Below are 60,948 nucleotides of genomic sequence, written 5' to 3'. Positions count from 1 at the left end.
GTGTGGCCACTGGCCGGTCGTTCTTGGGCAGCTATGAGATGGAGAAGACACCACTCATTGGGACCAAGGACCCTGTAAAGGCCAGGGGTCAGACTGCGTGTCCGACCCCTGGTTGCCCACCTCCCGGCTGTGGCCTGGGCAGCCACCTTCAGGTCTCAGTGCCTGGCCGCCCTCCCTGGCACTATGGCACTGGAAATCGTACCTACCCACTCCCTAAGGTGGCGGTCGTAGGGGCTGCATGAGGTCACGGTAAGGGCTGGACAGCAGGGCCTCACACTGGCCCCTCCTTCTACAGGCAGGGAGCAGAGGCTCAGAGAGAGGGGTGATGGTCTTTAGGCCACACAGCGAGGCGGAGGAAGATCAGGAGGGCTTAAAGTGACAGGCAAGCACAAAAGGCTGATGGACAGAGCACTGTCCTGCCCTCTTTCTCTCCTGATGGCGGCCATCGCTGGACTAGGACGGCAGGGGCGGGGAGGGGAAGCAGTCACAAGCCAGGCACAGACCATTTCTTGAAGGGGTCAAAAATTTTATTCAAGGGCCTTTTTTGTTTTCTGTTTGTGAATATACAAGCTTCCTGCTGTCCGGGAGAAAGGGAGGTGGTGTCTGGCTGCACAAGGTTTGGAAGGCCGGCCCTGGGGCTCCCTTTCCGTCCCTTCGCCTGCTTGCTGGGCTCGCGGTTCTTCGGCCGCGGGCTAAGGCACTGTGTTCTGCAGGAAGGCGCTCACAGCTGGCTGGTGGATGACGAAAGAGGAGGCCTTCTCAGGGGCTGCGAAGCTGAGACTTGAACTTGGGTCCCTGGCAGGGCACCGACTGGCGAGGAGGCCCCAGGCGACGGTACCTCCCGGCTGGCCCAGGCGCAGCAGTCTCACGATGGGATCATGCCTTTGCTTCTCTTGCGGTCGGCCATGGTCCTCCGGTTGTGGTTGGCCCGGGTGGCCTTGCTGGCTTCCTTCTTCCTGCGTTCCTGCACGGTCTCTCGGCTCTGCCCGTGGCCCCGGGGGCTGCCAGCCACCACTGTGGAGCTGTCATGCCGGTACCTGAGGGAGGAACAACCCGTCCCCAGAAGAATCCCTCAGCCGAAGGAGAAGGCCCTGATGGGAAGGGGAAGAGCCCGCTGCCTTCCTCCGGGGTCCCCAGGAGGGGACACCAAGCTTGGGCCAGGACACCCCCATGCCAGCTGCAGGTTGTACGAGAAATGGAGTCTGCCACCCATGCACTGAGTGACCTTTGGCAGATTACTTAACACGTCTGGGCCTCAGTTTCCTCGTCTATAAAATAAGGACAATCACACGACTAGCTACTTCCCAGATCTGTGGCCAGAGCAATCTTAACACATGTAAAGCACTCGGGGTGTGTGTGTGGGCTTCCTGGGTGGTAGGCTGGGGCTTCCCCCTCCCACCAACACAGCGCCTTAAACGCTCACCCCTTCCTGGCCAGGAAGGCCATGCGTCTGGCTTCCGCTTTCTCCCGCAGCACCGCAGGGTCCTGCAGAAAGTGGTCGGGCTGTGGAGGAGAAGGGAGAAAAGATCACGAGCTGCCCCCTTTCCGGAAGCCGGGCTGTATCTGGCCCCATCTTGGGGATGCCCCCTATGCCAGGAGTCGGGGGGCAGCCACGGCATGGCAGGGCGATGCCCCAGAACTCGGCTGGTTGTTCTGGTCCAAGGTCTCCACCGGAAGCCCCCTCCTCTGACCCTTGTGCCCATTCACAGCAGAGGTGGCTGACAGGTGGTCACAGCTGGAGCTGGATGACAAGGGGGAGCGCAGAAGCGGCCAGGAGGGCAGTCTCTAGAGACCAAGGGGAGCCTGGAACCCAGGGGAGCCACCTGGAAACTGGCGCTTCCCCTCGCTGGTGCCAAGGCTAGGGGAGACTGGGATCCAAGGACCACAGACAGACTTTGGGGGTGCGGGCTGTGTCAAAAACACAACAAAACAAGGGGAATTAGTAACCTGTGGAAACGGCAGGATTTGACATAATGGGCTGACCCCTTGCCTGGAAGGAGGGAAAGCTCTGGAAGGTCCAGGCCTCCGCAGTGCTGAGCAGCCCCTGGGCAGGGGTGCCTGCTGCCCTGAGCCTCAGTGTCCATCAGGCCCTGCTACTCACTGACGTTGGTGGCCTGGCCCTGGACACAACTGAACCTGTCACCCTGGTGGGAGGACGTTGAGGGGCGGGATCCAGGCCTCCCAGGCTGCAGCCCTGCTCACCCCGAGCAGCACTGCTCTCATCTATTTTCTATGAGGCATTAGTTAAGATTTCACTAGAAGAAAAAGTTTAGTGGCTAAAAAATAGAAAATGTTCAAACCCATCATCACAGGTGACCTTGGGCTCTAACGCCTCTCTGATGTCGAGAATTGCCAACCTGGGCATGGAGGCTGGCCCCCAGGCTCCTGGGCCTAATGAACCCAGCAGCTCAAAGGCCTGGCCTCTGATCCTTCCTCTGGGCCCTTGCAGGGCCTCGGAGGAGGCTTCTAAGCCAGCAGCTCTTCAAGCAGACATTCTGGGCTCAAAGGGACCCCCTTCCCGGGCAGTGATGCTGAAGATGCCTCAAGGCCAGGCTCTGGGAAGCGGGGGGCAGCCCCTCATTCACCCCTCAGAACTGTACCCTCCCCTCCACCTGCCAGTTGCCAACGGGGTACCTTGGGGGCTTCGACTGCAGCCTCCTCCTCCTCTTCCTCCTCGTCCTCCTGCCCTTCCCCGGGCACTCTGGTTCTCAGCACCTGAGGGATGGTGAAGGGCCTGAGGGTTGAGAGAGAAAGGGAGATCAGAGACTAGATTAAACCTGGAGAGCGGAGCCTCCAGGGGAGGAGGGGGTACGCTGAGAGGGCCCGCCAGGACTGGAAACCAAAGCGCCTTTGAAGCCAGCTTTGCTCCAGCCCCTGGACTCTGTGTGGGTACCAAGGTCTGAGGCGGGGGCTTCAGGGAGGCTGAGCTGAGTCCTGGGGGCAGGGGTGGTCTCCAGTCCTCTTTAGTCAGGGCGGCTCTGCCTTTACTGGGGGAGTTGGGGAACCTCCCTAAGATCCCACTGGGGAAAGTTTTCTGCAGTTAAGAAGAAAACTGGAAAACTCCTGCATGAGACCCAGTTGATGGCTCCTCACTCAGGGTGGGCTGGGCCAGCCGGCCAGGGGGATGGCTAGGGCTGGAGGGACCACTGGACCAGGAGTCGGGAGGCTTGGGTTCAGGCCCTGGTTTGGTCACTGGCTTGCTCAGGAGACCAGTATAAACCAGAGGCTGGGGGAGGGCCGCCCACGTCAACAGCCTCACCTGCGGCTGATGAGCTCGTCATCCGAGTCCGCATCGTTGGCGCCCACCTGGTTGCCATCGTATGTGTCGTCGTACTCATCCTCGTAGTCGTCCCCGCGGTACGGCGAGCCCTCCCCGGGCTGCAGTGGCACCTGCGGCGGCCGAAGCGTGGGTCCGCGGGGCCCGGGCTGGCCCACCTTCCCCTGCAGTGGGGCTGGCGGCCGGGGACGCCTACCCCGCCCCGCCCCGTCCCCTGCCCCCTCACCGCCTCCCCCGCAGCCACCTACCTACTCCCCCGACCGCCTACCTCCCCTCGCCCCGCCCACCCCACTCGCCCCGCCCACCCCACTCGCCCCGCCTACCCCCAACTCGCCCCGCCCACATCCCCACTCGCCCCGCCTACCTCCTCCACCACCACGCTGTACTGCTCATAGCGCTGCCGCTGCGCCAGCACCTCCCGCTTGTCGTTCAGCAGGCTCCGCGCGCTCTCCTCCTTCCTGACGTCGAGAGGGAACAGCGGGGAGACACGAAGGAAAACCATCAAGCTTCGAGGGCAGCGGGAGGGGGCCGCAGCGCGAGGGTCCAGACAGAGCACCGCTCACTTCTCCTGCCTCTGGCCGCCGCAAACCGAGATCAAGCACCGGCGGGGGGCGTGGGGCTCACCAGGTCCAGCCACTTCCGAGGCCCCCCACCAAGGAGCAGCTATTAAGAGTTTCAGCCGGGAGACTCCCCTTCGAGGCGTCCACCCCGGAGAAACGTTGGCCCCCGCGCAGAGGTCTGATTGGGGATTTTCTTTTCAGCACTGTGTGTAACTGAAAAACGAGAGCAACTCATGTCCATCATGGCCCAAGGATGGGGGCCACATGACGCTGGGTGGCAGTTCTCAAGAGCGACAATTTGTGCTGATGGAGACAGAATTCTAAGATATCCTCCAGGGGAAAAAAGCAAGCACAGAGAAACACACAGTGTGATCTCATCTGTGTAAAAAGCAGAGGGCAGACCAGACCCGCCCTCTCCTCCTGCAAGGACGTCCTTATCTATGCACGTGAATACAGACAGAGGGCTTGTAGGGTGCCCCTCAACCCCAGGTTATTCTGAGAAGGGGCCTGAGGTCACCCCAATCATTTCAAACGAACAAAAACTGAAAAAACAGCAAGCCCACAGGGGGCTTTCGTAGTCTCCTCAGCGGAGCCCCAGCTGCTCCCTCTCACCCCCGCTTTTCAGCCCAGGGACCCTGTCTGGCACGCGGTTCAATCTCCCATGTCAGGTGACACAGCAAGAAAAGTCTGGAAGTTTAACTCCCGTCCTGTCACAGGGGAGGCCAGCCAGGGGCGGGGAGGGCCGTGTTTGGGAACACAGTGAGCTACAGCACAGCTGCGGTGGGGACTCGGGCCTCTGGACTTGGGGCTTTGCAAATCTGTAGAAGAACCTGGCTTGTCAGACACACAGGCCTGTGGAATGTAGTTTCTAGCCCTGCAGGGGAAAATCAATATGAGATGCCAGGCAAGAAAATCGAGCTTAGCTGTGAAGTCGGGCCTCTGGAATGTATCAGGAGTAGGGGGGGAAAAAAAGAAGAAGCACAAAGCCCGTAGCGTCCATAAAAATCTTCTATTAACCGGCTTTTAGTGCGGGGAGGGCCAGGCGCCTGAGTCTGGTGGGCTGTGTCTGGCCTGGGAGCCTGGGACAGATCAGAACTGAGGCCCCCAGCACGGCAGGTTAGGACCTGCTTCCTTCAACTTTTTTTTTTAGTTTTTTGTTTGTTTTTATTTGGTTGTGCTGGGTCTTAGTTGCAACATGTGGTATCTAGTTCCCTGACCAGGGATCAAACCCAGGCCCCCTGCATTGGGAGCACAGTCTTAGCCACTGGACTACCAGGGAAGTCCCCCTTCAACAGTTTTTAATAAGGGCTTACTATGAGCTGGGCTGAGGAGAGATTCAGAAGAGTAATATCTGGATTTGTCCTCATGGGACTCAGTCTAGTGGCAAAGAGCAGAAGTGTGCTAGATGAAGGCACGCATGTCCTGGAAACACAAGGAAAGTAGAAATGAATGGGGGTGTAGGGGCCTGAGTGGGGGGGGTGTGTGGGGGAGGCACTGGAGAAGGGGTCTTGGAAGCTCCGTGATGTGGAGATATTTGGTCTGGACCAGGGAACCATCTCAGGCCACAGGAATCTGTCACCTCATGCCAGGAGAGGGAGCCCGTGACCGTGGCCTCGGCCCTTAGCAGGCGCTCTCTCTGCCAAGCTGAGGGCTGGAGAGGAGAGAGACAGAGAGGAGGTGAAGGGGCCAAGCTCGTTCAGCTGGAGCTCCTGGTAAAAGCGCACCCATTCAATCAACACAGGTTTCCGGAGGTCCTGCCAGGTGCCGGGCCCCGCGCTGGGCCAGGGGACCAAGGATAAATGAGCGCTGTCACGTTCTCTCTGCCGCATCCCACAGCCCCTGGTCCACCTGGTCCCACTGCAGGCAGAGGGAGGTTCTTTCATGCTGCGTGGCCTCTGGTTATGTGGCTCCCCGGCAGGACCACAGAGAAGCCTGGCAAAGTGCCCCTGCCTCAGCTGGGTCCTAGGAGAGGACACAGGTAAGGACAGGGTCCCTCGTCCAGGAAGGCTCTGGCCCCATGACCTCATACGAAGCCAGAGAAGGAAAGAAAGAAAGGGGCAAAAGCAGCCAGGAGAAGACACACCTGAGGGCCAGAAGGCAGCCAAGCCGCAGGAGCTCCAGAGACTGTCTGGAGCAGGTGCCTCCTTTGCCGCCCTCAAGCCCAGGTACGTGCGGGCTCCCCTGAGGCTCGGTCACCTTTCTCCCCGCGTGACCTCACCGCCTCCTTCCCTGGCTGCGATACAGCTGCAGCAGTGTGCTTGGTGCTGACCTAACAAGCCCCTCACCTCACCCCCGCTCCTAGCAGCCCCTCGTTTTGCTCAGGTCCTTCCCCTCCTCCCTGCTCCGGGAGCCCTGGAGCCCAGCTCCCCGGTGGGACGTGAGGGGACTCAGGGGGCCTCTGGGAAAGGTCTCCTGGTCTCTAAGAGAGATGCAGAAAGACTTGGCCCCGACTTCCTGGTGGCCCGGTCATTTCTGGATGTCACGCTGCGGCCACCCAGGGGCCATGAGAAAGCAAGCTGCAACCTTGAAGTTGTGGCTACACCACAGGTCACTCACGCCTCAACCGCGCTACCCTGCGACCGCCTGTCCCACAAGGGGACAGATTCCCTCATTTCTTGAGCCATCTAGGGCTCAAGTATCTGGTCTAACAACGCACAGACATTTTAACTCAAGGGTGACCTGCCTTGTGCTGCTTGATTTCTCATGTGTTCTGTGAAGACAGGGCCCAGGCCCCAAGCTCCCGCCCTGCCCACATCAGGACGGGTGACCCCTCCGTGCCCCTCCCAGCACCTCTCCACTCTGTCGCATCTTGATTGATGGTCTAAGTCATTCCCAACGTCTCTGTGCCATGGGAGGGCGAGGCCTGGGTGCCCGTTCCCCTTGTCTCCCAGTATGTCAAGCACAGGATCTGGCCATAGTCAATCACTTAATAAATATTTGCTGAGTGGATAAATAAATAATGCGCATATGAACAGAGCCGCCTCTTTGTAAACCCCAACCCCTGGGCTACCCAGCGTGAGTCCAGTAAACGTCTGCTGCCCAGTTTCTGTGCTGGGTGGCCAGGCGCCCCTTGGAGCAGGGGGACAGCCCTCACCGTGTGCCCCTCTCCTGCAGCAGGGCCTGGAAGGGCGGGCACTGAGACGGGACAACATCGCCAGCCCAGGATCTAGGGATGTCGCAACGTGTGTGACTAAGCAGTTTGCAACAGCTTCCTGTCCAGCCAGCCAGATGGCTTTAGAGCTGCCCTGTGCCAGGTCCCCGAGCCCTCAGACAGCCACTCTACCAGCGCTGGACAGTCCCAGGAGCAGGGAACAGCTTGTGCTTCTATCATTGGGGCTCCTGTCCTAAGAATCGGGCAGGGCCCTCTCCCCTCTCTGCCCTTCACTGCCTCCATCTACGTGATGAGGGAGAAGGCGAGCTGGACTTGCCCAGCGGCCCCCAGCTTTGTAGAGTCCATGAAATAGCTCCATTCACGCTGGGGGGCTGGCACCGGGCTGTCACCGTCTGATCCTGCCACCACGCTGTGTGGCTGCTGACTCTCAGTCCCTCCAAGGGGTCCTCAATCCAAAGCCAGGGAATCTTTCCAGAACATACACTGTACTGGTGAAGGGGACCCTTGCCATGCTCCCCATGGCCTCGGGGCCACCGCCCCTGCTGTTCCGTCCGACTGGAAAGCTTCTCCTGCCCGCTCTGCACAACTGACCCTCCCTCATCCTTCCGCCGTCCACCCCACGACATTGTCTCTGAGAAGCCTTTCTGCCTGGACTGAAGCCCCAACTAGAGGCTTGGGAGTCTGTGCACCTCCACCTTGGAGAATCTGTTTCATCTGTGAGTTCATGGGGCTCGTTTGCCAAGCCGATCAGTGCAAACGCCACGTGGGCAGGGACCGTGTCAGTTCCAACCCCCACCACGTCCCCAGCACCTCATAAATCCAGGGCCTAGAAGCACCAGGCAAATATTTGTTGAATAAATGAATAAATCATGAATGGACTTTTCAATGCCAAAAAAGTACGAAGGACATAGACCAAAAATAAGTAGAAAGGCCTTCAAATGGAATATATTCACTTGGGCAGAGCCCTTCACTCTCCCATTGTGTCCCTGGGTGGAGAGGCGCCAGTCAGGGAGCACTGCTGAGGAACACTGCCCAGCTCTCCCACCCGGGGACTCCTCCGAAGATGGGAGAAGGGAAGAGGGGCCGGTTTGGCCCTGCTGGCCTTTTGCTGTCAAGAAGGGCTCACTAACTCTGCGCACAGGGTTGGAGCCTGAAGCCGGACTGTTAGAGGCCCGGAGCCCGGCTGCAGGGAGCATACCAATCTGGGGTATGGGGAAGCCCCAAGCGGAAGCTCTGTGACCACGTCCATCAAGATGACGGCCCTGGGTTTCTCTTGTCCTCTCTGCACTTGCAGAGTTGGGGTCTCTGGGACCCCATAGCCCACCGGACTCACCTCCTGCCCTTGTGCACCCGGCTCAGGTCCACCGAGTCCCTGCTGAACACATCAAACTCGTCGTTCTGGAAGATGTTGTGACGAGACGTCAGCAGGGGCGTCGGGTCTGGCTTCACCTGTCTGAGGGGTGGGGCATAGAAATCCATTTCAGGGGGATGGTCCCCTTCCCACGTTCTGTCCATCAGAGCCTCCACTCCCCAGCAACAGCCACACCTGGGACACGGGCTAAAAACCTGCCCAAGCCTGCCCCGGGCTGGGGATGTGGCCACCCCACACACGTGCCACTCACACAGGTTGTGCTCCTGACAACTCTACGAGACAGACAGTCAGAGGTCACTCAAGCTGGGTTTTTTTTTTTGCCTCAGTGCCTTCACCTGTAAAATGGGCACATGGAGGCTGAGGAGTTGGTTCAAAGGCAGAGCTAGCTTCATTCTGGAAGTTACTCACTCATTCATTCAAGAAACAACATTTATTCATGGAAGAAACACCCATTTGCCCTCATTCTTGTTGCCCCCAGGGGCTTCAGGGAAGGAGTGGGCCCAACTCAGGAAGGGTGGGTGTGGGGAAATTCTCTGATAGTCCAAGGGTTAGGACTCCACCCTCTCACTGCCGAGAGCCCTGGTTCAATCCCTGGTCATGGAACTAAGACCCCGCAAGCTGTGCACTGAGGTCAAAAAAGCCCCCCAAAACAAAAATAAAAACAAAGGAAAGAAGGGTGGGTATGAAGGAAGTGAGAAGCTTGGCTGTGCTCCTTCAGTGACCAGGCAGGCAGCAACATCAGAGCTCGGAGGGCTGCAACCCTGCAGTTGCCCCCCGCACCCCGTCTTCCCAGGAGGTGGAGCAGGGAGGCCCGGCGGCACCCACTCTGAGCTGCGGGGGGCATGTGAGGACCTCGGGGGGCCTGAGGTTCCTGTTTCCCCCAAGAGGACGTCAGCTTCCGGGGTTGGGCACCCCCACCATGGGGAGCACCAAGTATGGGACACAGTTGGAGGAGTGGGAGGCAGAGGAGATGGGAAGGGCCCCAAAGAGGAGCCCGAGGCAGTCTGGGCGCCGCAAGCTTCCTCCCACCCGCTGCTCCCACCTGTCCAGGCCGCGGTCCAGTTGGCCAAGGGTGGGGGCCAGCCGCCCTTCCAGGATGTCGTTGATCACCTGCTCGGGGTCGTAGCTGTAGTGCTCCAGGCAGGCCAGGATGAAGCCCTCGCCGAGGTCTGGCAGCAGGTCCTTCACTTGGGAGATGAGCGAGTCCAGCTCCACACCACACACAGTGGGGCCCGGGGCTGCGGCCGCCCCCAGGCACTGCGGAAGAGACAGAGGGGAAGCCTGGGCTGGGCCGGGGCCGGGTCCCGGCGACCTGGTCTGAGTCCCAGCCCTGCCCCTCCTGGCTGAGGGACCTTAGCCAAGTCTCTGAAGTCTCACTGAGCCTCCATTTCCTGCTCTGCGAACGGGGGTACGGCTTACCAGCTGAGCTGCTGCTTCTGGCTATGTGACCTTGGGCAGGGCACTTAGCCTCTCTGAACCTCGGTTTCCTCCTTATAAAACCCCCAGACTACACCTACTTCATACACAAAAAGTGCAGAGCACAGAGCCTGGTGTGGACGAGGCTGTCCATATGCAGCTGTGGCTTCTGGGAATCAGCCCCTTTCCCCCTCTGGCAGGTTGACACCTGAGGTCAGAGGGGAACAGCAACCGCTGGAGCTGGCTGATGTGGAGAAGCGCCCCTTTGGCTTGGAATGGGTTAATCTTTTCAGCTTTTCAATTAAGGAAATTCACAAATCAAAAAAACAGTAATAACGTCCTCCATGTTTGAGGCAAGAAGCCAAATGGGGAAAAGGTGGTGGGGAGGGGACCACCATTCTCCAAGGCCTGGGGACAGTGGACACGGGGCCTGGGGCCTAACACAAGGACAGCAGCGCCTGGCAGCAGGGCCGGGGGGCCGGTCACTCACTCCTCGCGGCAGCTCTGAGCACCCACGTGGAGACGGGGACCCTGCCATCCCCCCGCTTACAGGGGAGGAACCAGGGCTCACGTGAGGGACATGCCTAAGGCCTCACAGCTGGCGGGTGGCAGAATCAGGATACGCCCCTGAGTGGCCTGACCCCAGGGACTGTGTCATCTCAACTCCCAAGTCACGCTGCCTCCCGACACGCAGGGGAGAGCCCTGGGTCAGCGGCCAATCAGTAGGACCACAGGGGTGGTGATGCTGGGTTCTGGCAACGTCCGGAGTGACAGCACCAGCTCAGTGGCTTCCCCTCTGTTTAGAGAGCGCCAACCGAGATTTCATGTGGAAAAGCGCCAGTGTTTCACCTTGTTGGGGGAACTGAGGCCCTGACGGCTAAGCGCCTTGCCTACCTCATAGGCCGCCCAGCTCGCCCTCGGCTCAGAACCCTCTAAGGGCAGCACAGAGGAGGCTGGAAGCTCAGAAGCTGTCAACCCCAAAACAAACCCTCTTGCTCCAGGGAACACAGAAGGGAGGTCTCCCGCTGCCCCGGCCAGTCCCGTCACACACCTCCTCCTCCTGGGGCAGTGAGGACGGCCCGCTGACTGCCTCCGCTGCCTCCCCCACCCCATTAGGGTTCTCAGCCGCAGGCGGGTCTCTGGCGTCGGTGGCTTTCCTCCGGTCCACCCCTTCCCAGGCACTCTCGACCGCCTGGAGGATGTAGGCGGTCCGCGTCTCATCCCTGTGAGAAGGGGTTAAGGGGTCTCTCTCGGGAACCACAGCCCTCTCTCCACCCCTCACTGTGTGGCTGAGGCCAGGGGCTGTCTGGGCTGCACCCCGCGGGCACCATGGGCTCCTGGGCTGCCTGGGGAAACGGGCCAGCCCACGGCCGCAAGAGCCTCAAAACCCAGTAGCTGCCTCTCAGCAGAGAGCAGCTCTGCGTAAGGGCAGGGCCAGGGTCTGGCAGCCGAGGGTCCTGGGACAAGGCGTCCGGCTGAGCCAGCAGCTCCCACCCTGCACTGACCCCCAGGAGGAGGGCCCAGCGGGGGCACAACCACCGGGCATCCTGTCCAACCGGTTGTGGGCTTTCTGCAAAGGCTGGGGGCCCACAGGGTGTTCCTGAGGCTGGACTGAGCAACCTAACCCCCACCATTCAAACGGCCTTCAGGCTCATTCCTCCTGGCCTCTAGTCCCTCTCCCATACCCCGGGTGCTGCCAAGCCAGACGCTGGGTAGTTGCTCTAGACTCTCTCACTCTACTTTCTTCAAAAAAAAAAAATTAATTAGTTAGTTAGGCTGTGCCAGGTCTTAGCTGCGGCACTCGGGATCTTTGAGCTTTAGTTATGGTGTGTGGGATCTAGCTCCCTGACCAGGGATCGAACCTGGGCCCCCTTCATTGGGACCATGGAGTCTTAACCACTGGGCCACCAGGCAAGTCCCTCCCTCACAGCTGCTTCTAACCCAAATGCCCAGCACCCAAAGTCTGAGACTGACGAGGTCAACCTCTGCTTCCCATCCTTCCAGGTCTCTCAGCACCTGCAGGGCTCACCCCAAACTCCTCAGCGAGGGCTACCCCATGGCTCATCTGCCATGGCCAAACCCGGCCCCCACCAGACCCCTGCCCCCAGCACCCTGTAGGCTGCACACAACATCTGTGGGCTCAACAGGCAGGCCTGCTATGCCCCCGGCCCCCCTGGAACACCTAGTTCAGGGCGTGGCCATCTCCTATTCCTGTGCTCCTCTCAACTCCGCTTTCATTTCTGTGTGACACCCCCTCCTCCCCTGCCCCTCAGTGATGCTCCCCCTGCCTGTTGCTTATCCATCTCCCATCCTGCGTGAGGCCCCCGAGGGCAGGGCTGAGTTCCTCTTGGTCACACAGGCCCAGTGCTCAGCAAAGACCAGGGAAAGCAGGGCTATGTGTACCCGGAGGATCAGAGCAGTCCTCTCCTCCCAAAACAGGGTGCCAGGGAAAGCTGGCTCCCACGTGTTGTGGGGTAAACGGTCCCTCCACTCCTCTGGGTCCAACCTGGTCAGGGCCCAGGGGCTAGGCCCACTCCAGGCACCACGATGGAAGGATACAGGGCCGAGGAGGCCTGCTGCAGAAGGCTGATGTCATCGGCCACAGGGAAGAGCGCATCGTAGTCCCGTAGGAACCTGGAGGGGGGGGTGGGAGTCAGAGGGGTGGGGGGGGGCCAGCAGGCCGGAGACTTGGGCTGGTTTGCCACTCCCCGTGTCTGCTGCCCAACCACAAACACCGAAAGCTTAGATCATGGTGAGCACAGGGCAGGGGCTCTACTGTGGAAGGTCTCTCCTGGGGCTGGTGGGAGGATCATGCCCCCTCTGCTGCTGCTTCCAGCTCACCTCTTCTCCTGCAGCAAGGAGCTGAAGATCTGAAGGAAGTCTTCGATGAAGCCCTGGATGTTGTCACAGCTGGAACAGGACACAGAGAAGAGGATGAGCTCACTCCCTGTAGGCAGGCTCAGCTCCTTCCCTGCCCTCCCCACCCCTTTGGCCTCCCTCCGCCAGTCGCCAGTCGCCAGTCGGAGGAAAGAAGCATTGTTCCGGTTCCCCACCTTTGCTCGGCAACCCCAGAAACCCCAGGGCAGGGGAGGGAGCCCCGTGCCGTGAGGGCAGTGCCCTGGCTGGGCTTGGGGAGGGGGCTCTCCCGCCTGAGCAGGCAGGGGATCCCGGGCACCCACCTGCTTTCCAGAACTGGGAGGAGGCAGGTCTGACTCAGGAGGATGTGGAGAATCTCCAGTAGCTTCTTCCTGGAATGGGAGAGCCTCTGCCACAGGTCACCTAGCAGCCTTGGAGGTCAGAGAGAAAAAAAACGTAGATCTGAGAGGCAGAAAGGCACCAGGGGAGCTTCTTCACAGCATTTGCAGGTGCCCCCCTGCCCCACCCTCTACTCCCCAGGGGCTGAGAAAGCCTCACAGTGCGCTGCTGACAGCAGCTGGCAAAGGGCAACAGGCTCTGAGAGGCTGGCTTGTTCCAGGGCCACCTGTCAGCTCAAATGGTGGCTCAGGAACCCGCGGGTTAATAAGAGTCGGGAACAACAGCTGAGGGGGAAAGCCTTCCTTGCTGCCAGGAGGCTGCTAGGTAGGGAGGGAAGCACCAGCTGAATTTGCGGGGCCTCTCGTCCCCGGCCCTTGGCCCTTGACGTAGAGGGGGGCGCCGCCGCCCAGGACGGGTAAGCTGGGGCTCTCCCACAACAGCCCTCAGTTTTGTTCCTGCCTCACTTGCTGTCTTCAAGCCTCCTCTTCTTAATTGCAGACTCCAGCTCGGGAATGGCTATTTCGTAAAAGGAAGCTAGCCTGCAATGGCACACACGAGGGGAAAGGCTGGATTAGTTCAGAAATCTCACACTTCCTTAGAAAAATCAAAGCACGCTCAAGGGAGTGGGAGGGCCCATTTCCTCCTGCCAGGCTGTCCCCAAGACAAGCTTCTGCCTCACCCCAGGCTGTTCCGCTGTGGCCGGTCCTAGGGAGAGCCTGGCGGGAAGCGACCTGGAGCTCGCCCCCTGCTCAGATGGGAATCCAAGATTCAGAGGGGCTCCTTCTCACAGCAATGACAGGGCCACCCAGGACTCACCGAGCTTTGAGGAATAGATACAAAGCGACTTTCTTCTTGCTCAGAAACTGCCAGCAGTTCCCTACCTCCTATGATATCAGGGTGAAACTCCTCTGTCCGGCACATCTGTACCTGGTACAGCCCAGCCAAGCCGGCTCTTCTCACCTCAGTAACCTCACAGCCACCTGTCCTCAGACTTAAACTCTCCATCCTCTAAATTAGGAGACTGAGATTAGCATACACATACTATTACATGTAAAAGCGATAACTAGTAATGATCTACGGTACAGCACAGGGAGCTCTACCCGATATTCTGTAACAACCTATATGCGAAAAGAATCTACAAAAGAATGGACACATACATATTTTGTTGTTGTTGTTTACTTGCTAAGTTGTCCGACTCTTTGTGACCCCTTGGACCATTGCCTGCCAGGCTCCTCTGTCCATGGGATTTTCCAAGCAAGAATATTGGAGTGGGTTGCCATTTCCTTCTCCAAGGGATCTTCCCAACCACTTGCGTCTCCTGCATTGGCAGGCAGATTCTTCCCCACTGAGCCTATGTGTGTGTGTATATATATATATATATATGTATATATCTGATTCACTTTGCTGTACACTTGAAACCAACAGAACACTGTAAATCAACTATATTCCAATTAAAAAGAAACACACAAAAACCCAACTCTCCATCCTAGCCACATGCTTCCTGACCATAAGCTCACCCCGTTCCTCTCTGTGATGTGACCATTCCTCTCTGGAACCAGACACACAGCGCTCAGAAGATGCTGTTCTTACACCTTAAAATGCAGCCACCTCTCTTCAGGGGCATAATTCTATCTCTGAACATCTTAAGTTCGCAAAGACAGAAAAGCAGCTGACGTGCCTAGGACAGAGCTGAATCTGCAGCAGCAGATGTAGTGTACCCTGTAAACATTGGTCTGTCGATCGCTGGCTCCTGGCAACATTTTCCTGGTGTGGGGCTGTCCGTAGACGTGAGTCAGCAGGCCAAATGGGGCGGGGCTTTGAGGCCCACAGCGTGGCACCCAGAAGAGGACAGAGAGGACAGTTTGGCTCAGACAGTCAGGTGTCGCCACGATACACTGCTGGTGAAAGGGCAAGTGAGACAGCCCCTATGGAGGGTGATTTGGCGAAATCCATGAAAATTTCAAATGCATGTACCATCTGTTCCTGCAATTCTACTTCTAGGAATTTATTCCTCAGATATAGTTGTAAAGGTACACAATGACCTACGTGCAAAGTTAGCCTTCATGGCAATGTTTTTTTTTTTTGGTAATAGCAAACAGTTGGAAAAAGCCTAAAATGCCATCTCTGGGGTCCCCTACAATGGAGTTCTACACAGAGATACCAAAGACTGAAGGTGGTTCATGCACAGATATGCATTAAATTTAAAAGTAAAATGCCTACAGTACATATAGCACTCATAATACACCAGTATGAGTGTGTGCTCAGTCATGTCCAACTCTTTGCAATCACAGGAAATGTAGCCTGCCAGGCTCCTCTGTCCATGGGATTTTTCAGGCAAGACGCTGGAGTGGATTGCCATTTCCTCCTCCAGGGTATCTTCCTGACCCAGGGATTTAGCTCGCATCTCCTGAGTCTCCTGCATTGGCAGGTGGATTCTTTACCACTGAGTCACCTGGGATGCCCAATATGCCAGTACATGAAATATTAAAAAGAGGGTAGAGGTAGATAATGTGTTTGTTTGCTTATATATGCATATTTACATTCATATCTTCGGAAAATTCCACAAAAAAAACTAACCCAATGGTTGTGTGTGAGGAACAGAAGTGGAGAAGGAAGAGAGGGAGACTTTTCAATGTGTATTTCATACATCCTGTGAATATATAATTTGTTCAGAAAATTAAAGGACAGAAAGAGAGGAAGGTGGAGAAGGCTGCTCAGAGAGATTAGCTGGAGGGTGTTTGGTGAGGTAACCCCTTGCCTGGAGCCCTCCTGGACTGAGGCCTCTGCTCAGCACGCCTTCCTGGCCTCCAGCACAGTTGGAACAGGCTGAGCCAGCCTCAGGCTATTTGTGGGTCAGAGGCAGCGTCCCTTGCCAAAGGCAGGGTCACTCGCAGTCAAAAGTGTTTTCCTTACTTCCTCCTCACCCCGAGGTGGGTGGAGCTGCGCCCCTGCCTCCAGGGGTTGTTGCTGTTGTTCAGTCGCTAAGTCGCTAAGTCCAGTCTGACTGTTTGTGACCCCATGGACTGCAGCACGCCAGGCTCCCCTGTCCTTCACCATCTCCTGGAGTTTACTCAAACTCATGTCCATTGTGATGCCTTCCAGGTACCTCTTGGGAAATTCAGCTCTTCCAGCAAGGACCCTCCCATCTCCAGAGACCCTTTCCAAGGCCATCTGTGCCCCATTTGGGAAGATGCTTTCGCAAAATGGAAAGTGCTCATGGTGAATGAAAATAAGTGTAAGAACAGCCTGATTGTTCACAGTGATTTTCATTTCCTACCTCTGGGGAGTTCCCAGGTTTCCAGTTTGTCACATTTACCATGAGGTAAATACCTTTTAAAAAATTGTGACATTTTTAAAAGTCCCATCCCCACCCTTTTCTTCTGGGGACAGTGTGGACCAGAGCTTTTTTCTAACGTTCTCTGGGAGGCTGAGCAATCCTCACGTCTGATTTTCAAGAGCTGAGGGGACCCAGTGGGCTCAGGGCGCCAGCTGCCATCTCTGGCACATGTCTGCGCTAGATAAATGTTTTGTGGAATGGCTGAGCAAATGACCCAATGGACAGAGGGCTGGGGGGATGGAGTTGGATAGCTCCCAGAACGGTGGGGGGAGATGCCTGGCAAGAACAGCCAGAGGCCACTGAGAACAGGACAGCCCCCCACACACACTGTTGCCAGGCAACGAGCCAGTTACCAGCCCAGTGGTGGGCACCCCTTTCTCACTGCCCAAGGAACGGATGCCCACGGGGCTAAGTGGGCAAAGAGGGTCTTTCTCCCTCTCTTGTATCCCTTTCTTGGTCTTTCTCCATCACAGCAGGATCTTTCTATGACTTCTTTGGATAGAAGCCTCCAGGGCTCCCTCCTGCCTCCACGATAAAGGCCCCACTCCCTGCCAGCATACATCACACACAAGGTCTGACTTCCCTGGGGCTGCATCTTGGGGTCACCTCTTCCCCAAGCCCACTCCCCCACTCCCACCCCGTGTCACACTGCACTCTGTGGCTTTCTCCACGATCTGGGCCACCGCAGGCTTCACTGCTGTCAGAATGCCCTTCCGGCCACGCCAGACTTTCTCTGCCTTTTTCTTAAGGTCTCATCTAAGGGTCACCCTGAAACCGTCTCTTATTCCTCCAGACAGAACCGTGCTCCCTCGTCTACATTCCTGATACGGCCCCACCAGCTGGCCCCACGTGGACGCACGCGTATGAGCCTCCCCGCGGAGGCCGAAGTCCTCAGCCTGAGCCTAGGCACCCTCTCGCACTCGCTGTGCCCGCCCTGAATGGAAACTGCCCCGCCCTTGGCTGGCGTTTTCCTCCCTCCCCCTCCCCTGCTCTTAGCCCCCCAATAAAAGTCCTTCTCAAATGCAGCCTCCACGCAGGCGGGCGCTGGAAGAGGAGGCCCGGCACGTTCTGAGCGCCCAGTAAATATTGGCTGAATGTGGATGCGGACCCGAACCTTGACTGCAACCGCTGTACCTGTAACAGAAGTCGTGTTTCTGGAAGGTCGGACAAGCCAAAGGGAAGATGTCCAGAAAGGCCCAGAGGGTGGTGCAAGTGTCACAAAGGTAGAGGACGACGTCCTTCAACTCCTGTCAGGCCAGAAGAAAAACACCGCATTATTCTTCCCCAGGGACAGCTCTGGGGAGGGTCTGAGGCCAAGCGGACAGAGCCCAGCGCGCCCCTTGGGTTCGCCTGCCGCAGCTCCAGCGACGCGTACCCAGGGGGGTCTAGGGTGACCTCTTGCTCCAGGTTAATACGATTCTCTCTTCGAAGCTGAAGGGGAACCCACCCCTGAATGTGAAGACAGCGCCGAGGTCCTGCACAGAAAACACGGCCCAGGGAGGCCAGGCCAGCCAGCCCCCACTCGCTGTCGGGTCTGGAGAGCCCGTGGAGAACAGGCAGGGCTTCCTCAACGCTCCCTGATCCTCCCAACAACTCAAACAAGAGGCTGGGCCGCCGGTCAGATCTCCACTTTACAGATAAGGGAACTTATCTGCGGTTCACGGGGCAGCGTGCCCTGCTCCCACGGCACTCGCGGTGCCCTTTTCTGGAACGCTTGTTTAAGGCCTGCTTTCCCACGACAGCGCAGTGCAGGAAGGCAGCCCACCGCAGCCTCGCCCCGGCTCTAGCTCCGGTGCTAACACAGGCATCTGCTTCTGTAACCACTTGGGCCTCACGGCCCAGCCTGGGGGCTCCTCGGGGCGTGCTGGTGCCATGCATGAATGGCCCCATGAGTAACGCACCCAGGAACCCGTCCAGCTGAACTAAGCGAAGGCTAAGCCTCCATGCTGTTCCCTCCGCGACTCCATGAATGAAGCGAGAAAGCCTGCTGAAATGTCCTAAAGCCTGTGTGACGGGCCGGGCCGCCTGCGGGGTGGGGTCAGGGGCTGTGAGCAGAGTGAGAAGCTCCAGGCCTTCTCTTGGCCAGAAACAGGCCAGGCTGAAGGGCAAGCTCACCGGGAGAGGCATGTCGCTGGGGGTGAGCCGGCCCCTCTCCTCGAGCTTCTGGGGTGTGGCGCTGGCCCCGTCTCCGCGCAGACCGCAGTGCTGGAGGATATTGCTGAAGACCTGTGAACACAAGAGGCGACTCTCTCACATCCTATTGAACCAGCAGCGGGGACCCCTGTCCTGCAGCGAGGGACTGGTGACCCCAAAACTGCCTTGGAATCTTCAGGATATATGCCGGTGTCCCTGGGACACCAGGTGAAAGAGTGACCTTCTCAGTGACCATCTCAGAATGGAACCTGTGTCAAAAGGGAATCATGGGGACATCGTTCCCGGAGGACTGTGGTGAGGATGACAATGATGAAAGATATGTAATAATATATTACATGGACGAAATGTGGGTGTTACCCAATCGACTGGACAAGTGTTATGGGGATGGACATTTAAGAGATACAGTCAGCAACATGTATTTTTGGATGCCCTGTGGATGGCAATTTATGGGAACTGTATTGAAGTAAAAGACAAATCAGCAGTGAGGGGGAAAACAGAGCCCACTGTAAAGTCATGTATTTAATGGATTGCACCACATTTAAGTTGGAGAATGAAATGGCAACCCACTCCAGTATTCTTGGCTAGGAAATCCCACGGACAGAGTCTGAGTCTGGTGGGCTACAGTCCATGGTGTTGCAGAGTCGGACATGACTTAGCAGCTGTGCACCACATTTAAGTACACTAGCAGTAAAATTCTAGAAGGTACTGTGAACAGCGCTTATCTCCTGGCAGCAGGATTACAGAGGAAGATTAATCTTCTTCTTCTATTTATTTATTTTTTATAATTTCCCAAAGTTTCTACAATGAGCATTATTTCATAAAAATGATTCCATGAGGCTTTAAAGCTCGGATTTGAGAAACGTACAGGGGTATCTTCAGGGGCAGATGGCTGTTGACAGACAATACAGAATGCACCCCAAGCTCCTTCCGTAGGAGTGCTGGATGGCCCTTAGATTTCAGTCCTGTTCGAGAAGGGAAAGGACAAATCCGAAGGAGTGAAGTGAGGGGTAGAACACAGAGATGGTCTGGGAGTGTGTCTGGGGTGGGGGGATTTCTCCCAGACTCTTGCAGGAAAGTAGAGCAACATCACCAGGTCGGAGAAGGGGTCTGCCCTGCTCGCATCCCCCCCACCCTCCCCAGGGCAGAGTGAAGAGCTGGTACCTGAAGGATGGTGGGCATGGTTTCGTCCAGGTCATTATAGTAACTTGGCTGCTGGATAAATATGTTTCCTGAAAACAGAGAAAGGTAGGAATTGGGGAAAGACGGTGGGGGTGGACAGGATGGAGGACGAGTTCCACATGGCTGCCAGCATGTTCTGTGACCTTTCCCCCTCTCCTGAGCTTGCTTGCACCAGAACAGTCCTGGCCCCGGGCCCTGCTGGCACAGAGCTCTGGCCCAGCCTAGAAACTTCCCCAGGGTGAGGGAGGGACCTCGCCTCAGTACAATTTAACCTTTTAAGCACCTCTGCCCCAGCGAATTACGTAAAAGACCTACCCGCCCTAGTCAAACCAGCTCACCCTGCCGTCCCCAGGGAATGATCATACTTGGGCACCGACAGTATTGGCTTTGTAAATGGGAGTGAGTCATCCAGGAAAATTAGGAGATGTGATCTCTTTGCCCAAGAAACCTGGGTGCTACAGTCCAGGAGTCCTGCCAGGCCGATTCTGGAGAAATCCTCTAGAAATTCTCTCACCCTCTGCTTTTGAACCTGCTGGCCATACACAGCCCTCCTCCAAGGTGAGAGGCCGGCCAAGGACCTGGGGGGAGGTTGACCACACATGTGCAGTTATTCCCAGAAAATGAAGCCCCTCCCCGAGTGTGCGTTGCTGTTGAGTCGCTCGGTCATGCCTGACTCTTTGCGATCCCATGCACTGTAGCCCAGCAGGCTCCTCTGTCCATGGGATTTCCCAGGCAAGAATACTGGAGTGGGTTGCCACTCCCTTCTCCAGGGGGTCTTCCCGACCCAGGGATCGAACCCCTGTCTCCTGCATTGCACCAGACTCTTTCCCACTGAGCCACCAGGGAAGCCCCGAGTGTCCACTGTGCTCCAAACGCTGCTGCTGTGAGTGTGGCGGTTAGAGCACACGGTCACTGGGGCAGAAACCACGTGTTCCGGCCGCCGAGCCCGGAGGGGAGAGGATCACCGCTCACGAGGGGCAAGACCGTGCAAAGTGGCACCGCCTCAGAAAGGGGCCTGGCTTCCCCATCCCACTGCGATCCTGGCACCGAAGGCCGGCTGGCTGTCAGGACGCTCTGAGTCCTAGGTGTCCTCTGTCCTTGGGCAGGGCTGTCCTTGGCTGCCTTCAACACAACCCTGCAGCCCTCACCCCATCCCGGAGGGCTTGAAAATGAATGAGATCAGAGGCCAGATGGGGCTGGGTGAGTAAGCGAGTCACTAGGTGGCTGGACTTTCTCTAAACACTTTCCTGGAGGCCACTTGGTCCTGGGATTCCAGAAAGTGTTACCGGCAGGCGCTTGCTTGGCGTCTCCCACTCCAGATGGGTGCTGACCCCTCAGCCTGTGAAGGAAGTTCTCCCTGACCATCTGTGCCCACCTCCTGCTCCTGATGAGTGGGGAGTGAGTGATGGAGCTATCTCCCCACAGCCTCTGCTCTTCCCCATTGAACCCTCGAGCGACATCCTCAAGGTCAAGTTCGAACTCCTGACTGTGGCATGAAGGGCCTGCAAGATCTGGCTTCTGCTGGCATCTCCGGCCACCCTCTCCCATCCCTCGAATTGCATTCTTCCCTCACCCATCCTCTGCCTCACAGAATGAAACTGCCCCTTCCCTCTGCCTGCAGTGACCTCCCCAGCGCCGAGTCCACCAGAAGGCAGGTATCACCCTCTGCAGGCAGTCTCCCGACCCAGTTGTCAGGAGCAGGCCTCCTCCCACAATCCCCGGGCCACACGGCGGTCCCCACCACACCTGGAGTGCCAGGCATGGGGGAGGGCACTCTCTCAGGATCCTCCTCACGCTCAGGCCTGAGTAACAGGGATGCTCTATGAGCGTCAAAATAGATCACATTTCACAGTCTACCCTCAGGCTCTTCGGAGCCTCTTCTCCTTTATCTGATCCCAGTGACAGGGAAGATCTGACTTTTGATCTCCTAAAGAAATAATTAAAAAGTCAAAACGATGGCACCCGTCCCCAGACTGAAGCAGTTCAGAAACCCAGGGTGCATGCAAGGTACAGCCAAAGAGACCAGGTCTGTCCTCCACAGGGTCAAGGTCTCACAGACGCCGGCTCGGGCGAAGCAGCTCCGAGACAGCCTAACTGAAAGGCCTGGCTTTCACAATTACACTCGCTGATTCACAACACCAGCCTTGAGGTTGAAAAAAAAAAGTGGGAGGAGGGGACAGGGCAAGGACTGGGCTTCCGCCCAAAGGACAGTCGGCCAGTTCCTGTGCTCCACACCCCCACCCCCCCACCCCCTGTCTCCTTTGTCCACCCTCTTCTTCCAGCTGATCTGCTTTGCTCAAGAGCTTCTGTGGCAGAGAAAGCAGAGGCTGCCCCACGCTGTGTCTCCTGTCTTCTGGTCAAGGGTTGGGAAGAGAGCTAATGTGAGTGCTGGAGGGTGTGGAGAAGGGGCCTGCAGACCGACAGGCAGACAGACACACAGGCAATAAGAAGGGGCGCCTGATGCCTGATCCTGCCATCTTGTCTGTGAACCAGCCTCCGTGAGCTTCCTTTCGTAAACTGATTTCAGATTCTTAATCTGGGGATGAGAACATTCTTAAACAGCTCAAAATCTATGAGAGGGTATGTCTTCCTGGAGACAAGCTTTTGTCTGATTCTCAGAGGAATCAAGTGACCCAGAAGATTCGGAACACCGGCAGCAGGCAGAGCTCTCTCGCTCCAGCCTCGCCCGTCTGCGGACAGACGCCCTCTTCTCGTGGATCCTCAGGGCGGTCGACGGCCCACAGACCCAACGCTGACCTTGCCTCTACTCACAGCACACCCCCCCCACCCCGCCTCCTGCTCTCCAGGGGGGTTAAGACTCCTCCCACCAGCCGACCTCACGAAGCCTCGCCAACTCTCCTCTCGGATGTCCTTTTCCATGCAGGCTCTCACCTTCCAGCCCACACTGAAGCCCCGGCCTCCTCCATGGCCTCCTGTCACCACCCTCCCCACCGCGTGCTGCCAGATTGAACGTGTCAGCAGGTGGCTCCCCGCCCTGCTCCATGCGCCCAGAAGCTCCCACTTACCGAGTGTCTGCAACGTGCCGGGCTCTGGGCTGAGCCCCACCTCATATTTACTCCCCACAACCATTCTACAGGCTGGATGGATCATCAGTCTTCCCTTTCTTCAGATGAGAAGACTCAGGCTTAAAGCGGCTAACTGCCCGAGTCAAAGGGACACAGCCCGGAATATAGCTGTGGATTGGGCGGTTCGACTCCAGGGCCTTCCCTTTTAGCCACCGAGCAATGTACCCCTCCCCAGGCCCCTGGCTCGGAGCCCTACCCCCCTCCCTGGTCTGACCCCAGCTTCTTCCCCTGACCCCACGCTCCCTTCCAGAATGCTCTGCTCCAACCAGACTGGCCTGATAATTGTTTCTCTAATTAACCATGCTGCTTCTGTGCACTCACCCCATCCTCTCAGTCTAGAGTATAATTATTAAGGGTCTTTTCCTAGGGGAAATACAAGAAATTAACTGATGATCAGGCCAATGATTAGACCTGAATGAGAAACCAGAGGTTGTTCCAGTGCAAAAGCTGGATGTGAAATTTCATATGTATTAGGCCCTAAATAAATTTTTCAAAAATATGCAGAGAAAAGACTAGAAGGGAATAATAACCAAATGATCGTCTCTGGGGGTGGGGGTGGGGGTGCAGGAATTTGGTAATTGCTTTTCTGCTTCTTTATACTTTATACTCTTCCAAAATTTTCTGAATTAACCTATATTACCTTTATCACTGGGGTTGGAGGGGAAAGGAAGGAAGGAAACCATTTCAAGGGGTGACTGAGCTCTGTAACTGGGCATTAGCAAGACCATATCCTACAGTCTCAGGGTGAGGAGGGCTGAGGAGTGTCCAGGGTGTCCAGCTGGGCCAGTTGCCACAAGCTCCTCTTCCAAGGCAAACCCACAGGGGCACTGTCCCCTCTGGAGCTTCCCAACAAAGCTTCTGCATGAACCTTCCAGCCCCCCGCCTCCTGACGGGCTCCAACTGCTGATGTCCATTCCCTCCACAACCCCAGGGAGTCCCCTCTGACCCCTGCCTATTCTCAGAAGCAATGCAAATCTCAACATTTCTGGGGCAGCCACATCACCCGTGAGGCAGGGAGTGACCGAGGCCCAGAGTGTGAGCCTCAGGCCCACGTGACGTCAACCCCAGCTTGGCCACTCGTCAGTCACGGCCCTGCAGGCAAGTCCCTAACATTGAACCTCAGTTTCCTTAACCGTAAATAGAGGTGGTGACACCGCTGATGTCACAGGGCGGCTGTGAGGATCGCCTGAGATTACACAGGCGGGGCGTCGGCGGAGTCACCAGCGCCCGCTCAGGCAAACAGTCAGCTGTCGCCGCGGAAGCAAACGCCCCCCTCCTTGGGCCGGGACACCCAGCCTGACGCTGGGGCTCCGAGATCCTAGAGGAGCTCCCTTCTGCCCTTGTCTGTCTCCCCTCCCCTACAGCCACTGAGTCACTTCTTTCGGAGCTGACACACACATCTTCTAAGTCACTTCCAAGCACCGCCCGCTGCTGTTGCTCTGATCCCTCTGTGGACACGTGGGGGCCATCTCCCATCTCTGTACCACCCGCGTCCCCCCCAGGCCCTGGGCCCCACATCTTACTCACCTATCATCTTTTGCAGCAGCGGGGAGTTGCCTTTTCCAAAAAGCACGCAGAGGTCCAGGATCTTTGGGATGTCGAACAGGAAGTTGTTGTAGAGGATTTCTCCGAAAGCAGAGGGCGAAATGAAGTGATCCTAAGGAACAACAAAGAAAGGATGAGCGACCTCCCCAAACACGTGCGTGGCAGGGTAATAGCAAGCTCACAGGAAACAACCTTCGGCTCCATCGGCGGGGGGTCTGGCTAACAGAAAAAGCTCTGTCCACACCAAAGGTGTGCCCAAGCCGAATGGATGACCTGGAGCAACAGTCACTCACCTTAATGTAAAACAAAGCAGAAGCTCCCTATGAAACCATCAGCTGGGGCTTCATTCTAAAGTTATTTACAGGTAAACTACCATGATGCCTGGGACTGCTTTAAGATATTCCAAGACTGGACTTCCCTGGTAGTCCAGAGGTTGAAACTCTGTGCTCCCAGAGGAGGGGGCTCAGGTTCCATCCCTGGTCAGGGAACTAAGATACTGCATTCCACATAGCACAGCTTGAAAAAGACAAAAATAAAATAAGATACTCCAAGAAAAACAGAAAACTCAGTGGAGAAGAGAAAACAAGACAGGCAAGATGCTAACTGTTGAAGCCAGGTAATGGGCACGTGGGAGTCATGATACTTTCGTGTATATTTAACAGTTTCCATGCTAACAAGCTAAAAAAACAGAAAAGATACTATTTTTAAAATAAATATGTGGGCACCACACACACAGAGACACAAACACATTGAAAGGAAAAAAGTTCCCTGAAGGAACAGGCACCTTAACAGTGGTTATTTTGAGGGAAGGAAATTTTGTGGGCGACTTTCATTATCTGCAAAATATTTTTGTTATGTTTGTTTAGGGGCAGCATTATTATTTTTAAAATTGGGGGGGAGGACTTCCCTGGCAGTCCAGTCAGTGGTTAGGACTCCATACTTTCACTGCAGGGAACAAAGTTTCAGCCCCTGGTCGGGGAACAACCTGATTGCACATGCCACATGATTTGGCCAAATAAATAAATAAAATTAACAAAAATAAAACTGGGGTGGGGGAGTAAAGGCTTTTATAAAGCACATCCAAGGTCCTCTAAAAAAAAAATCAGAATCGACGCTTCATCCTCTGACGCACAAGGAAAGGCAGAGTCACGCGTTCCCTGGCACAGGGCCCTGGGCTCCCCACTGATGGAGACACTGGGTGTGACACGGGTGACCTGGTGCTCAGAGGATAAGGGAGGTGGCACAGATTTCTTCCCCAACGGTGGGAATGAAAGCGGAGGGGAGACAAAGAGGAAACTCGATCCTTCCAGAGCCTGCATTCCCAGGGGTGCGGCCGGCACGGGGGTGTCAGGTGGCGGGGGCGACCTGTCACAGGATCCGGGGCTTACTTTGGATTCCTTGTGAGTAGACATACGGAGGAAGGTGAGAAAAACGCTGTGGTGGAGGCGCCTCTGCATGTCAACGACCTCGGGGGCCGGGGCCACCCACTCATCAAACTTGCGGGGCACATAGCGCAGGTAGGAGTCCAGGCACTTCTGCAGGGTCTCGTCGAAGATGACCTAAGCCAGGCGACAGGGGAGCAGCCAGGGTGCGTCACCGAGGCCCAAGGGCCTGTGGGTGGACCGTGCGGGGCTCACAGACCGTCAGTCCTGGCCTGGGGCAAACACCCCAACCAACCCCAAGGGACCATAGCGGCATAAATGAGCCGAGGGCTAAACACGAGTTTCTAAAAATGCCATGGTGGAAGGTGTTTGTGTAAACATTAAGATGGTGATACGGAACACAGTAACTCCAACCACAGTTTGCTCTTAGGGATCCAGTGTAAGAAATAGAGGAAGAAAAAGCATCTCCTGGGGAGAAAAACAACAGCACCCAACCAATGGCATGTCATGTGCTTGGTCTTAGCGGGAATGGTGGTAGAACGTTACCTGGCACCAGAATTTATCGTGCGGCAGGGCCAGGAGCCAGTCCAGGTCATTGGCTACGAAGGTGGCGCGTTCCAGGTACTCCTCCACTAGGGCGGGAATGTTGTCTTTAGGGGGCGGTTTGTATAACACAAAATACCGGTCTGCCTTCTGCTCGGGGTGCTACGGATCCAAAAACCACGTGTTAACGTGGCAGAGGTTACTCAGCGAGGGCCCCTTTGCCAACCCACAGCAACAACCCTGGGCTGTTCCAACCGGTGACCCTCAGGCATAAAGAACCGAGTGTCTCTGACAGAGAGGGGCTTGGCCACAGTCAGGGAACACCAGGCGAGCATTGAATACCATGTTTTCTGGAGAATATTTAATGACACAGGGAAAGGTTAAGGGAAGAAAAAGCAAGACACAAACCCCTCTATTTTATATAACCATTTTTGGGATTTAAAAAAAAAAGTACTCATATTTAACACATTCACACACTGGTACAGATTTTATTTTTTAAAAAAGTGTTGGCGGAGGGGGGAAACCTCAAAGCTAACAGTGGCTATCTCTAATAGAAAAGATTAGGACTTGACTATATTTTCCAATTTAAAAAAGAGCATGTATTATTTTTTTAAATTACACAAGTGAGGCAGGAGGGTGTTTTCTTTCAAAAACTCACAACAGTACAGAAAGATAAGTCGCCTGGGACCATCACCCCGGGTTGAGCGTCAACCCAGAGGGAACCCCTCCCCATCCCGTGAGCATCCTCACTGCCCTTTTCTAAGCGTTTACACGAGGCATTTGTTTGGGCCCATTTTCATCTTTCTGACACAAACAATGTCGTACTGTACATAGCACTGTGCTGTTCCCTTTGTATAATCAGAGAAAAACCTCAGTAATTTTTTGGTAAAGATGCTAATCAAGTAATTGCAGGTCTCGGCTTAGCCTCCCAAGTTCTCTCTTCTAACCCTTACCTTGCCGGGAACAAATCTTACTTTGTTCGCCATAAAGAAAAGATGAGCTCAGTTTTCTCCTCTGACTACATAAGGGCTGCTTTCTCCGGGGGAGGTGGTGACAGGAAGGAGGCCGCCTGTTTTTGTCTCAGCTATTATCAACCACAGTCCACCCACTTCCAGGTCTGTCAGTCCAGAGGGGACAGGGAAGTCACGGCTGACGGGTCAGTTTCTTAGAGAACCACCTAAGCCTCCCGACCAAAAACTGCTGAGTTTTTGAGTTCCACAGGGCTCCTTGGGGGTTGAGGGCCTCCACTGGGTCCCCCGCCCATTTAAATCACAATTTATACAAAAGGAATCCTGCTGATTGAAACAAGTTCAAAACTACTCTCGAGGGCCTAAATTCATCTCTGTGGTTTCCAAGTTCCCCTCCTCTACCGATTGGTGCCTCGCCTCTCACTTAGGTCACTTCTCAGGCCAGGCTGCTCACTGCCCCCCACTTGCCCAAATGACACACCCATGCACACGCCCCTGAGATTCGACCTTCCTGCAATCCATCCCGCTAACATCTACTGGGGCCCTGCTCTGCCAGGTGTGGGGGCGCACGTGAGAAGGGGGTCTGCGTGCTCCCAGAGGCCACTCTGCAGAGGGGATGATGTACGGCTAGGTCATCAGACGAGCACAGTACACACCGCTCAGACCTGGCAGAGGCGCTGTGGGAGCGCCTGCGGGGCGAGGGGCCGCTTCCCAGGCCAGGCAGCATCCAGAACTGGACCTTGGAGGTTGAGCAGAATGTTTAGACGGAAGACAGAGTCCATTTATGAAGGCATAAAGATGGGCCATTAAAAAAAAAAACAGGGGATGGGGACACAGATTGCACTGGGCAGTGGGAGATGGAGTTGGAGGGAGAGATGCTGGAAGGATAGAAAAAAGCCATCACTCACCGAGGACCTGCCCTGTGCGGGCTGCTGAGCAGGCCAGTCCCACAGCCCATTTCTTTTTAACTTAAAAACAACTATCTCAGAGGGAGAGAGTATTCTCCCCATTTTACAGAGAAGGAAATCAAGACTTGGTGAGATTTAGGAACTCTGCTAAGGTCACAGGGCTAAGGAAGCAACTGAGGCAGGATTTGAACCAAAGCCGACACTGCGCACCTACTAAGTGACCTACGGTACCACAGGACACCCTGGTCTCACTGCTCATCCTTCTGACCCCAGCTCTGACCTCACTTCCTCCAGGAAGTCTCCCAAGCCCCACCCCGATTAGGTGAGAGGCTCCCCCTGGCTCCCCCACCACCTGCATTCTATACTTCCCTGACTGCAGCACTTGCTGAACTACATCAGAAGTGCCTGCGGATCTGTGGTTGCGGTGGAGGGGGACAGAGGAAGGGGGTTGGGGGGGGGCACCAGGACACTTCCGGGAGTGGCAGAAATGTTCATTATCTTGCTCATGGTAACAGTTTCATGTGGGTTTGCAGATGTCAAAACCAACCAAATGGTGTACCATAAATATATGCAGTTTATTGTCCTCCAGTGACACCTCAATAAAGTTAGATTGAAAGGGACGGCCTGCCTTCTGTCTTCCCCGTTACCCTGTAGGTCTCTGGAGGGGGTCTGAGTCTTGCTCACACAGCAGTCCCAGCCCCTAGAGCCAGGCTGGCATCGAGCACTCCCTCCATACACACTTGCAGGTTGAACGGAGGAATGCATGGAGGTAATGAAGGACCAGGTCCTGCCAAGGTCTTTGAAGCACCTCCGACACCACAGCCAAGAGCAAGGGCCATGGAGGATTTCAGGGGAGGAGCTGCAGGCTCTCGCCGTATCTCCCACCCTTCAGGCCTGGCCTAGGTCCCACTTGCTCCATGAAGCTTCCTGAACATGCCCTGCCCATCAAACTTGTGCCCTGTTCATCTTGATAAGAAACTATTCTGTACTGTTCTCCAAATGCTCTCCTTAAATGATCCTTATCTTTCTCAAGAGCCCATTCAACCACTTGGGTGCCAAACTTGATTTCTTTATAAGGCCGGGCTCCTTAACTCTGCGATACCGCTTCCACTCCTGGGGGCTGGTGTAGGAATCAGGCTCTCAGGACTCTGGGACGATGTACCCAGGTCCTCCTGCCAGGTCCGCCCTTCCCCCATTGCTCTGCCATGCTGGTCCTTATTCATCCTTGCACACACAGTTCAGGATCTCCCTCCTACAGGCAGGCGTCCCTGGTGGCGTGAGCTCTCCCACCACCCCAAGACCTCAGTGCACCCCTCCCTGGTCTTGATCAGCAGCATGGACTTCCTTCCATCACATCCTGATCATGCATGCTGCAGAGAATCCACCAGTCTGCTTCCTCTCTGTCTGTGGGCCCCACCAGGGCAGTCTTTTCTCTCTGTAGCTCCAGGGCCTGTCCCAAAGCATGGCAAGGGTCCTTGACTCATTTACTGGATGTCTCCTGAGAACCTATGATGCACCTGGCACTGGAAAACCAGAGTAAAGGGAAGGGACCAGTCCATGCTCCCAGAGGGCCCGCAGTCTAACAGCCTGGTGTTCAGTACACAGGGAAGGGCCCAAGGAACCAGTCTCCACGGGCGCTGTCCAACAGAACCTCGGCAGAGACAGAACTGCTCCAGACCTGTCCCGTGCTGGCCAAGACAGCAGATTCTCACCACATGGGACTATTTTAACTTAAACAAACTAAAACTAAATTAAAAATCTAGTCGCTTGGTTGAATCACCCACAATTTCAAGAGCTCCATAGCCACATGTGGTGAATGGCTAATGTACTGTACAGAACAGTTCCTGATTTTCTAATCAATATCCTCCTTACCTAAAAGAGTTATGAATACAAAGATATATTCAGGGAACATGGCTAATATTTTGTAATAATTATAGGTGGAATATAACCTTTAAAGTTGTGAATCACTATGTCATACACCTGAAACACATAATGTTGGATATCAATGCTACCTCGATTTTTTTAAAAAGTTACGAAAAAGAAACAAGAGGCTATATAGCAGGAAGGTGAAGAAAGTACAGACTCCAGGGACGGCTTAGCTGGGATCCCGTTCTGACTCCCCTAGGGTTCTAGCCTTGTGACCTTGAACTCTGAGTTTCCTCATCTGTAAAATGGGGACGACCAAAATGCCTCCTCGGAGGGCTGTGGTTTGGCTTCCATGAGATAATCCCGGTGAAAGGTTTGGCCCGGAGTGAGTGCTCTATAAATATTAAGCACTATTATTAGAAAGCAGTCAGGAAGCAATAGGAAGCCATCCAGAAAGCAGGAAATAAAACGCCAAGCACTTGTTTCCCATGACTTTACTCAAGTACCCAGGAAATATTTCCTCCCACCTTGTTCAAGTAAGCGAATGTTCTTGGGAAAACAGCAAGTGGGGATGGGGACTCTGGTCCCCGAGTCTGTCTCCTCCAGCAGCCTGGCACCTCTCCGCGGCTCTAATCTCTCCTGCAGCTAGTCATCAGCATGCTCACAGCCTCCTCCACTCTCAGTCTCAGACCAGCCCTGCCAGGTCTCACCAGCCCTGCACTCCCAGCACGGAGTGCTTCTTACCCCGTTCAGACCTGACCTCTGACATTATTAGTGTCCCCACCCCCGCCCCCCACCATCAAGTAGACCGCAGCTGGGACAGCTCTGAAAAAGGCCCATCTGAAATCTGAGTGAGCGCCTCCTGCAGGGTCCAATCCCCAGGTCCGGCTTTGGGCCAGCCCTGCTGCCCGGCCAGCTAGGGCTGAGTCAGAACTGTCATCAGACTTTGATTCAAAATGAAATGCTTTGGAGGGAAGGTATGGGGTGGTGACATGGAAAATACCACTCAAACTCAAGCTGCTGCTGGGAAAGAAAGCTCCTGCACTGGGGCCTGGAAAGACCTAATAGCATCCTGGCTCCTGAAACGTAGACTGTGGCCCTCAGGTCATTTGTAGAACCGACAAAGAAGGAATTTACTTTTTTGCTTCTGAGATTGCAAGTGCGATAATATTGGGCTGAACGGCCACAAGGCACCGGCTCACCAGCGCTGGTGAAGTCCTCAGCTTTCCTGTCTTCAGGTCCTTGTGGGTGATCTGGAGTTGGTCCAGGGGCAGAGCGGGCATTGTGCTGCGTGATCCTCCTGAAAGGAATAAGGAAGGGAAGAAGAGAGCAGACACAGAGGCTCCGGGGGGCAGGGGCCTGCTCTGGGGCTCATTCCAGAGCCAGGACAGAAGTTTCAACCTCTGGCCTCAGGGGGCTCTTGATGGGCCTCAAAGGCCTAGTTCCCACAACTACTCACCTAGACCAGTGGCTATTTTGCCTAAGGCGGCAGTTCTCAGCTGAGGAGGAAAACACTCCCCAGGTGACACCTGATATGGTGGTGGTTTAGTCACTAAGTCGTGTCCCACTCTTGCGACCCCATGGACTGTAGCCCTCTGGACATGTAAGCATGCTCCTCTGTCTACAGATTCTCCAGGCGAGAATACTGGAGTGGGTTGCCATTTCCTTCTCCAATTCCCACCCAATTCGTGAAGTTCTGGTTCAAAGTGACTAGATTATCTTTCTCATGGCTCCAGCTCCGTGCCCTCCTGGCCTGTGAGCTCTGGGAAGCCAGTGCCTGGGTTTTCCTTCTCTTGCTACCTTTCCTGTGACCAGCACGGGCCTGGTCCAGAGGTGGTTTTCATGAAATATTTGCTGAACAACTGAATACGATGACACTTTTCTTACCATTTTAACCAGATTTGGGGGGGTTGATGCCGTGGGACTTTCCTCCCTTGCAGAGGGTGTTAAGATTTTACAAACTTTCTAGGCTTCAGGGAAGAAGGATATGGATAAACAGAAGGACCAGAAGGTTTTCACAGTGAATTCACGGAAACCTGCCAGAGCGACCTCCTCTCTAGAGAGGCCCAAACTGGCCTCAGAGCCAGTGAGTGGCAGACCCCAGGTCCCCTGTCTTCCGGTCCAACACTCATTTCTCAATGCCACTTGGCCTGCTCCACAGGAAGGACGTGCACGTTGGCTGAATCATGGAACAGAAGTGACTCAGGCCAAGACATGCCACAAGAGGCTGGTATGTCTCAGTGACGACATGAAGACGTAGGAAGGGTAGGATGAGGAAACCGTCACGTCCTGAGTGCCCCTGAGGAGCTGAGGGACACAGTCAGCCATGAGCCACTGCGATCCCGGCTCACAGGTATCAGGCCAGGCCCTGGTGTTAAGAAGACAGACTGATCAGGCCTGGTCTCTGCTCTGTGGGAGCTTCCGATCCAATAACGATGACAATAATAGCAGCAGAAACACACTACTCAGGTGCTGGTGCTCTTCTGAGCGATTTTCTCAGCATGAACTCGCTTTAGACACCTTAACTGGCTTCACATGTATTAATGCTTGTGACAAGTCCAGGGTTGGTACTATTAATCTCATTACCTTCAGATGGTAAAGAATCTGCCTGCAGTGCAGGAGACCCTGGTTCGGTCCCTGGGTTGAGAAGATGCCCTGGAGAAGAGAATGGCAACTCACTCCAGTATTCTTGCCTGGAGAATCCCATGGACAGAGGAGCCTGGAGGGTTATACTCCATGGGATTGCAAAGAGTCAGACATGATTAAGCAACTAACACTTTACCAATGAGGAAACAGAGGCTCAGAGAAGATAAAAAAACTTCCCCTAGGTCTCAGAGTTAGTGGCTGGTGAAGCAGGCTGGCTCTTAACCATTTGCTGTGCTGAGTCTAGGGCAGTTGAGCTGGGGGCTGGGGCTTGTGGCTGTAGGAAGAGCGTTTCTAGAGGAGCGCCTAAAGGCTCAGGAGAGCCTGAGTTGAGTCTTAAAAGTGGAGACTGGGAAGAAGGGTGTTCCAGGTGGAGGAAACAGTAGGAGCGAAGGTAAAGAGGTGGGAAGCAGCTTGGTGCAGAAGGGATCTTGGTTCAGGGGCTGCTTTAAAGACTGTGAAGATACCCATCTTCACATGGGATGTGAAGAGAAGGAACCAGTCTGCTTAGTCCCCGAGGCTCATGCTAGCACTAGGATCTTGGTGGATAGTGGATCAAACACATGGTTCCCGTGACTGAGCTGTCATCTTTCACCTCTGCAAAATGTAGATAACACCATCTGCTGTACATTTGTTGTTGCTGTTCAGTCACCCAGTCATGTCTGACTCTTTGTGACCCCATCGACTGCAGCATACTAGACTTTCCTGTCCTTCACTATCTGCCAGAGTTTGCTCAAACTCATGTCCATTGAGTCAATATACGATTTCTAATTGAGCTACTATCTTACTAGCCTTTCACAATAACCCAGTTAAGATGACAAGGATTATTATGCTCAGATGTCCAAAGAGGGGCCCTGATTTACTCAGGCAAATACCTGAGTAGCCAAGTTGTAACTGAAGCCCAGCTCTTGTGCCTTGGCACCTGGGTCTCTGGTGCTGAGTATGCTAAAAATACTTCTTTCCTAACCCCTGAGAGATGCTGGGAGGATAGTTGGAAACATCAGTGGTTAGCTCACCAGCACAGAAGTCTAAATGAAGCCCAGGCCCAGTCCTTTCCATGCTCACCTTCCAAAGACAGGAGTGGGAGTGTCCAGTGTGGGGACTTAGGATGGAGAAAGAGTCATAAGGAGGAGGCAGCTCTCCATCCTTAAAATTCTAGTTCCCAGAGTCCAGGTCTAGACAGGTAAGACAGCAACCTGCTTTTAGAAGAAATCCACTCCTACAGGCCAGAGCCTATAAGGGCAGTTTAGACTCAGGCTGGTATGATGGTCAAAAGAGAAGTTTATAGTTCCACAGCCTGGGTTCAAATCTTGGTTCCATCCTACCCATGCTAAGACGTGAACAGTTCCTTAACTTCTTTAAGCTCTGATCTCCTCATCTGTAAAATTGGGATGAGAACAGTACATAATCTCATAATCTCTCAGGGTTGAGGTGAGAATTAACCAATATTGTGAGAAGTAACCAATATTAAGTGATCAGCACAGTACTTGGCACATAATAAGCACTCAGTAAAGTTTGTTGTTGTTTAGTCGCTAAGTCATGTCTGACTCTTGTGACCCCGTGGACCGTAGTCTGCCAGGCTCCTCTGTCCATGGGATTTCCCAGGCAAGAATACTGGTGGGTTGCCATCCCCTTCTCCAGGGGATCTTCCCAACCCAGGGTTCGAACCCATGTCTTCTATATTGGCAGGCGGGTTCTTTACCACTGAGCCACCAAGGAGGCCCCCAGTAAAGTTTACTTGTTATTATTATTCAAGTCCCAATGATAAACCTAGCACTTTGGGCTTCCTCAATTACTCAGCAAATACTTACTGAATACCTTCTGGGACCTGGGCATGTAAATGACTATTAATCCATGTAGTTAGAGCTGTAACTGGAAATTTCCAAAACGAGCACAGCAGAGAAAGGAAGAATGTCACAGCGAAGGTGACCTACAACCTGGCTGTTGAAGGACAGGAGGAAAAGATGGAAAGGAAGGACATTCTAAGCAAAGAGCAAGCATGAGCAAAGGCTCAGAGCCTGCGGCTTTGAAGGATGAGGGAGACATTTGGTGTGGCTGAAAACACAAGAAGTGGAGAGAAGAGGTTGGATAGAAAAGATGGAGCCACTTTAAAAAGAGCCTCAAATGCTGTGCTAAAGATTTTGGCTTTTCATCTGAAGAGAGTGAGGAGTCATGTAAGGAGAGGAGAGACATAATCAGAATGAGAAGGTAATAACCTGGTGGCAAGAGAGACCTTCTATGAACTGGAGAGCAAAAACTGTTAATAACCTTACTTGTCCCTTCAAATAGTACCTACTATGAGTACCTACTATGTGCCAGGCACTGAAGCCTGGAGAATCCTAAGGTGGGCAAATAACAGACCCGATTCTGCCCTTCACATAGTTTACGATCTTGATGGTTAACAAGACAGATATGAACCAAACAGCCACAGGAACAAGGAAAATTCGATACTGTGAGAAAGCTTTGCAGGCAAGGCCCATGAGGCTATGACAGCATTTAACAAAGAGAACTGACTGGACAGAAAGAGGATGTCAAGGAATATTTGAGTTTTCATCTACAGTATGAGTAGAAATTAACAGGCAATAACTGGACTCTAAAAATGACAAGGTCAATGATCATGACGATATCTGTGCCCCATCCTACAGTGGATCCTCTGTGTCAAGCAGGGCAGCAGAAGTTAAAAATTTAGGAAAGGGCTTTCTTTTGAAGGGGAGCTTGGAGTAAGTGCAAGAAGGCCTGGGAGCGTCCCCAAGATTACTCCTGTCTCAGTTTCTCTGTCTTAACCCTTCTGGTCTCACTTCAATATCACCCTCCTCAGAGATCATACCAGATTGCCCTATCTAAAGTATTCACTCCTCTGGTTGCAGTCATATCTTTAATTACCTAGTGCATTTCTTTGTCGTCGACTGTCTCCGCCCACTAGACTGTAAGCTCTGTGAGGGCAGGAATTTCCTCTGTTGCTCTGTTTATATCCCCAGTGCCTAGATCTGTGCCCACGTAGGAGGCACTAGACATGACACTTGTTGAACGAATGAATGAACCGTGAGGAAACTGAAGCTCGAGGTGAGGGTAGGAGGACCGCGTCTCGCCCAAGGCCAAGGTCACTCTGGGGCCGATCCTCGAACGCTGAGACTCTAAGCTCTGGCGTCCTGACTCCGGGGTCGGGGTGGAGAGGTAGGAGGAACGGGGCGACGCATGGCCCCTGGGGCAGCCTAAGTCTTGGCCCTGCCATCGAGGCGGGAGGCCCGAGGCCGCGGGAGGCACGGCTGCAGCCCCTCCCAGGTCCGATGCCCCACATTCGCAGGGATCAGCCACGCACTCACCTTGGCGGCTCCGATGCCAGCGATGTACCGCCGCCGCGGTCCACGGTGACAGCTCCCTGAGCGCAGGCACTTCCGGGGTCGAACAGCTATTCCGCCGGCGCAGACAGGAAGGCCCGGCTGACCCCGCCCCCGGAGCCAACTGCCGCCGAGAGCCGGGCCGGGGCCACGCCCCCAACCCAAGACTCCGCCCCCTTTAGGTACAGGAGTGGCTGTACCCACACTTTCTCTCCGCTCCTAGCACCCTTGCTGCTTTAGCAGAGATGGTGGGAGGTGGGCGGAGAGCAGGTGTGGTTCCACCTCTTGGAAAAACCACGTCTGCTACCTGGGTTCCTCAAGTCCAGGAGGAATTCTGCAGCTAAATGCTATAAACTGTGTCAGGATAGGGTACGCATTCTTTTATTGACATCATTTTTTTCAGATGAACTTGTCATCCAGTGATCTAGAAGGGACAGAAAAAAACGTCCTGGTCACTCTATTTTTTTTCCCTCTGGCATCACACCCATTTGATGGCATCACACAGGAAATTTAATTTGTATCTTGGTGGTTGATTCTAAGAACACATGTGGCAGTCTTTGGTATGGAGAAAGAAAGCTTAAAGTAGGACTTCTGGCAGAAATGTATGGATTGGTTTCATTATTTCCAATGGTATTAATGTCACTGAAGTTTTTGTTTTTTTTTTCTTTCGCCCGGTCTCAGTCCGTTCTCAGAACACGCTCCATCACCTAGTTCCCAGAACTCAGATTGCGCAGTGGTCACGTCATCATCGACCAGGGCTCGCAGAGCGGCAGGGGCCACCCTAACCTCACCCAAACCTTTAGCCTAACTGCCTCCCCCTAAACCTCCCAGACCCCGGGTCCGTGGCCCCATTTCGCCTGACACGTTTTCATAATCCTCTCAGGCTCCGGGCCAGCGGCGCCGCCAGCCATGGGGCCCGATCATATAAGGAAAATACTGCGGCCTCATCCGGGGGCTGCATCGTGGACCCGGGGGCGACCCTGTCCCCTACGCCACTCGCTACACCCCACACCCGCCAACCTCCCTGCCCCGCTTCGCACGCCCGGGCCTCCCGGGCGGGTCCAGCCGCCTAGGCCTGTCACTGAAGTTTTAAAGCTAACTGATTTGACTATGGGCTTCCCTCGTAGCGTAGCTGGTAAAGAATCTGCCTGCAATGCAGGAGACCCAGGTTCGATTCCTGGGTGGACAAGATCCTCTGGAGAAGGGATAGACTACACACCCCATTATTCTTGGGCTTCCCCGGCGGCTCAGTCAGTAAAGAATCCGCCTGCAATGCGGGAGACCTGTGTCGGGAAGATCCCCTGGAGGAGGGCATGGCAACCCACTCCAGTATTCTTGCCTGGAGAATCCCCGTGGACAGAGGAGCCTGGCGGCTACCGTCCAGGGGGTCACAGAGTCAGACACGACTGAGCACAGCACAGCGTAACCTATAAAAAGACAAGAAGTTCCAACAAGACACCCGAATTCTCTGAACATGTCTCAGTTTCCTCATGTGTCAAAAGGGGATCATTGATACCCACTTTATTATTTGGAGGCTAAATGAGATAGTACAGGCAATACCAAGCAGATAGTAGGTGCTCAAAAAATGAGATAGTACAGGCAATACCAAGCAGATAGTAGGTGCTCAAAAAATGTTAGCGGAGAGAAAGGAAGGAAGAAAGAAAATGAGGAACAGAGGGAGGAAGGAAAGAAGGAGGCTCCCTATCCATTGGTGTGGTTTTCACAAAATAATTTCTTTGTTTTTGGCTGTGCTGGGTCCTTGTTGCAGCATGTGAGGGCTACTCTTTTTTGCGGTGCTCAGGCTTCTCATCGTGGTTGGCTTCTCTTGTTGCAGAGCAAGGGCTCCAGGGCGCACAGGCTCAATAGCTATGGCGCATGAGCTTAGTTGCTCCGTGGAATCTTCCCAGACCAGGGATCCAACCCGTGTCTCCTGCACTGGCAAGCAGATTCTTAACCAGTAGACCACCAGGGAAGCCCTTCCATTGGAATGTTAACCCTTATATTTATTTCGTCTTTGTTTTCTCTCATTTTCCAGAAGAGATTAATGAGAAATGTGAGCTTCCAAAGGAGACATCCTTGTCTGAGCTGTCATATGTCCAAATGGAATGGAATTAAAAAGCCACGTTAACAGGAGAAGCCTCAAACTATGTATCAGTTACACACAAGTATGGAGGAATTGAGGGGGCCTCTGTTTTCTATATTAAAAGAAACACAACCACAACTAACTTAATTTAGTGGCAATTATTTGGGTTGGCAATGGAGGCGAGTGTCTGTGGTGCTCAGAATCAGTCAAGTCTAGGAATAAATAAAGAGAAATAGCATCAGTAGTTGGAGCTAGAAAATCAGCACTGGAATATCTGGGTCTGAGTCCCACCCGGCCCAGATGCTCTGAGTCACCTAAAATGAATCAGTATTGCCTTTGTGCTTCAACCCTCCAACCGGCTTGTGTTTGCAGAGAACCATTGTTGAGGTGAGCTGTTGTGTGGCCTGCATAATGTTCATTTCCTCTGTTTTCCCACTAACAGCAGCTTGACCGCTCCTCACGTAACCAAAAGTGGGGTCTGGCTACTCACTGCTCAAAGGCCAATAGAGAGGCCAGGTTGGTGGAAAGGAAAAATAAAGCAAAATAAAGTTTGCTTTATTTTGGATGCCAGCATTGGGGCGGAGTGGGTGGGCTTCCCTGGTGGCTCAGCAGTAAAGAATCCACCTGCCAGTGCGGGAGACATGGATTCGATCCCTGGGTGGGGAAGATCCCTTGGAGAAAGAAATGGCAACCCACTCCAGTATTCTTGCCTGGGAAATCCCACAGACAGAGGACCCTGGTGGGCTACAGTCCATGGGGTTGCAAAAGAGTCAGACACCACTTAGTGACTACAACAACAAAAATGAGGCAGCAGGGTGGGGAGGGGACAGATACCTGTCCAAAGGCCGACTCCCCCACTGACTATTAGGGGGCAAGAGGTTTTACAAGAGGGGGCCGGGGTTAGATGCAGAAACAGCACTGTCAGCTCTGACAGTCATCCTGAATTTGGTCATCAGTGGTCTGACTAGCGTCATCTTGATTATTTGAGGTACAGTTAATCTGCAGTTCCATGGTCAGTTTGTTCCCATTTCCTTGAGGCCAGTTCTCAGAATTGTGGCAGCTTATTGTTGGCTACAGTCTGGTCATCACGTATCTATAAGATAGCTCCTAGGATGAGACTCAGAATATTATCTATAGCCCTTGAGAAGGAATTAGAGGTCCTTGACTATGCTTACTGACTAAACTGTCATTATTTGGTCTCCTTTGATCGTTATCCTTCTCATCTCTCATTGAACATTCTGTGGCTAAAGTTTTCTACAGACAAAAGGCAGGGTGAGGATAGGGGAGAAGGACCATAGAGTCCTACTCCATTTCACTAGAGAACCATCCTTCCCAGTTCAGTCCGCATGGAGTAGGACTGACTCTTTACCAAGATTTGAAGGGTGAACCACTGTATTAGTTATCTACTATTGTGTAACGAATTGCCCCAAAACTCAGTGGCTTAGAGCAGTAATAAGTATTTATTATCTGACATGGTTTCTGCGGGTTAAGGATTCCAAAGTGACTCAGCTGGGTGGATCTGGCTCAGGGTCTCTCACAAAGATGCAATCAGATGTCAGCTGGACTGCACTCCCCTGAAGCCTTGATCAGAGCTGGAGAATCCACTTCCAGGTGATCCACTCATATGGCTGGCAAGTGGGTACCGACTGCTGGCAAGAGGCCACGGTTGCTCTCCAGAGGGCTGCTTGAACATCCCTGAAACGTGGTCCCTGGCTTCCTTCAGAAGAAATAATCCAAGAGATCAAAGCAGAAGCACCTATGCCTCTGTGGTCTAGCCTTAGAAGTTGCATACCATGACTTCAGTCATATATAGGGTCTGATACAACATCACTTCTTCCACATTGCATTCGTTAAAGCAAGTTGCAAGGCCAACTTTGATTCAAGGGTGAGAAGAACTAGCCCTCCTCTCCATCCACTGTTGTTGTTTAGTGACTAAGTCGTGTGCAACTCTTTGTGACCCTATGGACTGTAGCCTGCCATGCTCCTGTGTCCATGGGATTTCCCAGGCGAGAATACTGGAGTGGGTTGCCATTTCTTTCTCCAGTCGAATCTTCCCCACCCAGGGATCGAACCCAAGTCTCCTGCATTGGCAAGCTGTTTCTTTACCACTGCACCACCACAGGCAACCATTAATCTACTTTCTATGGATTTTTGATGGCTGTTTTTACAGGCAACCTGTAACAGCTAGGGAGACTGTGCAATGAGAGAGACTTGTGTGGAAGATGATAGTGGTTTGAACTCAGGCAGTGACAAAGAATCCTCATGAGAAAATGAAACAATGGCAATGAAATCTCTTTGCAAAGTGTTACATAAAAATACGAATTTCATAATCCACACTGTCGCCGACCAGGAACTGCTGTCCTCAGCAGCTTTCTGTTAAGCCAGGCTTTCTCTCTATAGGCCGTGTCTGTCCAATCCCCCTGCCCTCTGTCGAGTTCATCAAAGCTTCTGCTGACTCAAGAGGAATCTGGAGAATGATCACTGCAGTGGAAGTATCAGATCATCCCCCAGGGCCCCTAATAACAAAACATCTGCTTGTCATTCTTCCCTTTCCCTCTGGGTTGTGGTGAGAAAACAGCATTAAAGGACGATAATGATAAACAACTTGAAAAACTAAGCCTCCTGGCTTCCAAGAAGGGAGGCTTAATTTGAAGGCAGCTAATTATCCACTCATTATAATTTATAGATAGTGGTGGTTATCTCGCCTTCTGTCACTGGCCTATGAATAGTTGTTGGAAAGATTTTGAAAATGTCCGGGTTCATGCCTTTTAGAAAGAAGAGGGCAGAGAACCCCCGAGTCAAAGAAAAGAACCTTATCAAACATGTAGTCCCAACCTCTCCTTTGGCGGATAAGGCAATTGAGGCCCAGAGATGTCCGGCAGCTGGAGGGGGGGCAGAAGGGGCCCCTGAACTGAAGCCTCCGTGCTGGCTCCAGCCTAAAGCTCCACCCAGGGAGATGAAAGGGTAGCTCTGTCTGCCCCGTGCAGCTCGGCGACACTGCTCTCAGACCACCCATCTAAGTGGCAATTGGTACATCCAGGCTTTCGGTAATCATCAGTGTGGGGCCACAGAGCCACAGAACCAGGAGGTAGAAATAATTCCTCCAGGGCTGGGACATAGTTTAAATTGCAGCGAGGGCTGGACCGGGGGAGTTTTGCTTCACTTTAAGATTAAACGTTTTGGGGGAGTTCTCTGGCAGTCCAATGGTTAGGACTCCATGCTTCCACTGCAAGGGCACGGGTTGGCTTCATGACGTGTATGCCATGGCATGGCCAAAAAGTAAATAAATAAAATTAAACTTTTTTTATTTGGTAGCACCTCATACTTTTAATGTAAGATATGAAACGAAGGATTTTCAAAAGACACCTTCAGTTACTCTGCTGATGGGAAAGTTTAGTACTTGATGTTTTTAACCAATAAACCTGAAGTTTCAATGCAGTGGAATAGTGCCAGCTCTTTAGCTTTCCTTGGGAGATCACCAAAAGAAGTTACTGGAAGATATGCCTTGGCTATCATGAAAAGAGAGGGACCCTGTCTTCTCATGTTCCTGGATGTCTACTCCCTGGGTGGCATAGTCCTCAGCAGACTCCAGAATGAAGCCATTCTGAGCTTCTAATTTCTTTTTTTTTTCAAATTTTTATTGGCATATAGTTGCTTTATGATATTATGTTAATTTCTACCATATAGCAAAGTAAGTCAGATATATATATATATGACTCCTTTTTGGATTTCTTTCCCACTTAGGTCACCACAGAGCATTGTTCGGCACAGCTGTGTGAGCTATACAGCAGGTTCTCAATTAGTTATCCATTTTATACAGAGTATCAACAGTGTACGTGCCTGCGTGCTCAGTCATGTCCGACTCTGCCATCCCAGGGCCTGCCACCCCATGGACTCCTCTGTTCATGAGATTTCCCAGGCAAGAATACTGGAGTGGGTTGCCATTTCCTCCTCCAGGGGAATCTTCCCAACCCAGGGATTGAACCCTCGTCTCCTGAGTCTCTTGCAATGGCAGGAGAATTCTTTACCACTCAGCCACCTGCGAAGCCCATCAATAGTGTATATATGTCAAAAATATGGAGCACTTCATGAATTTGCATGTCATCCCTGCACAGGGGCCAGGCTAACTTTCTCTGTATGGTTTCAATTTTAGTATATGTGCTGCCGAAGTGAGCACCTGACCTAACTTCTTAAGTGCCCCGGCCACCTCACACTTCAGGGCCCTATCCATGCTGCTTCCTCAGCCTGAACTACCCCCGATGTTCTCCTCATCAAGGTGAAGTCTTTATCTCTTCTTTCTCCAAGTTCTAATCATTCCCCCAACATACACACTCATACCTAGCTCCCTGCACTTCCCTGTGTAGCACTGATCACAACTCATCACCTTTTATTTTTTGTGTGATCATTTAATCAGTGACTGCCTCCTTATTAGACTATGTGTCTTGACAAGTTAGGAACCTCATCTGTTTGTTCGCTAACCTTATTCCCAGTTCTCAGCTAGGTACCTTGCACCTAATAGCACGTAATAAATATTTGTTTGGTAAATGATTAAATCAAAGAGCCAAGATAATCTAGACCGACTCTTCTAATTCCAAGTAAGCAAACTGTGGCCCAGAGATGGGCAATGACTTGCCCAGTGTCACACGCAAGCATCTAACAGCTCCTTGTTGATTATTCACTCTCTTCAAATACCTTGGCACGTGGGACATGGCCATTTCAAGGCACTGCAAGGCTGGGGGACTCCGCTCTGTTGCACACTCTGGACAACTGTAGCCCCTCCTGCAGGGAAGGCTCCTTGTGAGGCAGGAATTCTAAACCTGAGTCAGTAAAGGGGCTCCAGGACCTCTGCACCCCCTGAAATGTCTGCAGATACATTGGGGAGTTTTTTTTTCAGTAGAAGGGCTGCCAGGTTTTATCTGAACCTCAAATGAGCACAATCCTCAAATACTAAGAGTCAGTCACACTAGCTCTCTTGAACCTCCTTTTCCCTTCACACTAGAAAACCCATTCCACAGCTCTAGAATCTCTGGCAGCAGAAATACGGCTCAGGGCGAGGCTGTGAGGTTAGTAGAGGTCAAGGCTAAGTAACTAACACATGCGGTCGGAGAGAAATGCATTTTTGCTTCAGTTGGTTGAGGGTATCATGGAAGGCTTCCTGGAATAGGTGCCAATGATGCTGGGCTGTAATGAACCATAAAGGTTTAAGAGGCTGGAAGTGATGGAGGGAGAAGGATAGGATCCCAAACTCCCTTCTGGGAGCCTCAGTGTCCTCATCACCTCCACACACCCTCAAGGAGAGTTCGTTTCAGTTGTCTAGCATCAGAGTCACTTGGGTCCAGACACCAGCCTGGCTGTAGAATCTCCTTTTCCTTCTCCCTTTTGAAGGCAATACAGTCTGTTTCTGTGATGCCAACCATTGCCGGCAACCCTTTGTCCCCTCTGTTGAATCATTCATCCTGTGAGATGAATTATTAATTTCCAATTTTGTACAGCAAATGCCAGACAAACAGGTAGAAATGGAGTTGGGACCCTGGGCATGGAGCCACAGACCTCCCCAGGTTCCCTGAAGCACAGGCCACCAGGGCCAAGAAATTATGCAGGAATCTGCAAGGGGCTCACGCTGGAACGCATCTGAACGAGGGTGAAGCTGGTACAAGCTCACGGTGCCCTTGGAAGTGGCTGGGCTCCGCTCACCGCTGGCTCTCAGGCCCCTCAATCTCCTGGGTCTTCCCTGTGGCAAACCTGACAGGCTCAAGGGCTGGGCTGCACTGCACGTCCACGGTGGGCCCAGCTGCATTTGGTGTAGCCCCTTAGATATGATTCTGAGTCTAGCACCTAGGTGGCCCTCCGTTAATCAAGCAGGATTTCTCACCCTCAGCCCTATTGACATTTTGGCCCAGGGACCTCTTTATTGCGGACTGTTGTGTGCGTTGCAGGCTGTGGCATGGCATTCCTGGCCTCTGCCCACTAGATGCCAGTGCACACCTCCCCCTGCCCCCAGCTGTGGCAACTAAAAAGTCTCCAGTCATTAAGTGTCCCCTGGGGGGCAAAACTGCTCCCACTAAAAACCCACTGCTTTAAGTTAGTGCTTTCACTTGAGTCTTCTTTTTTTTTAATTTATTCAGTGGGGATCCTGGTGATAGTTACCAGGATGAAATATGATGGTCAAACAAGATGACAGGTGTGAAGTCTCCACTTGTTCAGGGTGTCTCCACCCTGGGACTTTACGGTTTCAAGAACTGACAGTTCTCTTTCATGCCTGAGTCTGGGTCTCGGTTGAGTGCTTCCCAGCTGGCTCAGTCAGTAAAGAATCTGCCTGCAATGTAGGAGATACAGGTTTGATCCCTGGGTTGGGAAGATCCCCTGGAGATGGAAATGGCAATTCACTCCAGGGTTGTTGCCTGGGCAATCTCACAGACAGAAGGGCCTGGTTGGCTACAGTCCAGGGGGTCGAAAAGAGTTGGACACGACTGAAGTGACTAAACCACCAGCACCACCGAGTCTCAGGATTGTGTTCAGCTGCAGGTAACAGAACATTCACCTTAACCTGACTTGAACAGTGAAGAGGAGGGAGTAGTTCCTATAACTGGAATCCCAGAAGGAGGGCTGATTTTCAGGTTCGGGTGATTCCACAACTCACCCACGTCCTCATTCTCAGGGACCAGTTCTGTCTGTCTGTCTGTCCCTTTGCTCTGCCATGTACTGTGAGGACTTTTTCTGATATGGGTTCACCTTTGCACCCTAGGAAGATCTCTAGCAGTCATCATCACAGTCCTTTTTTATTTTTTAATCAGCAAAACCACGTGGCTTGTGGGATCTTAGTTCCCCTCCTAAGGATTGAACCCATGACTCCTGCAGTGGAAGCACAGAGTCCCAAACACTGGACTGCCAGGGAGGTCCTGGGCCTTCTTATTCACTTCCCATCCAAAAGGACTCATCTGTTTCTGCATTCCAAGCCAGAGTCCTGAGATCCAGCCTGGCTGGGCCACTTAGGTCACAAGCACACTCTGAAATTAGCATCTACATCCAGTAGACTGTGGGTGCTGGCTGGTACAAGCTCATCACGTCCCACGCCAGGAACTTGGAATGGAATCACCTTTCCTAGTATTAATATATGGCTGTGGAGATATCCAAATGAAGAAATGAAGATCTTGCACCAGTCGGATCCAGGGACCCTTCCAGAACCAGTCATTCTAGTGGACGGGTGGAACAGATTAGCTGATTGGCCGGATATGGGACTTGGCCAACTCTTGGAGTTGAGGGCTTGGGGAGGGAGGAGAAGTCAGTCTCACCCAACCACAGGGACTGAAAGTGAGGGAAGCTTGGTTTCCTAATGCCCAAAGAGGGGTGTAACAACCAGGTTAGAAATGGATGCTGGGCAGGCAAGCATGAAAGATGTCCGTTGCGTGAGGTCAAGAGAGGGCCATGGGGGTGGACAGGGACATGTTAAAATATCTATAGAGTGTATCAGACACGTGTGTACCGCTTCGGTTACACAGAGTTCACCCTTTTTTAAAATACGTAGTTAATTTTTGGCTGTGCTGGGTCTTAATTGCTGCACATGACTTTCTCTAGCTGCAGCGAGCAGGGGCTACTCTATTTGTAGCGTGCAGGCTTCTCACTGCGGTGGCTTCTCTTGTCACAGAGCACAAGGTGCGCTGGCTTCAGTAGCTGAGATGCACGGGCTTAGTTGCTCCTAGGCACGTGGAATCTTGCCGGACCAAGGATCGAACCGGTGTCTCCTGCACAAGCAGGAGAATTCCACCAGTGGAGTCCCAGAACTGACCTTTTATACCAACTAGCGCTAGGTGGTCTCAGGTGAGAGTTGACAACGCTCCACCTCTCCCTGTGCTGCCAGGGACAGGTTACCTGTCAGGCCCAGTACTCACCCCGTGTAACCTGGAAGTGTGGAATGTTAATGCTTGCGAGGCAATCCTTGACCAATGGGACCCAGAGCTGATGATCAGATATTTCCCCCTTTATTCCTCAGAGGGATTGCTTCCCAGATATATTTCCTAAGGCGTCTCCGACGATCCCAAGGAGTCATGAATCACCCACATCGGGTCTACCCTTGGCCCACCTCCTCCTGGCTCCTGCTCCTTGCCTGTCCTTCCCTCCTGCTCCTTGGGGCTACATCCTGAATAAACTCTCCATACAGAAGCCTTTATATCAGACTCTATCTTGGGGGAACCCAGGATAAAGATTTTAGTTAGCCTGAGATGTAGCTGTAAGTCTTTATACTTTTTAAGACAGCATGTGAAAATGAAAGCAAGTTTTCGAATCTTTAAATTGGCTTACCATCTGTTGATCAGGGGCCGTGCTCAAAGGACACTGCTCTCGAGGCTGAAAGTCAAGCCTCTTGAGACCCAGTGAGTTCCAGGCCTTTCTTGGCAGGAGGCTGTGGTCTGCCAGCTGCTGTGCCCTGGGTGGGCAGGCGGGTGCAGGAGCGGCCCAAGATGAACCCCTGCCCAGAGAAGCTGTCAGGGGCTGACCGCAGGCTTAAGAACTTTATCAAGATGTCATCAGCCAAACTGGGAAGGCTGCCCTGCTTCCAGCTGCACCCTGTGATTCTGATGGACGTGCCCTCAGCTCCACTGGGGATCGAGCGTGCAGTTGGAGAGGCCCACCAGTGACAAGGCATAAAGGAGCCTTTGCAGAGATGGTGAGAGGGACCCGGGAAAGGGCTGTCTCCTTTCCTCTAGCAGCCCGCTCCGTCCCCCACTGGCGAGAGACAACATGTCTCAGTGGGTCTCTGCTCCCCGCTCCCTGGGCCGGGTTTCCTCCGCTGATGCCGCTAACTCTCTCTGACTCTGTTGGGATGAATTTCTCATTCCCTCCCCTTCTGGCCATGACCCACACACCTACTGTGCATCCCTCCTGGTGGGACCCTCAGCCCCCTCTCCAGGGCTCAAACCTTGCTCTTGGTTGTCAAAAAGGCCCGCAGGCCCCATATGACTTGCTTTTTGACACGTCTTCTAGCTCCCCGACCAACACGCAGATCAGTGCTGGCAGGGCATGGAAGCAGCCCAGTTTATACACATGTGGCAATATTTCAGTTTGTGGTCAGGTGTACCAGGGGACCTGGGGACAGGTTAGCCCCCATCTGACTGTGTCACTCTTTGGCTTCTTTCTTTCACTCTCTTTTTTGTTTTGGGGCTGCATTGCAAGACTTGTGAGATCCTAGTTTTCCAAGCAGGAATCGAACTGGGCCCAGCAGTGAGAGCACCGAATCCTAACTACTGGACCGCCAGGGAAGTCCCTTGGCTTCCTACTTTTCAGGCTCTCCCCCTGGCAGTTCAAGGACCCCTGCGGGGAATTCAAGCCCTTTCAGCCTTGTCTCATTGTGTCCCACGACCCCTCACCACTGAGACTGCTGCCGCTCCACGACGCTCCCACACCTATGCTCCAGCTGGCCCCTGCTTCTGTTTCCCTATTACCTGGCTTACTTTAAATGATCTTTCAGGTGTCAGCTGAGGGTCATCTCCTCCAGGAAGCTTTCCTTACTTGCCCAAACCTAGTGAGAGAGGTAAGCTCACAAGTTGCCTAAAATAAACCTTAGCACATTGCCCGCTACCCGTTTGTTTATGGGCTTGTTCCTGCAGCAGGTGGTAAATTCCTAGACATTAAAGACCATCTCTAGTTCATCCTCGTTCATTCCCTCAGGGCAAAGCACTGTGCCTGGCACAGAGAAGGTGCTCAGTAAGTATTTGTTAAATAAATATTAGGAGACTTCAAAGTGTTTAATAAATTTGAGTCAAGAGTTTATTCAGAGGGAATGAAGCCTTGGGTCTTATATCTAAAACTAGAAAAACAATTTATGTATTAACATGGAATATTAATAACATTGTCAAGTACTGTTAATATGTCAAATATATTTGTAGAGACAAATATTTTTTAATAGATGAATATTTAAAAACCTATACAGCCACAAAATTTTAAAAATACTGTTAAAAACAGAAAAATAAATATTTAACAACCTAACAATATAAGCCTTGTATATTTTTCTCCAGTCTTTGCCTTTGGGCAAGTATACTTCACCAGTCACAGAGCGTGCTATTTCTGTCTTTTCACTAAACATTACAGTATCAACATTTTTTCATCTTGGAATCACTGCCTTTGAAGCTAAAAGAAACTTTAGAAATGGTCCCATCCATCTGCTTCACCTCCAGAGAGAGGAACCGAGGTCCAGAGTGGTGACTGACTCAAAGTTACACAAGGAGATGACAACTCTAGTTTCTAAACTTCCTGACTAGTGACGTCACCTTCCTGTCCAACAGCCTTTGAGACTTTTTTAAATGCTTTCTCTACTTCTGGATCGGAACCGGAAAACACTTTGAAATGAAGATTCTGAAGCACGGACAGATCTTAGCTGGACTTGCATGCAATCACTTTTAAAATTTAGTGACATATAGGGGCTTCCTTGGTGGCTCAGTGTTAAAGAATCCGCCTGCTGATGCAGGAGACTTGGGTTTGATCCCTGGTCCAGGAAGATCCCACATGCCATGGAGAAACAAAGCCTGTGCGTCACAATCACTGGGCCTGTGCTCTAGAGCCCTGGAGCTGCAACTGCTGAGCCCTTGCCCCACAACTACTGAAGCTCTTGCACCCTTCGAGACAGCACTCCATAATAAGAGAAGCCACTACAATGAGAAGCTCATGCATCACAACTGGAGAGAAGGCCCTTCTCGCTGCAACTAGAGAAAAGTCCACACAGCAACAAAGACCCAGCACAGCCAATAAAGAAATAAATAAAATCTTCAAAAAGAATTTAATGACATATAAAATTTTATACTTCTACTGGGACTCTCTCACACACTGGTGGGAAAGTTGATTATAACAACCACTTTGGAAAACTTACTGGGAATCTCTCTCCAAAGCCAAACATTCGCTTACCCTATGACCAAGACTCTTCTCCTCCGTGTTTTAGTTGTTGTTGTTTGGCCGCTAAGTCGTGTCTGACTCTTTGCAACTTTGTAGCCCACCATGCTCCTTTGTGTATGGGATTTCTCAGGCAAGAATAGTGGAGTGGGTCGCCATTTCCTTCTCCAGGAGATCTTCCGGAACCAGGGATCGAACCCATAGCTCCTGCATTGGCAGGCGGATTCTTTACTGCTGAGCCACCAGGGAAGCCCATATACTCCCACAGAAATAAATGCTTAGGTCCACCAAACAACATGTACAAGAAAGTTCATAGTAGCCAAAAACCGGACACAGGGACTTACCTGGTGGTCAGGTGGCTAAGACTCCGGGCTCCCAGTGTCTGGGTTCAGTCGCTAGTCAGGGAACTATATCCCACATTTCAATCACACTCTTCTTTACTTTCATGTTTTACAAATCAAATACATTTATTTTCTTCTGTAATTAGTTTTTTGTTTTTGGCTCTGCCACGTGGCATGCGGGACGTCAGTTCCCCCCACCAGGGTTAAGTCTGCCCACCCTGCAGTGGGAGCTCAGAGTCTTACCCACTGGGCCGCCAGGGAACGGTTTCAAGTCCTCCCTGCCACCCCACCCCCACCCCCGCACTTCCTTTCCTTAAGTATCATTGAATCTGACCTGTTCTGCTGGGCACTGAGAGGGCATCTCCACAGCCTCTTACTATGCACATCTTGTTGAATCTAAGATCTGAGAGGCCTGGAATTCTTAGTTTTGTTCTCATCTCTATTTCTATCCTTGGTGACCCATGGCCAGACCTCTAATTTGTAACTCTGGGTTTACCTGTTTGGAAAGTGGGTTGAATAATTAATGCCTCCTTCACCAGGGTGTTGAAGTTTAATTACTGTTTGCAACATTGCTCAAGATGTTGAGATGAAAGGCAGTTCTAAAAGTCCATGTTATTGGCATTAGTAATAAAGCTGAGGAATTTGTTTGTGAGTTTTTAAGGTTGTCATAACTGGGAAAAGGGGGAAAAAAAAAGGTTGATTTTATGTGGAAAAACCTTGCCCAAAAAACAGCCACAGATCCTGGTTGGTATAAATAGCAAGAACATCCTGTACTTCAAAGGGCTTTGCAAATTTCACATTCTTCCATGCCCCTAAAAAGATAGAACCCACACTTCCAAAACTGAAAACAAAGAGTTACCTGGGGTTTTAAGGCAGGATATTCAGAAGCCAGTTTTTGGCTGAGACTCTTCTCTGTATTCTTCACAATTTATAAGAAAAGTGCAGTTAAAGAACAGGGTTCTTCGTTTTTACCCTCAATTTGTCACTTTTCCATTTTGCATTCTGATCACATTTCTACCAACATAGCCGTTAACAAGGATTTTTAGAAACCTGCTCTTTTTGTGAGCACTTCATAAGGGGAGGTCAGGAGAAAATTAAAAAGTTAAAACTCAGCCCGTGCCCTCAGAACATTTACCGCCAGAAGATAAATAGGAGCAAGTGGCCTATATTTAGAATTTATTTCATGGTGCCCTGTTATTAATAATAACTGCCCCCTTTGGAGTGGCCCAAGCCCTTTGAAATGCATTACTTCATTTGATCCACCGACAGGGCTGGAATTACAAGCTCTGATTTGAGGGGGAGGAAGCTCAGACCCAAGTGACATTCCTAAGGCCACACAGCCTGCAAATGACTCTGTTGGGACTGAGACTCAGTCTTGGGAAGTGGAATGGTCTCGGGGAATCTAGTGGAAGGATCTCGTGTTCCTTCCACTGTAGTACTGCCATGCCCAGAAGCTACTCAAAGGAAAGATCTAGCCTTTTGTCCCAGGTTGAAGGTCAGACCAAGCCAAAGACCAATGCCACATGGCATCTAATCAAAGAGAACTTGTGCAGAGGTTAAGGGTGTGGGTCTTGGACTCAGAGGCTCTGATTTTGTTCCTGGCTCTTAATCACTATATGTGTGAGTGAAAGTTGCTCAGTCGTGTCCAACTCTTTTTGACTCCATGAACTATACAGTCCATGTAATTCTCCAGGCCAGAATACTGGAGTGGGTAGCTGTTCCCTTCTCCAGAGGATCTTCCCCACTCAGAGATCAAACACAGGTCTCCCACATTGCAGGTGGATTCTTTACCAGCTGAGCCACCAGGGAAGCCCAAGAATACTGGAGTGGGTTGCCTATCCCTTCTCCAGTGGATCTTCCCAACCCAGGAATCAAACTGGGGTCTCCTTTACCAGCTGAGTTACCAGGGAAGCCTAATCACTATATGGATTGGGGCAAATAACTTGACTTTGATAAGCCTCAGTTTCCTCATCTAATAAGTGAAGATATGATAATAGTGTTTCTGACTTCATCAGGTTCTTGGTTTTTTTTTTTTAACTATTTATTTATTTGCCTTCTTGGGTCTTAGTTGTGGCATGCAGGGTCTTTTAGTTGCAGCATGTGAAATCTAGTTCCCTAACCAGGGATCAAACCTGGGCACCCTATACTGGGAGTGCAGAGTGTTAGCCACTGGCTCACCCGGGAAGGTTCTATTAAAAGAGATCATCTATGGAGAGCACTTAGCCCAGTATCTGACCTACAGCCTCTGTTAAAGGTGAGACTCTGGTAGGCAAATGAAAGCTAAATGCACCTTTACCCCTCAAAAGAACCATCTTGGGCCAAGAACTCAAAGGAATTTAAAAAAAATAAAATAAAACCCACCACATTTATTTTGAGATAATTGCAGATTCACATGCAGTTGTAAGAAATAGCCCCTGTCTTTTACCATTTTTCCCCTATACAGTTATAGTGCCATATCACAACCAGGAAATCAACATCGATATAGTCCACCCACTTATCTAAATTTCATGTTTTACATACATTCGTGTGTGTCTGTGTGTGTGAGTTCAGTTCAGTTCAGTCGCTCAGTCGTGTCTGACTCTTTGTGACACCGTGAATTGCAGTACGCCAGGCCTCCCTGTCCATCACCAGCTCCTGGAGTTTACCCAAACCCATCCACTGAGTCGGTGATGCCATCCAATCATCTCATCCTCTGTCATCCCCTTCTCCTGCTGCCTTCAATCTTTCCCAGCCTCAGGGTCTTTTCAAATAAGTCAGCTCTTCACATCAGGTGGCCAAAGTATTGGAGTTTCAGCTTCAACACCAGTCTTTCCAATGAATGCCCAGGACTGATCTCCTTTAGGATGGACTGGTTGGATCTCCTTGCAGTCCAAGGGACTCTTAAGAGTCTTCTCCAACACCATAGTTCAAAAGCATCAATTCTTCGGCACTCAGCTTTCTTTATAGTCCAACTCTCACATCCATACATGACCATTGGAAAAACCATAGCCTTGACTAGATGGACCTTTGTTGACAAAGTAACATCTCTGCTTTTTAATATGCTGTCTAGGTTGGTCATAACTTTCCTTCCAAGGAGTAAGCGCCTGTGTAGATTTGTTTGATTACCATTACAGTCAAGATATAGAAGAGTGGACCTTGGTGGTCTAGTGGCTAAGATTCTGTGCTCCCAAAGCAGAAGGCTGGGGTTTGATTCCTGGTCAGGGAACTAGATCCTGCATGGCACAAAGAAGATCAAAGATTCTCAACTAAAGATCCTGAGTGCTGCAACTAAGACCCAGTGCAGCCAAACAAATAAATAAAATAAATATTAAAAACATTTTCTTAAATAATTTTTTATTTGTTTCCCTAACTCCTGCCAACCACTAATGAATTCTCCATCTCTACAATTTTGTCATTGCAAGAATGTTATATATATATATATATATATATCATCTTGTAAGTAGCCTTTTAAGGTTGGCTTTTTTCATCCAGCATTATTCCCTTGGCATCCCATGAAGTTGTTGCAGGTATCAGTAGCTCCTCCTTTTTTTATTACTAAATAGTATTCCATGGTATGGATATGCCAAAGTTTGTTTTACATTTAGCCATTGAAGGACACTTGTTTGTTTCCACTTTGGGTCTACTGTGAATAATACTGTTATGGACAATCAGGTACAGGTTTTTGTGTGAACATAAGTTTTCAGTTCTCTCCAACAAATGCCCAAGAACGCATCTGCTGGGTATTGGTAAGTGTATATGTGGCTTTGTAAGGAATTGCCATACTTTTTTCCCAGAGTGACTATAATTTTACACTCTCACCAGCAGTGTATAAGTGATATAGTTCCTCTGCTTCCTCACCAGCCCTTGGTGTTATTGCTATTTTTTATTTTAGCCATTCTGGTAGGTTTATTATTATACCTTATATGGTTTCAATTTGCATTTCCATAATGACTAACAATGTTGGACATCTTTTCATGTGCTTATTTGCCGTCTGTGTACTCTCTTCAGTGAAGTGCCTGTTCATGTCTTTAGCCCATTTTCTAACTGAATTATTTGATTTTTTACTGCTGAGTTGTTGGGGTTTATTGCCATGCCATGTGGCATGCGGGATCTTAGTTCCTGCACCAGGGAGTAACCAGAGCCCCCTGCAGTGAAAGCATGGAGTCTTAACCACTGGACAACCAGAGAAGTCCCTGGGTCTTTCACAGAATCTAAGGTTTTAGTTCTGAGGTGGTCCAACTTATCAACCTTTCATATCATGCAGGTGTGTCATGATGCTTGGGGTGTCAAGTCTAAAAAACATTTTGCCTAACCCTAGATCTCTATTTTTTTTTCTAAAACTTTTAGGGTTTTGTATGTTATATTTAAATCCTTGATCAATTTTGAGTTAATTTTTGTACATGGTGTATGGCTTAGGCCAATGTTCTCTTTTTTTGCCTATGGATGTCCAGCAACATTTGTTTAAAAGACTATGTTTCTCCTACTGAATTGCTTTTATACCTCTGGCAAGAATCAGTTGGGTATATCTGATGGATCTGTTTCTGAGCCAAGAACCCAAAGCAATTTTTAAAATATTTGTTTATTTATTTGGCTGTGCCGGGTCTTCCATCTTTGTTATGGTATGTGGGAATCTTATTTAGTTGTGGCATGTGGGATCTAGTTCCCTGAATCAGGGATCAAACCCAGGTCCCCTGCAATGGGAGTATGGAATCTTAGGCACTGGACCACCAGGGAAGTCCCTCCATCAATACATTTAAAAGAGTTGGTCAAAGAAAGAAAAAAAGATAAAAGGAGAGAATATGCCACAGAGATGTATGTGGCTTACAAAGCCTAAAGTATTTTCAATCTGGTCCTTTTCAGAAAAAGTTTGCTGGCTCCTGTTGTAGAGGATAAAATTGAGGCTCAGAGAAGGGGAGGATGTCATATACTTGAGGTCACACAAGAAGGAAATGGTCGAGCTATCCATCTATTCATCCATCCAAAATGTATAGATTGGACTTCCTTATATGTAAGGACAAAACGCTACATGAGCATGAGATAGTTAATGCAGTATTTCCCATAGTGGATTCCAGAGATCCTAGCTCCCAGAAACAGGGAAACATGTCCTCAGCTCAATACAGTTCTGGAAACTCTGAAAACTCCATAATAATCTCTTCTTAAAAGACCACTATGTATATCAGCATATCAAGGCCCTGAGAAGTTCTGCAGTAAAGAAAATAACCTGGCTACCTTTGTTGAACTCAGCATGTCCCAAATTTATTCAGTTGGGAAACTTTGGTTTTGTTCTGTTTACTTTGATGATAGCTACATAATACCATTCCTCAGAAACACTTGGGCAATTCGGAAGCTAAAGGCCAATCACTTGGGGTTGACAGCTGACCTGGACTCTTTGTAAGTCACCCAGCATCACTGGTGGAAAGCAAAGACTCATTCTAGCTGCATCTCTGATCTTCTGTTTTCTGCCTTTAGAACCACATTTCCCAGAGACGTGTTCGCTGGCAATCTTCCATGCCGTTGGACTAGGGGTGCAGGATGATTTCTTCTCTCTGATTGGATATAATTCTGTAATTTCCCTGTAAGACCAAGACCCCCAGATCACACCAGCTGGCCTTTTATGCCATGTATGCCCCGATGATGAAGGATGGAGTGGGTCATGTCCTGGAAGACTCAACCTTAAAAAGTCAAGACTGTAGGACTCGGAGAGACAGATGGCATACATCCAATGAAAGGGTTTGTCATCATCCAGAGACTTGTTGGAACAGGGTTGATTATTTCCTAGAGGTGCTGATGAAGGAATTTGTAATATTAAAAGAATGCAACCATTAAGGCATCTAGTCTGCAATCTGTTATTAACACAACATGAAGTCATAGAACTTCGGCATGATTTTAATCTTAAAAGGGTAAGCCTGCCGCACAGAAAGATGCCCAAATAAACCTATACTTGCTCCAGTTGGTTGGTTCAGCGAACAGGTTGGCTCTCTTTTGCCTCTGGGTCTTTGTATGTGCTGTTCCCTGTTTCTGAGCCATCCTTTCTCTTGACTTTCACCCAGTTAATTCCTTCCTTTCTTTCCAGTCTCTGTATCGATGTTACCTGGACTCCTATAAGAGTGGGATGGGTTCTCTACTTAACTGCTACTGTAAATCCTGTATCTTCCCCATGAGAGTATTTATCTGCCTTCTGTTGACTTTGTTGTGTCAATCAGACTATATAAGTCCCTGGAGAGCAGGGACTGGTTTTGTCTTGTTCACTGTTGCATCTGCAGAGCTTGGCATCATGCTAGACAAAGTGGGTACTCAACAAGCATTGCTAACAAGCAAGAAGATCCGGTGTGAGGACTTCCCTGGTGGTCCAGTGGTGAGACTGTGCTTCCAACATAAGGGGCACAGCTTTGGTCCCTGCTTGGGAACTAAGATCCTGCATGCCATGAGAGCTGCCAAATGAAAAAAAAAAAAGATTGAGTGTGTATACTTTTTGCTTCTCAGACACATTGGGTAAACTGAGGCAACTTGGCAGACACTTTAGCAGGTCTGGGAATGGAATCGAGATTTTTCAACACCGGGTGAGAGATCCTTTTTCATACCCTTAGACTGCTTCTTAAATAACTTAATTCCTTTCCAGCAGAGCTTTCGCAGCCTTATTCTCGTCTTTCTTGTCATCACCTTGGAGGCGAAGACTGTTTCAGAGAATTATTTTATAACAAATGAGATCTCGGGGCAGAGGAAAATTTATCTCTCAGGGGTAGGAGAAATGCGTGTCTTTTGGACCTTGAGTTTAAATGAGCCAGCAAATCCCTGCTAATTCTCTTCCCTTGCTGGGTCCCGTCTGCTTCATTCTCAGCAAAGGAGAAACCCAGCCTGTGTCACCCATGATTTATGCGCTGCTGTTTGCTCTCTTCCCTTAGAACATTAAACACCCTGAACAGAGGGGGAAGAAGAGGTAATCTCAGGATGCCTGGCTGTCAGAGAATGTTTAGGGGCAGGCTCTCTGCTCTGGTGGGAAGTGGGAGGAGGCTGAAATGTTAGGGAAACAAGAAAAGACCGATGGGGCTTTCACATAAAAGGAACAAGGGAGTCTCTGTTCGCTCCAACCTTTGTGAAAACCATTGGCCTCTGAGCTGAGAGACCTGGGTACTTGATTTACTTGTTTACCAAGTGCCTTTGGGCAAGACTTGCGTCTCTCTGGGTCTCAGTTTCCCCAGCTGGCAAGGGAAGATCGGCCTAGCTTGAGCTCCCACAGCCTCAGGAAGCTGGGGCGTGCTGATGTTTGCTGCGTGGAGAGAGGCGTACGGGCAGCTCCGTGGTTAGCCAGGTGGACCCCTGCTCCTCCTCCCTCTGGCTCTGTGGCTCTGGGCAAGCTCCTCAGCTCTCAGAGCCTCATGTGCGTGATGGGGTTGATCGCCTGGCGCTTCCTTGTTGGGTTGCTGACAGCTAGAGCTCCCCGTAGGACTGGCAGGGGGCCAGCATTTAATAAGGGTCAGCTATTATTGAGACTGTTGTTCCTGAGATGGTCCCTAGCCGTGGTCAGAGTGTCCCTCCACCTGAGTTCCCTGCTTGGGGCCTGTGGCTGGTGGGGGCAGGGCCTCCCTGGCAGCACTTGGAAACTCTGGGCAGAAGAGAGGAGGAGCTATTTTCAGTGGATTCTGGTTCTATTTGTGGCTTTGAGTTGGCCCAAGCTGCGGGGAAGCTTTGGGCAGAGCAAGCCGGGCACTGAGGGAGGTGTGTGTCGTCTTACAGCCCAGATGGTAGAGAGAGGAGGAGGGCTGGAGAGCAGACCGGGGGAAGGTGCCCCTCCTCTCCTGCGGTTCCCTCCCCCACACCCCGTTCTATCCTCTCCTTGCCACCTTCACCTTCTCTGCCTTCCCGGGGGGGAATTTAGAAGGGGCAATTGGCCTTTTCAAGGTGGATTTAGTTAGTAACACGAAGCAATCCATCGATCTGGTTAACACAGTGTTCCTGACCAGCCGCATTGATTTTCTTAGGCTGAAGTGGGATTCACATCCCAGCAGAATTGTGCGGTATTTATTAAAACCTAAGTGGTGTCTAAGCCACCAAACATCTAAATCATTCATCAAAGTGTAGAGGAAGCTCTCTCATTTCCCCGTTGGACCCCGGGGCATTATCTGTTGACGCCTCCCACCATTCCCCCTCAGAGGGCTTTTTAACCTCTCTGGGCCTCAGTTTCCTCATTTGTGAAATTAATGGGGTGGAGGAGCACAGGGAGGGCTTTCCAGGGAGACTTGAAGCCCTTGAATTCTTTTCAGCTGCAAATCTGTGATTCTCTGAAGCCATAATTAAACAAGGAGAAGCTGAATCCTTTAATCAGAGGATGGTTGGTAGGACTGGGAGGCTCCACAGAGAGGGTGACATGCTACTCTGTCATTTTCTGGATGAGAAAACTGAGGCCCTGAGGGTGGGGTCAGGTCAGACAGTGAGTCAGTGGTTCAGGTGGGTCAGGAATCCAGGCCTCCAACTTCCTATTGCAGCAGGCCTTCCCGACACTGCACTGCTGGGGACCTCTCCCTGGGAGGAGGACTGGAAGCACATCAATGCACCTGCTCACTTATTTAACTCCCCCACAATTCATTTTCCATATGACATCACCCACATGGTAAGGTATGGTGGCAGGTCTGCCCCTGTTAAAAACTCAATCACTATTTCAGTGTTTCCCAACGACCAGTCATTTGAGTGCTATCCTCATGCATTTTTGACATCATCAGATTTGATTAATATATATGCCACATGTTTCTTTCTTTTTCTCCTTCAATATTTATTTCTTTGGCTATGCCAGGTCTTCCCTCACTGGCTCAGTAGTTGAGGCATGAGGGCTTAATTGCCTCCCGTGGCATGTGAGACCTGAGTTCCCTTACCAGGAATTGAACCTGAGTCCCTTGCTTTGCAAGGTAGAGTCTTACCCACAGGACCACCAGGGATGTCCCTACATTTTTCTTTAAATAAGTTCCTCACTTTACATAAATAAACTTTGCCTCATCCTAAGCAAAGATACCTGTTATACTGAGTTTGATTTGTTATGTTTTTCCACATATATGTTAAACATAACTATTTAAGTTAAAAAAATTCATGTACTGACTAAAGATATCTTTGCAGTTGAGAAATTCCAATGAAAATGGCAGTGGTTCTCAACCTTGTCGGTTTCCTTAAAAATTATTGAGGACCTTGGGACTCCCCAGGTGGTCCAGTGGCTAAGACTCTGCGCTCCCAATGCAGGGACCCTGGGTTCGATCCCTGGTCTAGGGAACTAGATCCCATATGCGGCAACTACAGATTGAGCATTCTGTATGCCACAGCTAAGACCTGGCACAGCCAAATAAATAAATAATATTTTAAAAAATGATTGAGGACCTTGAATAGCTTTAGTTACGTAGGTTATGTCAATTGATATTTACCTTGTGAAGAATTAAAATTGACAAGATATTAAATTACTTGTCATTTATTAAAAGATACATGATTTAAAAAGAATATTACAAACCCAAGACATGGTAATATAAATTACATATTTTCATTAAAAACTACTCTGTGTTCCAGAATGAAAAATTTAGTGAGGAGAATGGCATTGCTTTACACATTTGCAGGTCTTATTAAGGTTTAACTTATGAGAGGAATTCTAGATTCTCCTATCTGCTTCTGCATTCAGTCTATGCCAGTTTGTTTTGGTTGAAATACATGAAGACTGTCCAGTCTCATACAGTTCAGATGGTTGTGGATATTCTTTTTTTGATACTACGCTAAAACTTGAGAAGAGGTAGTTTCTTAAAGTTTAGTTGCACAAATTCACTGGAATGAAACTTTTGTACTCAGGCAGACTAAACTCTATTGGTTTGTCCTGTACTTTGAATAGATCTTTTATTCATGCATGATTGGGTAACATTATGCATTGGTCATTTGGAAAATATTGGTTCACTTGGTTATGCAGCTCTTCCAAGTACAGGCATAGTTTATTATGCAATATCCAAAATTGACTTTTGTTAATATTACTACCCATCTGAGCAGAAAAGACATTAGGACTGGGAAGCTGTCAAGTGCATGGTGGGACATTCAAGTTTCCAAAATTCCAACGAAGCTCCAGTTTTATCACTGACAACAAATATCATCAACTATTTTACTTAACAGGACAAACCCGTTTCATACATTTTTGAGAAAATGCTTGCCAAATATCCAAGTCTGAATAACTATATTTTGCATGTTTGACCATTCCTTTCACATTAAGAGAAAGTCACTCAGTCGTGTCTGACTCTTTGTGACCCCATGGACTATACAGTCCACGGAATTCTCCAGGCCAGAATACTGGAGTGGGTAGCCATTCCCTTCTCCAGTGGATCTTCCCAACCCAGGAATCGAACCACAGTCTCCTGCATTGCAGGTGGATTCTTTACCAACTGAACTACTAGAGAAGCCAGCCTTTCACATAAAGTAAAAGTAATTTGTTTTTTAAAAAATCTTTCTATTTTCCCCTAAAAACAAGGCTAGATCAGTGCAATTCATTGCAGAAGTGCTTTTCTTTGAGACCACCGTCTTACTTCTGCACCTAGCAAAAGTGCTTTATGTGTGGGAATTAACAGCTTCAGAGGTATGGAGTTTAATTTTAGAGTGATGTAAAGTGTTTCAGAACCGGATAGTGGTGGCAGCTGCACAGTATTGTGAATGTACTAAATGCCACTAAACTGTTCACTTTAAAATGGTTTTTATGTTACATGAATTTCACCTCAAAAAGGAAGTGGAAAAAGGTGCATAATTTTTATTCATGGTAGAGAATGTTAAAAAGACTTGTAGTCAAAGATCTAGAGTTATATAATATTAAAGTTTTGTTGTTGTGTTTTTTTTTTAACTGCTTTGTCAAGGACATTCTTAAGTGAAATTGGTCTTTTGTTTACTATCAGTGTTTACCAGTTCACCACCAGTACATTCATGAAAAATACGATGGCAACCAGTATAAATGGTGTCACTATCTTAAATTGTGCCAGCAATTTTACCACCTCTGCTTTTGCACCATCAGAGCATATGTTAACATGGTAAAAAAGGTAAATGAGTTCTTAGCTTTATTATGAAAACAGTTTTAAGCCATCTGGGTCCCTGAACAAGTTTCAGGGCTCCTGAGAACCCATGGACCACACTTGGAGGACCACTGGTCTATGCTGAACTGGAGTTGAGCTGACCTAACTCCAGCAGTAGGGGTGTAGTATGGTGCCTGGAAAATCCTTGAAGATGTTGAATTACAGAAATTTGGGTTCAATTCTAGTTTCTATCTGATCCTGAGCAAGTAGTTCCTGAAAATCTGAAAGCTGCAGTTACCTCTGTCTGCTAGCTGGGTATGGAGGCCAATGAGATGCTGAAGGGTTATGAGAGTTTGGGGATAATCTTCTCAAAGCGCTCACTGAAGGGGAAGTGACTTTTATCATTAAGCAGCAGGACCTAGCATTGGGAAGGCTACATTTTAGGGGGTTGAGGGATTTCTGCTTTCCAGGGACCCTGTGTGACCCCAGGAAGCCTCCATCAATCAATCTTTCCATCTGTTCTTAAACTACTTCAAAGAGCCACTGAGCAGCTGGAAGAACATTTTCAGCTTTAAAGATAGCAGCTGGGGAAAAGAGGCTGAAAGAGTAGCAGGAGGAGGGGAGGAAGGTCAGATGGGGTAGCAGGGGCCACCTCACATGAGAAATAGGGCAGTGAAAAGCTGTGACTGAGCCTGGGTCGACTTTCTCTTTTCTTGA

At 51.2% G+C, this 60,948-nt stretch overlaps 1 protein-coding gene and 3 non-coding genes across 16 annotated transcripts; all 4 read right to left on the bottom strand.

Moving 5' to 3' along the window:
- Nucleotides 1-505: 505 nt before the first annotated feature.
- Nucleotides 506-36,006, bottom strand: ASCC2 (activating signal cointegrator 1 complex subunit 2). 13 transcript variants are annotated; one of them, XR_014069004.1, is made up of 20 exons: nt 35,927-36,006; nt 31,163-31,260; nt 26,222-26,380; nt 25,682-25,852; nt 24,276-24,405; nt 19,645-19,712; nt 18,445-18,555; nt 17,464-17,576; nt 13,457-13,531; nt 12,917-13,024; nt 12,579-12,647; nt 12,297-12,371; nt 10,789-10,960; nt 9,364-9,578; nt 8,283-8,402; nt 3,642-3,735; nt 3,094-3,390; nt 2,635-2,813; nt 1,424-1,503; nt 506-1,037 (listed from the first exon to the last, which is right to left on the bottom strand). XR_014069004.1 is itself a non-coding variant. In XM_081542665.1 (20 exons), the coding sequence occupies exons 2-20, from the start codon at nt 31,241-31,243 to the stop codon at nt 866-868; spliced, it is 2,244 nt and encodes a 747-aa protein (XP_081398791.1). In that variant the 5' UTR covers nt 31,244-31,260; nt 35,927-36,006; the 3' UTR covers nt 506-865. The 13 variants fall into 13 exon arrangements, 12 of the variants coding, with proteins under 12 accessions (XP_081398791.1, XP_081398798.1, XP_081398790.1 ...); XM_081542665.1 differs by having other exon boundaries at nt 2,635-2,734; nt 3,260-3,390; XM_081542672.1 differs by having other exon boundaries at nt 2,635-2,734; nt 3,260-3,390; nt 26,222-26,307.
- Nucleotides 36,007-36,613: 607 nt separating this feature from the next.
- On the bottom strand, nt 36,614-36,696 carry LOC145528065 (small Cajal body-specific RNA 18). The gene has a single exon (XR_014070137.1).
- A 77-nt stretch (nt 36,697-36,773) lies between these two features.
- On the bottom strand, nt 36,774-36,916 carry LOC145528078 (small Cajal body-specific RNA 17). Its single transcript, XR_014070149.1, has one exon.
- A 5,178-nt stretch (nt 36,917-42,094) lies between these two features.
- Nucleotides 42,095-42,201, bottom strand: LOC145528020 (U6 spliceosomal RNA). The gene has a single exon (XR_014070099.1). It is a non-coding gene; the product is annotated as a U6 spliceosomal RNA (small nuclear RNA).
- Between the last annotated feature and the right edge of the window lie 18,747 nt (nt 42,202-60,948).

This window comes from Giraffa tippelskirchi, chromosome 11, assembly GCF_054371585.1.
Source record: "Giraffa tippelskirchi isolate mGirTip1 chromosome 11, T2T-mGirTip1v1.2.pri, whole genome shotgun sequence".
Classification (NCBI taxonomy): Eukaryota; Metazoa; Chordata; class Mammalia; order Artiodactyla; family Giraffidae; genus Giraffa; species Giraffa tippelskirchi.
Note: the sequence above shows the minus strand (reverse complement) of the source record. Positions and strands in the feature narration are given on the sequence as shown.

Bases quoted from the DNA above. Each gene is read 5' to 3' on its own strand.
- ASCC2 (XM_081542664.1), bottom strand. From the start codon at position 31,243: ATGCCCGCTCTGCCCCTGGACCAACTCCAGATCACCCACAAGGACCTG. The intron at 13,025-17,463 runs GTACAGCGGTTG...CTGACCTCCAAG, and splicing joins AAACACGACTTCTGTTACAG to GCTGCTAGGTGACCTGTGGC. The intron at 12,677-12,813 runs GTTTCTGGGGTT...ACAGGGAGTGAG, and splicing joins GCTCCCTCCCCTGCCCTGGG to CTCATCCTCTTCTCTGTGTC.